The sequence below is a fragment of the Pseudophryne corroboree genome, chromosome 1 (assembly GCF_028390025.1).
Source record: "Pseudophryne corroboree isolate aPseCor3 chromosome 1, aPseCor3.hap2, whole genome shotgun sequence".
Classification (NCBI taxonomy): domain Eukaryota; kingdom Metazoa; phylum Chordata; class Amphibia; order Anura; family Myobatrachidae; genus Pseudophryne; species Pseudophryne corroboree.
In genome coordinates, this window is record NC_086444.1 from 1216854764 (window position 1) to 1216926852 (window position 72089).

A 72089-nucleotide genomic window follows, 5' to 3' on the forward strand; every position below is an offset into this window, starting at 1 on the left:
AATTTCAGCTTCCAACTCTAAGGCCTATGCTTCAATAGCCTCTGCAGCCCATGTTGCTGCAATAGTGGGCCTTTGTGCAGCACCCGTGAGGGTGTAAATTGCTTTCAGACAATACTCCACACGTTTATCCGTAGGCTCTTTTAGAGACGTGACGGTAGTGACAGGTAGAGCTGAGGAAACCACCATCCTAGCCACATGTGAGTCTACTGGAGGAGGCATTTCCCAATTTTTAGACAACTCTGGCACGAGGGAATAGCGAGCCAGCATCTACTTTTGAGGCACAAACTTCTTTCCCGGGTTTCCCCAGGGTTCCTGACGTATATCTACTAGGTGTTCAGAGTGAGGTAAAACTTGTTTAACCACCTTCTGATGCTTGAACCTATCTGGTTTCTTAGGACGGAAGGATCACTTAGGATCATCCGTAATCTGTAAAATCAACTTATTAGCCTCCAAAAGATCAGGAACATCCACATGTGAACTGCCCTCCCCATCAGCAGTATCTGTGTCAGAATCTGTGGGGTCAGTGTAAGCGCCATCTTCATCAGACGAGGTGTCAGTGACAGCAGTGGATTGTGAGGAGATAAGAGCTCGCTTAGAGGACCCCTTGGTCTTAGGCTAGCGAGGGTCAGACTTTTTAGTAGTCAAGGACTGGTTCAACTTCTTCAATTGAGCAGACAAATTATCCGCCCACGTCGGGTTAGCTGCGGGGACCACATACGGTTGCACCGGCATAGGAGGTCCCATAGGGGGTGTTAGTTTAGTAACAAGCATATGTAGAAGCGTGGAGAAAGTAGCCCACAGTGGGTCATTATGTACCCCCTTTGCCACAGTACCACTGGGGGGCAAGGAGCCCCCAGAACCAGAGCCCACAGCTGCTATAGTCTCCTCATAGGGATCCGTGGCTTCAGCAACAACGGCAGTGTGTTCAGCCCCAGAACCGTTACCTTCAGAAGCAGACATGACAAAACTTGCAGTATCAGGTAACACAGTACAATTGGCAGCAGCACAATACCTCTTGCCCAAACCCCTGCACAGTGTAGTCAGCACAAGCAGAGATACAGGAGAGATATGGTGACTAAAATCACAGAGAAAAATACGTATTAAAGTATATCTTGTGAAAATCCTATATAATTATAAAACCTGACGCACCAAGCGCCGTCAGGTTATAGAATATAGGGATAGCAAGTTGAGTGAGAGACACAAGATGGAAACCACTCAGCAAGCTAATGCACACACATATAGTCACAGTTATACAATGCAGAGGTTATTACTAACAATAATACTGCACTGGACCAGCTTATATATATATATATATATATATATATATATAGCTATGTAGTCAATAGATATAACACTGCACAGTGAGAACTGGATGTATATCACAGGGTACTTGTACCAGAGAACCCTGACTAAATGCACTCTTTCTAAACTAACACTGTCTAATTGACATGTAGAATACTTAAGTGTCATGTAAAGTCACAGCGCTGACAACCAGGCGGCTTTACAAAGGAAGATTTGCCCAAGCATTCCCAGGAACAGTGAGCTGAGAGAATGGCGCCGCAGACACTGCCAGAGAGTGAGGGAGAGACAGATATGCAGCTCCAGGGCGGGAACATTTACTGGAAATGGCACCCTCGGGCTGGGGGAGGGGCTCCAGGTCTAAGCCTTATTCCCTCTGCTGGCAAAACCACCTGGTACTGTTGGCTACATACAAAAAGGTTTCAAGAGAAAACCTGACCTGCACCCATGCCCTGGTGATCTAGTGGGATCGCCTGTACTGCCACAGTGTCCACCGCCAGCGCGCGCGGCCCACCTCCCACCAGCCACGCCGGATCGCGTTAAAGTACGGGTCCCGCGAGCGGGACACACTCACCACCTCCCGAAGCGCGGCCACGCGATCCCGTAGAACCCCCGTCGTGTGTGCCTGACCAGAAGTAAACCGGAGCCTCTTGCTGTAGGTAACTGGCAACCAGGGCACGGAAGTGTACAGCGCCGCTGGGGAGAGATGGAGCTACAGCAGTGAATGTCACTAGACATGTACACACAGTAGCAGCCCTTGAAGTTTTCACTTTTCTTCTCAAAAAAGCTCTTCTTAGGGCTGCCCAGAGCAGCTCCTCTGTTATGTGCCTGCTATCTGCGGCACCAACTACAAAACTGAGATCCTGTGCTGGGAGGCGGGGTTATAGAGGAGGCGGTGCTATGCATCTTGGGAACAGTCAAAGCTTTTGAGCCTGTTGGTGCCGCGGATCAAGATCCTACTCTACACCCCAATGTCTATCCTTGTGGAGCCCAGTGTACCCCGCAGCAGAAATATACAGTTTCTAATTGTTAATTATATGACGTTCTCTGCAATGCTCTCTGTATCACTGATTCTCTGTATTATATGGTGGTCACAAACATTTTCTTGTTATAGCTGCACTATTAAATGGTTGAAGGTAGGCACCAGCTATGTCCATCATGGAGCTAGCCACACACCCTTATGTAGACCACACCCACAGCACATTGGTCACACCCCCACATCAGTAGTAACACTGCCACAGCATTTGTCACACATCCTGCCAAGGCACAACATAGGCCCTTCATAAATTTCAGCTCCAGGCCGGTGTGGACCTTCATCTGGCACTGACTCTGGGGCATGTCCACCACTCACAGAGACGCTGGGCTGACCCCTGATTCTGAGCCACACACAATCCGTACATTATGTTGATATTAACAGTTGAGCGATTCTTTGCAACTGTGCCTGCACAATTTCTAAAAGCTTGTACGGCGCATGTGTTACACAAAGTGTACGTGCAGAGATGCTGTTGCCATAGCGATGGATGGTATCAGAAATGTTGTGATAAAGTGAAGGGTGTTCCTGGGTGGTGACTGCGGTGTGGCTAGTAATGCATACAACAATGGTCCGGTCAGCGGGCTTGTCATGGGACTGTTGGGGGCATGTCTGTAAAAGTGGCTGCATACACGGATGCACAGCTGCAGGCACAGGAGGACATGGTCATATGGATATCCTGCACTTCACATTGGGCTGTTGCAAGTTTTGATGGTGCATCCAATGGTGGAGCATATGGATACACCAAATGGCATCACTGCATATTTGGATGCTGAAAGTGGGAGTCTCTGTCCTTACACATTGTGCCTGACAGATGGTACACAGCAGAAAGCGTTCATACTGACATTTGCATAAAGTCCAGGTCAGCGACCAGCAATAACTGCTATGTGTGCGTCTGCATAAGACTCAGTGGGGGTCATTCCGAGTTGTTCGCTCGCTAGCTACTTTTCTCAGCACTGCGATCAGATAGTCGCCGCCTATAGGGGAGTGTATTTTCGCTTTGCAAGTGTGTGAACACTTGTCCAGCCGAGTGGTACAAAAAAGTTTTGTGCAGTTTCTGAATAGGTTTGAACTTACTCAGCTGCTGCAATCACATTAGCGCGTTCGTGTCTGAAATTTACGTCAGACACCCGCCCTGCAAATGCTTGGACACGCCTACGTTATTCCAAACACTCCCAGAAAACGTTCAGTTGCCACCCACAAACGCCCTCTTCCTGTCAATCTCCTTGCAATCGCCCATGCAAACAGATTCTTCGCACAAACCCATCGCTGAGCGGCGATCCACTTTGTACCCGTGCGACATGCCTGCGCATTGCGGTGCATATGCATGCACAGTTCTGACCTCATCACAGCTCTGCAAGACACGCAGCCTAGCAATCAGGTCCGAATTAGCCCCAAAATCTCTGACATGCAGAGGGACGCCCAGCACATGGCTTGTCCACCCCACATGCCTACCCCCCTGAAGACGTGTGAAAGCATCGCACAGCTGCGATGCTTTCGCACCTGCCATGTTGCTACCCACCATGTTTTTGTCCACAGCGGCTGCGTGTGATGTCAGTGGCGATGCTTTTGTAGTTCAGAAGAAGCTCCCGGCCAGCTACTTGTTGCTGCCCGGAACACATCGGCTGAGTGTGAGTTCATGCAGCCGCCGCGGCCCGCCCCCGACATGGTCCGGCCACGCCTGAATTGGCGTACAAAGCCCTTAAATGGCAGCTTAATGCCGCCGCCCCCTCTCACCCAGCGACCACCTCTGCCTGTCAATCAGGCAGAGGCGATCTCTACCCTACGACAGCTGTCGGCTGTCTGCCATGCGCTGGTGCACTGTGCTGCTGGCGCATATGCACTTCAGACCTGATTCGCACAGCACGGATCAGGTCTGACATATGCCCTTTGTGCAGTCTTGTATTACTGTACTTTAAAGTTTTCCTGCTGTTTATATTTTCTTTGGTCCTTGTGTTATTTGTGTGTGCCTGAGGTACTGTCTGCTTGTGAATAGTGTAGTAAGAAAATTTTGCGCGACTACGATCAGGCACACTGACATGCGGGGGGACACCCAGCACAGCGCTAGTATGCCCCGCATGTCAGACCCAGCCCCATCGCACCAGTACAAATGCATTGCGCTTTTGTACTGTAAGAGTAGCTCCCAGCCAGCATAGCTCCTGCGCAGGAGCTACTTGTCGCCTGCGGTGCCTGGACTGCACCCCCTAAACGGCAGCCAAATGCCGCCATCCCGCCCCCTCCCACACAGTGCCCACCTCTGCCTGTCAATCAGGCAGAGGCGATCACAAGCCTAAGACAGTCGTCAACTGTCTGCCATGCACCGGTGCACTGCGACGCCGGCGCATGCACACTTCACACCTGATCGGCAGCTGGGCGAAATTGCACAGCACTGATCAGGTCTGAATTAACCCCATAGAGTGGCAATATAACCTTTGGGCGAGCCTGCATGGTGGTGAGTGCCAGGGCCGGATTAAGCCTTCGGGGGGCCCAGGGTGCTAAAGACAGGGGGGCCCTCCCCCTCTCATCAGCACAGCCCCAATCCCCCCCCCACATGGTTATGCCTACTGTGTGTGTACTCCTCCTCCCACAACAGCAATATCCTGTATCCACATACAGAGCCGGATTTATACTTTATTGGGGCCATAAGCAAGAGATCTGTTTGGAGCACCCCTCCCTCAACTGCATGCAATTATGCAATTTCACTCACACACTGCCCCCCATTGCCACACACACACACACACACACACGCACACACCTCCATAGCTGACCACAAACACACACACACACACACACACAGCTCCATAGCTGACCACAAACACACACACACACACACACCTCCATAGCTGACCACAAACACACACACACACACACACACACACACACACACACACACACACACTGTCTTACTGACACGGACATCTCTTACTGACACAAGCACCTCTTACTGACACAATTACGACACCCCTTACTGACACCGACACACTGACATAGACACACTTACTGACACACACACACACGTCTCTCACTGACACAAACACACTGACACACACACATCTCTTACTGACACAAACACACTTACTGACACATGCCTACCCAGACACCACTTACTGTACTGACAGATAGCCCTTATGGACACAGACATCATATTGGCAAATACATACCTGCTGACAGACATCCCTTACTGACACAGATACCTGTTACTGACATACACAATACAAATACACTTACTGACACACGCCCCTTACTGATACAGACATTCCTTACTAACCCACTTACTGACATATCACTTACTGACACCACTTATTGGCACATTATCATACATATTTGCTGACTGACATCCCTTACTAACACAGATACAACTTACTTGATGCAAATACCCCTTATTGACACACACAACACAAATACACCTACTGACACAGGTGCCACTTACTGACACCACTTTTTTGACACACACACTGACACAAACACACTTCATGACATGAATTCATATCCCACCCCCAGTACGAAGACTGAAACACATCAGCTGGTGGCTTGGCAATCACATCTCTTTGTAGCTTAACCTTTTGCACTTGTTATCAGCAGAAGCCGGGTCTGACTCTCCTCTCCTCTTCTAGTCCGACTGACTCCGCACTGGGTGTTCGTCTCTTCTCAGTGACGCTGGGGGGAGGCGTGCCCCTGCAAGCCAGAGAGCTACTGCTGTAGCTCTGTAGCTCTTCGTGCAGCTGCTCAGTGCGACTGTGTGTAAGTGGCAGTTGTGTCTGAGGCAGAGCAGCTCAGCCAGGGGGCCCCTTGAGACAGGGGGGCCTGGGGTACATACCCCCGTGACCCCCCCTTAATCCGGCTCTGGTGAGTGCACGAACCCACACAGGGGGCTTTCTACCGCTCGTCCCGCTGTTGGCATACTGGTGGCCGGGATCCCAGAGTCATTATTCTGACTGTTGGGATCACGGCCACTGTTATTCCATACCCAATGCGGTGGGGCAGATGTAACATGTGCAGACAGAGAAACAATATAACCCACCCAAGTCTAAACCTCTCTACACATGTTACATCTGCTTTGTCTGCAGTGCACATGTGGGGTGATTCCGAGTTGTTCGCTCGCTAGCTGCTTTTAGCAGCATTGCACATGCTAGGCCGCCGCCCTCTGGGAGTGTATAATCGCTTAGCAGAATTGCAAACGAAAGAGTAGCAGAATTGCGAATAGAAAATTCTTAGCAGTTTCTGAGTAGCTCGAGACTTACTCCTACACTGCGATCAGCTCAGCCCGTTTCGTTCCTGGTTTGACGTCACAAACACGGCCTGCGTTCAGACAGCCACTCCCCCGTTTCTCCAGACACTCCCGTGTTTTATCCTGGCACGCCTGCGTTTTTACGCACACTCCCAGAAAACGGTGAGTTTCCGCCCAGAAACACCCACTTCCTGTCAATCACACTCCGATCACTTCAACAATGAAAATTATTCGTTCTGCCGTGAGTAAATCTACTAAGTTTTGTGCTAAAATACTTAGCGCATGCGCACTGCGTACCATGCGCATGCGCATTTTCGCATTAATCGCTCCGTTGCGAAAATCGGCAACGAGCGAACAACTCGGAATGACCCCCATGGTTTTGCCCAATTGCTAACTTTTTTGGTTTACTAACAACTCTGAATAACCCCCAATGTTTGTGTTTTGTACTCAGTGTTAATAGTTAATGTAACTTATTTTATTTAGTGATATTTTGTTTGCAGGGTATTGGGACATATTTGCTGTTACTGTTGGTGACAATTATAGGGTAAATAAAGGTAGGAATGGATGGATCTGACTAGTGGAGACCCCAAGCAGTATCCTAGAACCCTAGTATTGTTTAGGACCCCTAGGTTCTTATTCTGGGTCTGTCGGCAGGAGCATAATTCTGCAGTAAAATAATGTTTCCCTGTATCAGACTTACATATTACACGTTATCAGATCACATACAGGGTGTGTAAGATCAGTATTCTCTCTTACTGTATGTAACATAACCCTGTAATTCTAATGATTATATTTCTCACTAGAGATGAGCGGGTTCGGTTCCTCTGAATCCGAACCCGCCCGAACTTCATGTTTTTTTACACGGGTCCGAGCGACTCGGATCTTCCCGCCTTGCTCGGTTAACCCGAGCGCGCCCGAACGTCATCATCACGCTGTCGGATTCTCGCGAGGCTCGGATTCTATCGCGAGACTCGGATTCTATATAAGGAGCCGCGCGTCGCCGCCATTTTCACACGTGCATTGAGAGTCATAGGGAGAGGACGTGGCTGGCGTCCTCTCCGTTTAGAGAAGAGAGAGACACAGTATTTTTGGGGAGCATTATTAGGAGGAGTACTACTATACTCCTGTATACTACTATACTACTTGCTGAAGTGATATTATTTTATAGATTAGATAGTGTGACTGTAAGTGTATTATCTGACTTGTGGGGGAGACACTGACAGTGGGGAGCAGTTAGAGTCTGAGAGCAGGACTCAGGAGTACATACTACATAATATAACGTACAGTGCACACTTTTGCTGCCAGAGTCAGTGCCACACTGCCATTGTTGTGACCACACTGACCACCAGTATAATAATATATTTTGTGATTGTCTGCTTAGGCCTCGGAGTACTAGTTGCAAGTTGCAACGTGACCTGACCACCAGTTTAATAATCAATCACCACCAGTTTAATATATATATATATATATATATATATATATAATTGTATATAATATATATATATATAATATTGTATACCACCTACCCGTGGTTTTTTTTTTTTCATTCTTCTTTATACTATTACATACTACTATAGTAGCTTACTGTAGCAGACTGCGGTGCTGTGCTGACCTGACAGTGTCCAGCAGGTCCGTCATCAGTCATTACATAATAAATATATATAGTACCTGTCCGGCTGCAGTACTAGTGATATTATATTGATTTCATCTCATTATCAATAATTTATCATCCAGTCTAGACTCTATATTAGCAGCAGACACAGAACGTTAGTCCACGGCTGTAGCTACCTCTGTGTCGGCACTCGGCAGTCCATCCATAATTGTATACCACCTACCCGTGGTTTTTTTTTCTTTCTTCTTTATACATACTACATCTCATTATCATCCAGTCTATATTAGCAGCAGACACAGTACGTTAGTCCACGGCTGTAGCTACCTCTGTGTCGGCACTCGGCAGTCCATCCATAATTGTATACCACCTACCCGTGGTTTTTTTTTTCTTTCTTCTTTATACATACTACATCTCATTATCATCCAGTCTATATTAGCAGCAGACACAGTAAGGTAGTCCACGGCTGTAGCTACCTCTGTGTCGGCACTCGGCAGTCCATCCATAATTGTATACCACCTACCCGTGGTTTTTTTTTCTTTCTTCTTTATACATACTACATCTCATTATCATCCAGTCTATATTAGCAGCAGACACAGTACGGTAGTCCACGGCTGTAGCTACCTCTGTGTCGGCACTCGGCAGTCCATCCATAATTGTATACCACCTACCCGTGTTTTTTTTTTTCTTTCCTCTTTATACATACTACATCTCATTATCATCCAGTCTATACTAGCAGCAGACACAGTACGGTAGTCCACGGCTGTAGCTACCTCTGTGTCGGCACTCGGCAGTCCATCCATAATTGTATACCACCTACCCGTGGTTTTTTTTTTCTTTCTTCTTTATACATACTACATCTCATTATCATCCAGTCTATATTAGCAGCAGACACAGAACGTTAGTCCACGGCTGTAGCTACCTCTGTGTCGGCACTCGGCAGTCCATCCATAATTGTATACCACCTACCCGTGGTTTTTTTTTCTTTCTTCTTTATACATACTACATCTCATTATCATCCAGTCTATATTAGCAGCAGACACAGTACGTTAGTCCACGGCTGTAGCTACCTCTGTGTCGGCACTCGGCAGTCCATCCATAATTGTATACCACCTACCCGTGGTTTTTTTTTTCTTTCTTCTTTATACATACTACATCTCATTATCATCCAGTCTATATTAGCAGCAGACACAGTAAGGTAGTCCACGGCTGTAGCTACCTCTGTGTCGGCACTCGGCAGTCCATCCATAATTGTATACCACCTACCCGTGGTTTTTTTTTCTTTCTTCTTTATACATACTACATCTCATTATCATCCAGTCTATATTAGCAGCAGACACAGTACGGTAGTCCACGGCTGTAGCTACCTCTGTGTCGGCACTCAGCAGTCCATCCATAATTGTATACCACCTACCCGTGTTTTTTTTTTTCTTTCCTCTTTATACATACTACATCTCATTATCATCCAGTCTATATTAGCAGCAGACACAGTACGGTAGTCCACGGCTGTAGCTACCTCTGTGTCGGCACTCGGCAGTCCATCCATAATTGTATACCACCTACCCGTGGTTTTTTTTTTCTTTCTTCTTTATACATACTACATCTCATTATCATCCAGTCTATATTAGCAGCAGACACAGTACGGTAGTCCACGGCTGTAGCTACCTCTGTGTCGGCACTCGGCAGTCCATCCATAATTGTATACCACCTACCCGTGGTTTTTTTTTCTTTCTTCTTTATACATACTACATCTCATTATCATCCAGTCTATATTAGCAGCAGACACAGTACGGTAGTCCACGGCTGTAGCTACCTCTGTGTCGGCACTCGGCAGTCCATCCATAATTGTATACTAGTATCCATCCATCTCCATTGTTTACCTGAGGTGCCTTTTAGTTGTGCCTATTAAAATATGGAGAACAAAAATGTTGAGGTTCCAAAATTAGGGAAAGATCAAGATCCACTTCCACCTCGTGCTGAAGCTGCTGCCACTAGTCATGGCCGAGACGATGAAATGCCAGCAACGTTGTCTGCCAAGGCCGATGCCCAATGTCATAGTACAGAGCATGTCAAATCCAAAACACCAAATATCAGTAAAAAAAGGACTCCAAAACCTAAAATAAAATTGTCGGAGGAGAAGCGTAAACTTGCCAATATGCCATTTACCACACGGAGTGGCAAGGAACGGCTGAGGCCCTGGCCTATGTTCATGGCTAGTGGTTCAGCTTCACATGAGGATGGAAGCACTCAGCCTCTCGCTAGAAAAATGAATAGACTCAAGCTGGCAAAAGCAGTAGCACCGCAAAGAACTGTGCGTTCTTCGAAATCCCAAATCCACAAGGAGAGTCCGACTCCAATTGTGTCGGTTGCGATGCCTGACCTTCCCAACACTGGACGTGAAGAGCTTTCCACCATTTGCACGCCCCCTGCAAGTGCTGGAAGGAGCACCCGCAGTCCAGTTCCTGATAGTCAGATTGAAGATGTCAGTGTTGAAGTACACCAGGATGAGGAGGATATGGGTGTTGCTGGCGCTGGGGAGGAAATTGACCAGGAGGATTCTGATGGTGAGGTGGTTTGTTTAAGTCAGGCACCCGGGGAGACACCTGTTGTCCGTGGGAGGAATATGGCCACTGACATGCCTGGTGAAAATACCAAAAAAATCAGCTCTTCGGTGTGGAAGTATTTCAACAGAAATGCGGACAACAGGTGTCAAGCCGTGTGTTGCCTTTGTCAAGCTGTAATAAGTAGGGGTAAGGACGTTAACCACCTCGGAACATCCTCCCTTATACGTCACCTGCAGCGCATTCACAATAAGTCAGTGACAAGTTCAAAAACTTTGGGTGACAGCGGAAGCAGTCCACTGACCAGTAAATACCTTCCTCTTGTAACCAAGCTCACGCAAACCACCCCACCACCAACTCCCTCAGTGTCAATTTCCTCCTTCCCCAGGAATGCCAATAGTCCTGCAGGCCATGTCACTGGCAATTCTGACGATTCCTCTCCTGCCTGGGATTCCTCCGATGCATCCTTGCGTGTAACGCCTACTGCTGCTGGCGCTGCTGTTGTTGCTGCTGGGAGTCGATGGTCATCCCAGAGGGGAAGTCGTAAGCCCACTTGTACTACTTCCAGTAAGCAATTGACTGTCCAACAGTCCTTTGCGAGGAAAATGAAATATCACAGCAGTCATCCTGCTGCAAAGCGGATAACTGAGGCCTTGACAACTATGTTGGTGTTAGACGTGCGTCCGGTATCCGCCGTTAGTTCACAGGGAACTAGACAATTTCTTGAGGTAGTGTGCCCCCGTTACCAAATACCATCTAGGTTCCACTTCTCTAGGCAGGCGATACCGAGAATGTACACGGACGTCAGAAAAAGACTCACCAGTGTCCTAAAAAATGCAGTTGTACCCAATGTCCACTTAACCACGGACATGTGGACAAGTGGAGCAGGGCAGGGTCAGGACTATATGACTGTGACAGCCCACTGGGAATGGACTCCCGCGGCGGCACCAGTAGCAGCATCTCGCAAACGCCAACTCTTTCCTAGGCAGGCTACGCTTTGTATCACCGCTTTCCAGAATACGCACACAGCTGAAAACCTCTTACGGCAACTGAGGAAGATCATCGCGGAATGGCTTACCCCAATTGGACTCTCCTGTGGATTTGTGGCATCGGACAACGCCAGCAATATTGTGTGTGCATTAAATATGGGCAAATTCCAGCACGTCCCATGTTTTGCACATACCTTGAATTTGGTGGTGCAGAATTTTTTAAAAAACGACAGGGGCGTGCAAGAGATGCTGTCGGTGGCCAGAAGAATTGCGGGACACCTTCGGCGTACAGGCACCACGTACAGAAGACTGGAGCACCACCAAAAACTACTGAACCTGCCCTTCCATCATCTGAAGCAAGAAGTGGTAACGAGGTGGAATTCAACCCTCTATATGCTTCAGAGGTTGGAGGAGCAGCAAAAGGCCATTCAAGCCTATACAATTGAGCACGATATAGGAGGTGGAATGCACCTGTCTCAAGCGCAGTGGAGAATGATTTCAACGTTGTGCAAGGTTCTGATGCCCTTTGAACTTGCCACACGTGAAGTCAGTTCAGACACTGCCAGCCTGAGTCAGGTCATTCCCCTCATCAGGCTTTTGCAGAAGAAGCTGGAGACATTGAAGGAGGAGCTAACACGGAGCGATTCCGCTAGGCATGTGGGACTTGTGGATGGAGCCCTTAATTCGCTTAACAAGGATTCACGGGTGGTCAATCTGTTGAAATCAGAGCACTACATTTTGGCCACCGTGCTCGATCCTAGATTTAAAGCCTACCTTGGATCTCTCTTTCCGGCAGACACAAGTCTGCTGGGGTTGAAAGACCTGCTGGTGAGAAAATTGTCAAGTCAAGCGGAACGCGACCTGTCAACAACATCTCCTCCTTCACATTCTCCCGCAACTGGGGGTGCGAGGAAAAGGCTCAGAATTCCGAGCCCACCCGCTGGCGGTGATGCAGGGCAGTCTGGAGCGACTGCTGATGCTGACATCTGGTCCGGACTGAAGGACCTGACAACGATTACGGACATGTCGTCTACTGTCACTGCATATGATTCTCTCACCATTGAAAGATTGGTGGAGGATTATATGAGTGACCGCATCCAATTAGGCACGTCACACAGTCCGTACTTATACTGGCAGGAAAAAGAGGCAATTTGGAGGCCCTTGCACAAACTGGCTTTATTCTACCTAAGTTGCCCTCCCACAAGTGTGTACTCCGAAAGAGTGTTTAGTGCCGCCGCTCACCTTGTCAGCAATCGGCGTACGAGGTTACATCCAGAAAATGTGGAGAAGATGATGTTCATTAAAATGAATTATAATCAATTCCTCCGCGGAGACATTGACCAGCAGCAATTGCCTCCACAAAGTACACAGGGAGCTGAGATGGTGGATTCCAGTGGGGACGAATTGATAATCTGTGAGGAGGGGGATGTACACGGTGATATATCGGAGGATGATGATGAGGTGGACATCTTGCCTCTGTAGAGCCAGTTTGTGCAAGGAGAGATTAATTGCTTCATTTTTGGTGGGGGTCCAAACCAACCCGTCATATCAGTCACAGTCGTGTGGCAGACCCTGTCACTGAAATGATGGGTTGGTTAAAGTGTGCATGTCCTGTTTATACAACATAAGGGTGGGTGGGAGGGCCCAAGGACAATTCCATCTTGCACCTCTTTTTTCTTTAATTTTTCTTTGCGTCATGTGCTGTTTGGGGAGTGTTTTTTGGAAGGGCCATCCTGCGTGACACTGCAGTGCCACTCTTAGATGGGCCCGGTGTTTGTGTCGGCCACTAGGGTCGCTTATCTTACTCACACAGCTACCTCATTGCGCCTCTTTTTTTCTTTGCGTCATGTGCTGTTTGGGGAGGGTTTTTTGGAAGGGCCATCCTGCGTGACACTGCAGTGCCACTCCTAGATGGGCCCGGTGTTTGTGTCGGCCACTAGGGTCGCTTATCTTACTCACACAGCTACCTCATTGCGCCTCTTTTTTTCTTTGCGTCATGTGCTGTTTGGGGAGGGTTTTTTGGAAGGGCCATCCTGCGTGACACTGCAGTGCCACTCCTAGATGGGCCAGGTGTATGTGTCGGCCACTAGGGTCGCTTATCTTACTCACACAGCTACCTCATTGCGCCTCTTTTTTTCTTTGCGTCATGTGCTGTTTGGGGAGGGTTTTTTGGAAGGGCCATCCTGCGTGACACTGCAGTGCCACTCCTAGATGGGCCAGGTATTTGTGTCGGCCACTAGGGTCGCTTATCTTACTCACACAGCTACCTCATTGCGCCTCTTTTTTTCTTTGCGTCATGTGCTGTTTGGGGAGGGTTTTTTGGAAGGGCCATCCTGCGTGACACTGCAGTGACACTCCTAGATGGGCCCGGTGTTTGTGTCGGCCACTAGGGTCGCTTATCTTACTCACACAGCTACCTCATTGCGCCTCTTTTTTTCTTTGCGTCATGTGCTGTTTGGGGAGGGTTTTTTGGAAGGGCCATCCTGCGTGACACTGCAGTGCCACTCCTAGATGGGCCCGGTGTTTGTGTCGGCCACTAGGGTCGCTTTTCTTACTCACACAGCTACCTCATTGCGCCTCTTTTTTTCTTTGCGTCATGTGCTGTTTGGGGAGGGTTTTTTGGAAGGGCCATCCTGCGTGACACTGCAGTGCCACTCCTAGATGGGCCCGGTGTTTGTGTCGGCCACTAGGGTCGCTTATCTTACTCACACAGCTACCTCATTGCGCCTCTTTTTTTCTTTGCGTCATGTGCTGTTTGGGGAGGGTTTTTTGGAAGGGCCATCCTGCGTGACACTGCAGTGCCACTCCTAGATGGGCCCGGTGTTTGTGTCGGCCACTAGGGTCGCTTATCTTACTCACACAGCTACCTCATTGCGCCTCTTTTTTTCTTTGCGTCATGTGCTGTTTGGGGAGGGTTTTTTGGAAGGGCCATCCTGCGTGACACTGCAGTGCCACTCCTAGATGGGCCAGGTGTTTGTGTCGGCCACTAGGGTCGCTTATCTTACTCACACAGCTACCTCATTGCGCCTCTTTTTTTCTTTGCGTCATGTGCTGTTTGGGGAGGGTTTTTTGGAAGGGCCATCCTGCGTGACATTGCAGTGCCACTCCTAGATGGGCCAGGTGTTTGTGTCGGCCACTAGGGTCGCTTATCTTACTCCCACAGCTACCTCATTGCGCCTCTTTTTTTCTTTGCGTCATGTGCTGTTTGGGGAGGGTTTTTTGGAAGGGCCATCCTGCGTGACACTGCAGTGCCACTCCTAGATGGGCCCGGTGTTTGTGTCGGCTACTAGGGTCGCTTATCTTACTCACACAGCTACCTCATTGCGCCTCTTTTTTTCTTTGCGTCATGTGCTGTTTGGGGAGGGTTTTTTGGAAGGGCCATCCTGCGTGACACTGCAGTGCCACTCCTAGATGGGCCCGGTGTTTGTGTCGGCCACTAGGGTCGCTTATCTTACTCACACAGCTACCTCATTGCGCCTCTTTTTTTCTTTGCGTCATGTGCTGTTTGGGGAGGGTTTTTTGGAAGGGCCATCCTGCGTGACACTGCAGTGCCACTCCTAGATGGGCCCGGTGTTTGTGTCGGCCACTAGGGTCGCTTATCTTACTCACACAGCTACCTCATTGCGCCTCTTTTTTTCTTTGCGTCATGTGCTGTTTGGGGAGGGTTTTTTGGAAGGGCCATCCTGCGTGACACTGCAGTGCCACTCCTAGATGGGCCAGGTGTTTGTGTCGGCCACTAGGGTCGCTTATCTTACTCACACAGCTACCTCATTGCGCCTCTTTTTTTCTTTGCGTCATGTGCTGTTTGGGGAGGGTTTTTTGGAAGGGCCATCCTGCGTGACACTGCAGTGCCACTCCTAGATGGGCCCGGTGTTTGTGTCGGCCACTAGGGTCGCCCAGCTTAGTCATCCAGCGACCTAGGTGCAAATTTTAGGACTAAAAATAATATTGTGAGGTGTGAGGTATTCAGAATAGACTGAAAATGAGTGTAAATTATGGTTTTTGAGGTTAATAATACTTTGGGATCAAAATGACCCCCAAATTCTATGATTTAAGCTGTTTTTTAGTGTTTTTTAAAAAAAACACCCGAATCCAAAACACACCCGAATCCGACAAAAAAAATTCGGTTAGGTTTTGCCAAAACGCGGTCGAACCCAAAACACGGCCGCGGAACCGAACCCAAAACCAAAACACAAAACCCGAAAAATTTCCGGCGCTCATCTCTATTTCTCACAGACTGTGGCTCTTTCATGACAAGCAGATGGTTAACATGAAAGCTCAGTGTTTATTTCCCAAGGGAACATTCAGAAATGTCTTTCTGCTGTATTGGCTGTTATACTTATTATTCTGCAGATCTGACTTTCACACAACTACTGTATAATTAATATGACCTCATGGTCTCACCACTGTAATTATGTACCTGGCACAGAGCAGCCAGGTGAGACATTGATATGGATAAATGCTGAGGTATAACCACAGGAGAATAAGCGGAGGGTGAAGGAACGCCCCACACACATCAGATAACATTATCTTGTATTATTTTCAGATGTAACCTGTGTGATACTCAGTCCCACTAGTTAAATACACCGGAGGCCAGACGTAAAGAGCAAAAGTTTCTGGAAGACAAATGTCACTGATACATTGATCCTGGATCACAGATAAAAGTTATTGATTTTATTTATCAGTTGATAACATTGCAGCTTCCAGCCTTATCATATACAGTATTAATATGAGTTACATGACACACAAGTATGGTGTAACGTACTAAACAATGTGCACTAAACCCCCATCACCTGATGAATGCCCCCTCCTGACTGAACTTGGGTCAACCAATCCAACCACACCCACCAGTAAATAAAGACACAGAGACTTGTATAAGGGGAAAGTAAGGTCAGCTTTATTTAAAACTAAACTATTTAATGATTTAACCGACTAGCATATCTATATAAATATAATACTAACATGGAAGAGTAAGAAAGGAAACCAGGAAAAAGTATGGTGGCACAGAAAGAACGGCCCCCACAGTGCAATATCGCCAACTGCATAACCACCTCAAATTTCCACATAGGGGGCGACCAGCCAGCCCCATGACCCTGCTCGAGGTATCCACCTCCTACCCCAATGACACACTAACATGAGGCCCACCTGGACCGGTAGTGCCGCTGACCCCGGTAGTGTATAATCAGCCTAAGACATGTATTGGAGGGGAGAGCACCTCAAGCTCACAAACAGATGGCAACTGCAACTGTTCTTTCCCCCCAGCCGAGGGCTGCACCGCCACCACACTCTATACTACCTCAGAAATACCCCTAACCAAATCCTCAATTAGGAACCAATCCTCGTCATTCAAATGCACCCCGTCTATCCTAAAAAGGTGTGCATCCCGAAACTTGATCAATAGGTGCTGGATCACACGTCCACCAAACTCTCGCACCCGGCGGCCAACCCGCCTTCTTCCCACATCTAGTGCCGCTGGAGACATCCCACCGTGCCAGACCCGCAGCGGAATAATCTCCGAACAGAAGATCACACAAAAAGGACACATCTCCGAAATCCTCTCCAGATCAGCTGAAATGGTGCCTCAACTCTACTGACGTATGAGACGTCAAATCAATACCTCCCAAATGAATAACGAGGACCATAGGAAAACCAAAACGATCTCACTGAACCAAACAACAATTCAAAAAGGGCACTCCAACGTAACCCGCAAACTCCCAGCCATCTAGCTTGCCCCAACACAGAAAACCATCGCTGACATCTCGCAAAGTGGGAATGGCCAGCCCAAAACACAAACGAGTGGCCAACAATCCAGATAGGATACACATTCACTCGAACACCTGTAGGAGGAATAAAACCACAAAAGTGAGACCCCAAAGGAATAAAGGAAAGTTAAGAAAGAAGTGAAAGACTGCCTAGGACAGCAAGAAAAATTCCTAGCAAGGGGGAGGGGAGGGTCGGGGAATCCCAACTTGACCAGAGGCAAAAACACAAACTTCCACCAGCCAGCAGAAAACACAACTAAAACTTGTGGTAAAACAAAAATTCCTCTTTACTCCCACCTACGGTGACGAGTGGCTAATCCCCAAGTTGGGAGGTGAGCTACTCACCGGAGACGAATATACCTCTTATAAGCACTGGACATCCAACGGCCCAGTGCCTTGATCTGTTCTACTGAGGTACCTGCCGCTGCGGCCGACATGGCAGCACCTATTCGGAAAGAATGCATCCCAAAATCTTTTAAGGGCAACCTGACCTCCTCTATACACCGCTTGAACACCCAGCCAAATTGAAAAAGGGTCATGGGTGATACATCAGCATGTATCAATCATGCTCCCTTCACCGAGGGGTGATGATTCAAATATCGCCTTGCCCAAACCACCAGACACACCTCCGCCCTCGAGCAGGCCGGCATGGATACCCAACGACCCCTTCCCAACTGGTCCGTCTTTCACCGATGAATACGACAAAGGACTGCCAATTCTTCAACAAAAACGTGCGAACAAAGTAGCGACGGGAAGCCCGCTTAGAAGGTGCCCCTAACTCCGACACCAATAAGGCCCCGTGATAAGCTATTACGAATGCCACGCTAAACAGTCAGACCTCAAACTCAGAGGAACAGTCTTCTGGCAAAGAAGTCAGCAACCGCGCAAGCAACGACAAATCAATAGGCCTTCGAGCATCCAGAGGCACGGGGGCCAGTCTGGCCCAACCCTTCAACGCCTACTGCACAAGAAAGCTCTTTGAAAGGTCCTCCACACCATTCACCCTGAAAAAATGAGACATCCCCGCAAGCGTTTTCACAACCATCACCCTGGACCTCCCCACAGCATATAAACCCTACATGAACTCAAGACTAAGCATCCTGCCGGTCTTACCTTGGTTCTCGCTGCGAGCAGCGAATCAACACCATTCAGCGCAAGCAGCTCGATAACTGCACAAGGTCCACGGGGCTATGGACTGATGAGCTAACCCATCCAATCCGGCTCGATAACCTGCCAGACATAAGATGGGCAAGACTCACCGATCTGGCAAGCAGATGGGGCAAGCATGAAAAAATGTGGCCAATCAAAACACGACAACGCATCAGCAATGTCCTTATTTACCCCCGGCACATGTCACGCCAAAAATGGGCCGATCATCCTTCCAAGCCTAACTTTCTTCATGACTTTCTCCCGCAATATCCATGGATACTCCCTAGCAGAACGTAAATTCAGAGGCGAACCGGTGCCCACAACACCCTCAATGGAAGCAGAAAGCCATGAAGGAAACCGTCCCGCAAAAAACTCTGCATCAGCACGCCTGGGGTAGATGTCAAGCCAGCGCGACATAGCGGGCACATCCACTGGCGTGGGGGCCCTACTGTGCACTAAGTCTACCAGGTTGTCTACCCGCTGAGGGGCCGCCTGCACCAGGCCCACATCTACACTTCTTACTGGGGTGCTGCCCCCTGCAATGCTGACATTGGTGGCGAAAATGACACTTTGCCCCAAAGGAACATCGCCCATTATTGAAAGCGAAACATTTTCCCGTCTTACTGCCCGTCGCTGAAGGCGTGGCACTTTTTCCTGACATTATGCGGTGCTTAACACCCGACGGTTCAGGGACATCCGATTGAGCATTAGTCGCGTCTAGCCAAACCTCTACATTCTTGTCCCTGAACCGCATGACTGACCGCCCATGCTACATGCGACGAAACTGCTTGTCGTACGTGCGCCAAACCTGACCCTTTTTTGACTGATACAACCCGTGTATCAGGTGCAAGTAACAAGCCATGTTCATATGCTCGTCCGGGCGCGTCTGCAAGTAACATGCCATGAGCACGCAAAATCCGCTAAACCAATTTGTGTAAGATTTATACGAATCGACTGTTTTTTCCTTTGTTGCCGCCTCCAACGCCTTACTTGCGTCCGACGTTAGTGAAAACATATCAACGTGCCGACTGACACGAATCTGCTCCCTTACCCTAGGGCGGATCCCTAACATGACCGCCGTGTTCGCGCAGTGCACCGCCTCATCCGGGTTCTCCAACTCAGAAGAGCTAAAGCTGCTGGACCAATGCCGACGCCTTCGCCGTTTTGAAGACCGCCTCTCATCGCTGGACGACTCGGATGCCGATGACTCAGTAGATGAGGTGGCAGACTCCCCATGGTGCTTCTTTCTGTACCATCGACGACGCTTGCCCGACCCTTTAGCAGACCACCGCTGGGAATCCCCCGACTCCGTAACCCGCGAGCTGGCGCCAGAGCTAGCCGAACCCACGGAAGATGCCTTCTCTACACCCCAATCCGCATCGGAAGTTGAACCAGACTCACCGGACCCTTCTGCTGCCTCCGTCACTCCAGACAACGCACGCTCATTTCCATCCCCAGTGGGCACACCAGTTTCCGGATTCACAGCAGGAACATCTGAAACGGAAGCAGACACAACAGAGAGAAGTGCACCATTACCCCTTGACTCAGCAACCATCACAGGAGCTGGCTGCCCGGAAACAGCGCTCAAATTGACGCCCGCCCCTCCTTCATGCGCAACTGCTCCGGGACCCCTACCCGGGGAGAGTGCCCCCCTGAAAACTCAACACCGGCGCCAAAATCTGCACAAACTGTGCCACCAATGGAGCCAGCTGCGCCCCTATCTGCTGCGCATTCAATGCGGGCAACGTTATGGAGGGGTTCTGTGAACCCTGAGCCCCCGCCATTAATGGGGCCATATCATAAGCCCGCGCTGCCATAAAAGGTGCCAGCACTGAGGACCCATCCCCCCCTGAGGTCAGGGGGCCAGAGCCACAATTGTCTCTGGCACGCTGGAAACCTGGGAGGAAAGCGGTGCCCCCGCAACCTGAGGGGCAGCAGTCGAGGCCCCAGTCATCACTTGCACATAAGACTACACAGGAATACCCCCTCTACTATCAGGGATCTGACCCCTGCCACCTACAGCACACTGCCTCCCTGCTGTCAACACCTCACCCTCCCTGAGTCTCTAATGGACTCAGAGCTGGAACCCATCTCCAGCCTTGCCCCTTCAACAAGCAGAAATTGCGTTCGCTTTGCATTTTCTGCTTGTCAGCAGAAACTAAGGATGAAAGGAGAAAATGGAGGTGCATGCGCAGGATGGGCGCTGCGCATGAACCCACATCTTTTCAGCAAAATTTTCGATTTTATCGTACAAAGCGATCCAATCTGAATTACCCCCATGATCTAACATACAGGGGTAAATTTACTAAGATTCGTGTTTTCCCATTTGAGGTCAAAGTTCAATCACGAATGACATCAAAAGTGTAAATATGCAACTTTTTGAATTGATTACGACTAATTTACTAAGCTGCCGTATTCTGCATTTTCGGGTTTGTCGATGTCGATGTCATACGTTTTTTTTGGCAGTGTTTTACGTGAGTGACTTGTAAAACACTGCCGACTTTAATACAATGAATCTCGGCCGGATCTGAGAGATCCGTGCTGGGCTTCATTGTGCACTTTGTTAAAAAAAATAATAAAGTTTAAATGTAAAAAAAAAATTGCGTGGGGTCCCCCCTCCTAAGGCAAACCAGCCTCGGGCTCTTTGAGCCGATCCTGGTTGCAGAAATATGGGAAAAAAATGGACAGGGGTTCCCCCATATTTAAGCAACCAGCATCGGGCTCTGCGCCTGGTCCTGGTTCCAAAAATACGGGGGACAAAAAGAGTAGGGGTCCCCCGTATTTTTGAAACCAGCACCGGGCTCCACTAGCTGGACAGATAATGCCACAGCCGGGGGTCACTTTTATACAGTGCCTTGCGGCCGTGGCATCAAATATCCAACTAGTCACCCCTGGCCGGGGTACCCTGGGGGAGTGGGAACCCCTTCAATCAAGGGGTCCCCCCCAGCCACCCAAGGGCCAGGGGTGAAGCCCGAGGCTGTCCCCCCTATCCAATGGGCTGCGGATGGGGGGCTGATAGCCTTTGTGATAAGTGATTGATATTGTTTTTAGTAGCAGTACTACAAGGCCCAGCAAGCCTCCCCCGCAAGCTGGTACTTGGAGAACCACAAGTACCAGCATGCGGCGGAAAAATGGGCCCGCTGGTACCTGTAGTACTACTACTAAAAAAATACCCCAATAAAGACATTACACATACACCTTGAAAGTATAACTTTAATACATCCATCCACACCTCCATATACACATACTTACCTTATGTTCCCACGCAGGTCGGTCCTCTTCTCCAGTAGAATCCATGGTGTACCTGTTGAAAAAATTATACTCACATAATCCATGGTTGAAGGCTCCTCGGTAAATCCTTTTGTAATCCACGTACTTGAAAAAATAAAAAAACGGATACCCGACCACGAAATGAAAGGGGACCCATGTTTTCACATTGGCCCCCTTTCCCCGAATGCCAGAAACCCACTCTGACTGATGTCTAAGTGGGTTTCTTCAGCCAATCAGGGAGCGCCATGTTGTGGCACCCTCCTGATCGGCTGTGTGCTCCTGTACTGTATGACAGGCGGCATACGGCAGTGTTACAATGTAGCGCCTATGCGCTCCATTGTAACCAATGGTGGGAACTTTCAGGTCAGCGGTGAGGTCACTTTCGGGTTTTTCGGGTTTTGTGTTTTGGTTTTGGATTCGGTTCCGCGGTCGTGTTTTGGATTCGGACGCGTTTTGGCAAAACCTCCATGAAAATTTTTTGTCGGATTCGGGTGTGTTTTGGATTCGGTTTTATTTTTACAAAAAAACCTAAAAAACAGCTTAAATCATAGAATTTGGGGGTCATTTTGATCCCATAGTAATATTAACCTCAATAACCATAATTTACACTAATTTTCAGTCTATTCTGAACACCTCACACCTCACAATATTATTTTTAGTCCTAAAATTTGCACCGAGGTCGCTGGATGGCTAAGCTAAGCGACACAAGTGGCCGACACAAACACCTGGCCCATCTAGGAGTGGCACTGCAGTGTCAGGCAGGATGGCACTTCAAAAAAATTGTCCCCAAACAGCACATGATGCAAAGAAAAAAAGAGGCGCACCAAGGTCGCTGTGTGACTAAGCTAAGCGACACAAGTGGCCGACACAAACACCTGGCCCATCTAGGAGTGGCACTGCAGTGTCAGGCAGAATGGCACTTCAAAAAATAGTCCCCAAACAGCACATGATGCAATGAAAAAAGAGGCGCACCAAGGTCGCTGTGTGACTAAGCTAAGCGACACAAGTGGCCGACACAAACACCTGGCCCATCTAGGAGTGTCACTGCAGTGTCAGGTAGGATGGCACTTCAAAAAAATAGTCCCCAAACAGCACATGATGCAAAGAAAAAAAGAGGCTCATCAAGGTCGCTGTGTGACTAAGCTAAGCGACACAAGTGGCCGACACAAACACCTGGCCCATCTAGGAGTGGCACTGCAGTGTCAGGCAGGATGGCACTTCAAAAAAATAGTCCCCAAACAGCACATGATGCAAAGAAAAAAAGAGGCGCACCAAGGTCGCTGTGTGACTAAGCTAAGCGACACAAGTGGCGAAAACAAACACCTGGCCCATCTAGGAGTGGCACTGCAGTGTCAGGCAGGATGGCACTTCAAAATAATTGTCCCCAAACTGCACATGATGCAAAGAAAAAAAGAGGCGCACCAAGGTCGCTGTGTGACTAAGCTAACCGACCAAAGTGGCTGACACAAACACCTGGCCCATCTAGGAGTGGCACTGCAGTGTCAGGCAGGATGGCACTTCAAAAAAATAGTCCCCAAACAGCACATGATGCAAAGAAAAAAAGAGGCTCATCAAGGTCGCTGTGTGACTAAGCTAAGCGACACAAGTGGCCGACACAAACACCTGGCCCATCTAGGAGTGGCACTGCAGTGTCAGGCAGGATGGCACTTCAAAAAAATAGTCCCCAAACAGCACATGATGCAAAGAAAAAAAGAGGCTCATCAAGGTCGCTGTGTGACTAAGCTAAGCGACACAAGTGGCGAAAACAAACACCTGGCCCATCTAGGAGTGGCACTGCAGTGTCAGGCAGGATGGCACTTCAAAATAATTGTCCCCAAACTGCACATGATGCAAAGAAAAAAAGAGGCGCACCAAGGTCGCTGTGTGACTAAGCTAACCGACCAAAGTGGCTGACACAAACACCTGGCCCATCTAGGAGTGGCACTGCAGTGTCAGGCAGGATGGCACTTCAAAAAAATAGTCCCCAAACAGCACATGATGCAAAGAAAAAAAGAGGCGCACCAAGGTCGCTGTTTGACTAAGCTAAGCGACACAAGTGGCCGACACAAACACCTGGCCCATCTAGGAGTGGCACTGCAGTGTCAGGCAGGATGGCACTTCAAAAAAATTGTCCCAAAACAGCACATGATGCAAAGAAAAAAAGAGGCGCACCAAGGTCGCTGTGTGACTAAGCTAAGCGACACAAGTGGCCGACACAAACACCTGGCCCAACTAGGAGTGGCACTGCAGTGTCAGGCAGGATGGCCCTTCAAAAAAATTGTCCCCAAACAGCACATGATACAAAGAAAAAAAGAGGCGCACCAAGGTCACTGTATATACTGGTGGTCACTGTGTCAGCAAACTGCAAAACTAAAATGCACCACAGGTATAGAATGTAGATGGATAGTATACTTAATGACGACACAGAGGTAGGTACAGCAGTGGCCTTCCGTACCGTACTGCTATATATACTGGTGGTCACTGTGTCAGCAAACTGCAAAAGTAAAATGCACCACAGGTCTAGAATTAGAATGTAGATGGATAGTATACTTAATGACGACACAGAGGTAGGTACAGCAGTGGCCTTCCGTACCGTACTGCTATATATACTGGTGGTCACTGTGTCAGCAAACAGCAAAACTAAAATGCACCACAGGTATAGAATGTAGATGGATAGTATACTTAATGACGACACAGAGGTAGGTACAGCAGTGGCCTTCCATACCGTACTGCTATATATACTGGTGGTCACTGTGTCAGCAAACTGCAAAACTAAAATGCACCACAGGTATAGAATTAGAATGTAGATGGATAGTATTCTTAATGACGACACAGAGGTAGGTACAGCAGTGGCCTTCCGTACCGTACTGCTATATATACTGGTGGTCACTGTGTCAGCAAAACTCTGCACTGTACTCCTTCTATATATATATATATTATACTGGTGTTCCCCAGTCACCACAATAAAGCAGCACACTGAGCACAGATATGGAGTGTTTTTCAGGCAGACAACGTATACTGGTGGTCACTGGTCAGCAAAACTCTGCACTGTACTCCTGCTATATAATACAGCTGTTCCCCAGTCCACACAATTAAGCAGTGTGAGCACAGATATATGCAGCACACTGAGCACAGATATGGAGTATTTTTTTCAGGCAGAGAACGGATAAAACTGGTGGTCACTGATCAGCAAAACTCTGCACTGTACTCCTCCTATATTAATATAAAGCTGCTCCCCAGTCCCCACAATCATATAAGCAAGCACAAATATTTGCATCAACTCAACAATGAATAAACGGAGAGGACGCTAGCCACGTCCTCTCCCTAACATTTCCAATGCACGAGTGAAAATGGCGGCGATGCCCGGCTGCTTATATAGAATCCGAATCTCGCGAGAATCCGACAGCGGGATGATGACGTTCGGGCGCGCTCGGGTTAACCGAGCCATACGGGAGAATCCGAGTATGGCTCGAACCCGTGTAAAATGGGTGAAGTTCGGGGGGGTTCGGTTTCCGAGAAACCGAACCCGCTCATCACTAATATATATATATATATATATATATATATATATATATATATATATATACACACACACACACACATACATATACACATATACATAGCATATTAAACATGCATATATATATATATATATATATCACACAGGGGGGTGGGGGATATAGCGACCAGCGGTGTCTTAAAATAATTCGATAAAAGTGGATCTAAAAGTATATATAAAATGAGTAACCAGATCAAAATGAATCTAAAAAAGGGGGGATTTTATTTATACACTAAAACAAACAATAATTATACATTTATGCTAAAAAATTACTAAAATTTGAGCAGCAAATCTTCTTTAAAAAATGGGATACAAACAGAAAACACAATGCAATAAATACCAGTTAAAATGAATGTTAAAAATATGTAAAACAATTTTAACTTAACTTGGTATGAGGTCACTGCCAGGTAGTGCAACGCGTTTCGTCATTTAGACTTCATCAAGGGGTAAAGGCAGAGTGGGACTGAGCTTCTATTTATACTAGTACTAATCACATAGTAATTGTGACATCACTTCTTGTTAATTAATCATGATATTGTTAGATGGGTTACAAACTTGTATTTATACATATCTAGTGGTCTTATTTTCTGGTATATATATACATGATGTTTGTGCAGTGTTTATAGAGCAGGTTTGGTGTTGGAAAGCTTTAAAAAACTCTCTTGTTGAGGCGCCGGCGGATCTTTGCCGCCCCACTTCCGGTTTTCGTCCGTCGCGTCATTTCCGCCCCACTTCCGGTAAGCGATTGCGCATGCGCCCGCGGCTGTAGACGTTAGAGACCAGCAGTTCTTATGAGTCTTGTTCTCAGGAACATCATTGCGGCGGCCATCTTTAAAGGAATTTGTTCATATAAAGTTTCACACGGCAGCCATATTTGCGGGGTCCATGATCAGAGACATATGTCTTATTTCTCCAGTATAATGCATAAAAATAGATAGAAAAACGGGGATTAATCAGTATTGATACTACTATTGTAAACTATACATTGTAAAGTGATAAATAAATAAATATATAAAGTGCAGAGTGCAGGCTAAAGGTAATGGTATATATTTAAATATATAAAGTGCTGAGTGCAACATTAAATTATTATGATGCAGATAGTGTGATATATATTCAACTGACATGCTCATGTAGGCTATATTAACATCAGTTTGGTTACAGTACCAGATCTTCCCAGATGGTCTCCCTGGTCTGGTACTGATCAGGCCCAACACTGCTTCGCTTCCAAGATCGGACGAGATTGGGCCTTTCCAGTGTGGTCTGACTGTAATAATCACTTTTTACCTTACATGTGTCAATCTTCATACAACAAATCATTTATCAGAACATAAACTGTCGGAACCAGAAATATCCTTACTGAATAAAGGCCTGACGTTTGCACCCACGGGGGGTCTCAACAAATTTGAGACCTTCATCGATTAAAAAAAAAATTATCAGAAAACTGACACTTAAAAGACATTTTCTAAGGAAAGAGGATGCTGTGATTAGCAACTATGAAAATCAGTCAAAATCAGGTCTGAAACCGACCTCAAAATTTTATCCATTGGAGTCAAAGGGGAGTAATGTAAGCATTTTTTATGAACTGGTTAAGAAAGACCTATGTGAGACCAACCTGGAGAAGATTAAAGAGAAGAACATTACTAACCGGGAGAGTGAGGCATTAAAAAAGCTACAGAAAAATAAGGGAATTGTCATAAAACAAGCTGATAAAGGGGGGGGCCTGGTTATCATGGACTGTGAGAAATATACTAAGGAAGCACTGAGATTATTGGGAGATGATGTCTCATATACCAAACTGTCTGGTGACCCCAAAGATGTGTTTGTTGGAGTACTAAGAACACTACTAATACACGGTCTACGAAGTGAGATAATTACAAAGGAAGAATTCCAATTTCTAATGAAATCCGACCCCACTACCCCTATTTTTTATGTCTTGCCCAAAATCCATAAGAACTTGACCAATCCACCCGGAAGACCTATCGTGGCGGGTATCGACTCGCTTACATCAAATTTATCGGAGTACGTCGATGTCTTCCTAAAACCCTATGTGAAAGAGCTACCTTCGTATTTAAAAGACACCACAGCTGTGCTGAACTCCCTGAAAGACTTTGAATGGGAAGACACCTATAGTTGGGCAACAATAGATGTGCAATCATTGTACACTTGCATAGACCATAAGAAAGGTGTAACAGCATGCAAAGAATTTATGGAAATTGACACCTCATTAACAGCCATCCATAAAGATTTTTTATGTGACGTCATGTATTTTATTCTTCAGCATAATTATTTTAAGTTTTTAGATCATTTTTACTTACAACGCTGTGGGACTGCAATGGGCACTATTTTTGCACCGAGTTTTGCTAATCTTTTTATGGGTAGTTGGGAGAAGAATTTTATCTATGGTAACCATGATTTTAAGAATCACATTATCTTTTATCGTCGTTACATAGACGACATTTTAATTGTTTGGGATGGCACTGAAGAACTATTTTATAAATTCCTGGAATTCCTGAGTACCAACGAGATGAATCTCATTTTCACTTCTAAACTTAATATAGAGTCAATTGAATTCCTTGACGTGATCCTAACAGGGAAGGAAGGAAGAGTCGAAACTAAGAATTACATCAAGCAGGTTGATACAAACAGTTACCTGCACTATAAAAGTAACCACCTGAAGAAATGGAAAAATAATATCCCCTTTTCTCAATTTAATAGAATAAAGAGGAACTGCAGCAACCAGGAAGAATGTGACACCCAAATAGAGAAATACAAAGAGAGATTCAAGAACAAAGAATACCCAGCTACCATCGTGGAAGAAGCTGCTCTCAAAGCAAAAGCTTTGGAGAGATCAACCCTGCTAGAATATAAACAGAAAAAAACCAAGAAAGAATCCGTTCCATTCATCACCACCTTCAACCGTCATGAGAAAATTATTAGAGACTCATTTAACAACAACTGGGGAATCCTCTTAATGGACCCAGTCCTCAAAGAAATACTGCCTCCTCGCCCCGAAATCGTCTTCAGGAAATCAAAAAATCTAAAAGATATCCTGGCCCCCAGTATGCTACACAAGGAAGTTGAAGAAGAATCAAAAATGCCAAGATGCACTGGTTCTTTTAAATGCGGCCGATGCAACATCTGCAGGTACCTACACCCAGTAAGGAAAACATTCTCGGACGCAGAAAAGAAGGAGGAATACAAGATTAAGGACTTCATAAATTGTTATACACAATCTGTGATTTATTTATTAGAATGTGACTGTGGAAAACAATATGTAGGAAAAACGAAGAGACCGCTGAAAATAAGGATACAGGAACATGTCCGCAATATAAAAAATAAAATGGACAATCACGCAGTATCCAAACACTTCAACCTAGCACACAATTCCAATCCGGAGGCATTAACTTTTAAAGCAATCGAACTCGTGAAGTTGGGAGAAAGAGGTGGCGACCTGGCCAATAAACTCTCACGCAGAGAAATGTTTTGGATATTCCAATTACAAACACTCCACCCGAAGGGATTCAATTACTATTACGAAATCGCTCCGTTCCTGTGAAAATTAGAGCCGTTGGATTATCACGGTTGGATCCTCACCTTATAGACCCTTCCCCTCCCCCCCCCCCCCCACAACCTTACCCCCCCCTCCCCCACCCCATTCCCATCCACACTATTTCCATATTTTATTTCTGAATATATCACCTCACAGCTGTATTGATGTATGAAGATTGACACATGTAAGGTAAAAAGTGATTATTACAGTCAGACCACACTGGAAAGGCCCAATCTCGTCCGATCTTGGAAGCGAAGCAGTGTCGGGCCTGATCAGTACCAGACCAGGGAGACCATCTGGGAAGATCAGGTACTGTAACCAAACTGATGTTAATATAGCCTACATGAGCATGTCAGTTGAATATATATCACACTATCTGCATCATAATAATTTAATGTTGCACTCAGCACTTTATATATTTAAATATATACCATTACCTTTAGCCTGCACTCTGCACTTTATATATATATTTATTTATCACTTTACAATGTATAGTTTACAATAGTAGTATCAATACTGATTAATCCCCGTTTTTCTATCTATTTTTATGCATTATACTGGAGAAATAAGACATATGTCTCTGATCATGGACCCCGCAAATATGGCTGCCGTGTGAAACTTTATATGAACAAATTCCTTTAAAGATGGCCGCCGCAATGATGTTCCTGAGAACAAGACTCATAAGAACTGCTGGTCTCTAACGTCTACAGCCGCGGGTGCATGCGCAATCGCTTACCGGAAGTGGGGCGGAAATGACGCGACGGACGAAAACCGGAAGTGGGGCGGCAAAGATCCGCCGGCGCCTCTACAAGAGAGTTTTTTAAAGCTCTCCAACACCAAACCTGCTCTATAAACACTGCACAAACATCATGTATATATATACCAGAAAATAAGACCACTAGATATGTATAAATACAAGTTTGTAACCCATCTAACAATATCATGATTAATTAACAGGAAGTGATGTCACAATTACTATGTGATTAGTACTAGTATAAATAGAAGCTCAGTCCCACTCTGCCTTTACCCCTTGATGAAGTCTAAATGACGAAACGCGTTGGGCTACCTGGCAGTGACCTCATACCAAGTTAAGTTAAAATTGTTTTACATATTTTTAACATTCATTTTAACTGGTATTTATTGCATTGTGTTTTCTGTTTGTATCCCATTTTTTAAAGAAGATTTGCTGCTCAAATTTTAGTAATTTTTTAGCATAAATGTATAATTATTGTTTGTTTTAGTGTATAAATAAAATCCCCCCTTTTTTAGATTCATTTTGATCTGGTTACTCATTTTATATATACTTTTAGATCCACTTTTATCAAATTATTTTAAGACACCGTTGGTCGCTATATCCCCCACCCCCCCTGTGTGTTTTATCCGTTGCTTCAGGGAACCACCATCCCTGTGTTTCTGGGGGACAGCTGACGCCCTGTGTTAATCCCTAGGGAGTGTCATTTATATTAACTACACGTGGATCTTAGATCATCTGGTGTTGTACACAAGTGGTGCAATAATTTTCCCCCCTACTTTTTAAATCCTTTGGTATTAATTTTTATTGCTGCCTGGTGCACTACAACTCATTTTAGAATGTGGAGAAACTCAGATCGGGCAACCAAGAGACAAAACTGGTGCCAAAAGATATTTAATGAAAAACAGCAATCTAGTGAACCCTCCCCACCTGGTGATTTAGATGAATTGTTTTGGGGCATAGAAAGACTCCTCACCAAAGAAGTTAAAACATGGTGGGATATAAAGTGCCTAGAGCATTATATTTCAATTGACAGAATTCCAAGAGGGCTTAGACTCCTAAAACAACCAACATTCGGTAACCTGGATGCAGCCTTTTTAGAAAAATGGGATAAAACACTACACAATTGTTCCATTGACCTAATGAAATTGCTGATTGATGAGAAGAAGAACTCCCTCTTAGAATTAGAGAAGAACATCAAGTGCAAATAAAGTGAACTTGAACCCTTTAAAGATAAAGAGGATTACAAGATTAATGAAAAGGTTCTCTACAGAAAAATGGAACACATAGAAGAAGAGGTCACGAAGAATAAGGAGAAAAAATTTCTCAGGGACAAGTTGGATTACGAACAAGGAAAAATAAAAAACTGGAGCAGGTTTGGAACCATGAACCAACAAATGAATCAAACTAGTAGACAATACTGGAAAACCATACCAACCAAAGGTAAACCACTACGGAATCCAGAAATGAATACACCATCTCCAACACTAAGGATGCAGAATAGATTTACAGCACTACAAAGACTCAACTCTAAAAGTGATCAGACTTTTTTAGCCCAAAGAACAGGAACACGACCAAAAGAAGCCGCAAGAAATCCCCTGAAGGAAGATGTTTACCACGCTTCACCTCTCAAAAGAAGATATACAGAAGAAGAGGAAAACGGGGCAGTAGGAGGGAACGAGAACAAAAAAAGAACATTCTAGTGACGGAAACAAAAGACAATGGAATTTTTAATTTATCAGAACATAAACTGTCGGAACCAGAAATATCCTTACTGAATAAAGGCCTGACGTTTGCACCCACGGGGGGTCTCAACAAATTTGAGACCTTCATCGATTTAAACAAATTTATCAGAAAACTGAAACTTAAAAGACATTTTCTGAGGAAAGAGGATGCTGTGATTAGCAACTATGAAAATCAGTCAAAATCAGGTCTGAAACCGACCTCAAAATTTTATCCATTGGAGTCAAAGGGGAGTAATGTAAGCATTTTTTATGAACTGGTTAAGAAAGACCTATGTGAGACCAACCTGGAGAAGATTAAAGAGAAGAACATTACTAACCGGGAGAGTGAGGCATAAAAAAAGCTACAGAAAAATAAGGGAATTGTCATAAAACAAGCTGATAAAGGGGGGGGCCTGGTTATCATGGACCGTGAGAAATATACTAAGGAAGCACTGAGATTATTGGGAGATGATGTCTCATATACCAAACTGTCTGGTGACCCCAAAGATGTGTTTGTTGGAGAACTAAGAACACTACTAATACACGGTCTACGAAGTGAGATAAGTACAAAGGAATAATTCCAATTTCTAATGAAATCCGACCCCACTACCCCTATTTTTTATGTCTTGCCCAAAATCCATAAGAACTTGACCAATCCACCCGGAAGACCTATCGTGGCGGGTATCGACTCGCTTACATCAAATTTATCGGAGTACGTCGATGTCTTCCTAAAACCCTATGTGAAAGAGCTACCTTCGTATTTAAAAGACACCACAGCTGTGCTGAACTCCCTGAAAGACTTTGAATGGAAAGACACCTATAGTTGGGCAACAATAGATGTGCAATCATTGTACACTTGCATAGACCATAAGAAAGGTGTAACAGCATGCAAAGAATTTATGGAAATTGACACCTCATTAACAGCCATCCATAAAGATTTTTTATGTGACGTCATGTATTTTATTCTTCAGCATAATTATTTTAAGTTTTTAGATCATTTTTACTTACAACGCTGTGGGACTGCAATGGGCACAATTTTTGCACCGAGTTTTGCTAATCTTTTTATGGGTAGTTGGGAGAAGAATTTTATCTATGGTAACCATGATTTTAAGAATCACATTATCTTTTATCGTCGTTACATAGACGACATTTTAATTGTTTGGGATGGCACTAAAGAACTATTTTATAAATTCCTGGAATTCCTGAGTACCAACGAGATGAATCTCATTTTCACTTCTAAACTTAATAAAGAGTCAATTGAATTCCTCGACGTGATCCTAACAGGGAAGGAAGGAAGAGTCGAAACTAAGAATTACATCAAGCAGGTTGATACAAACAGTTACCTGCACTATAAAAGTAACCACCTGAAGAAATGGAAAAATAATATCCCCTTTTCTCAATTTAATAGAATAAAGAGGAATTGCAGCAACCAGGAAGAATGTGACACCCAAATAGAGAAATACAAAGAGAGATTCAAGAACAAAGAATACCCAGCTACCATCTTGGAAGAAGCTGCTCTCAAAGCTAAAGCTTTGGAGAGATCAACCCTGCTAGAATATAAACAGAAAAAAACCAAGAAAGAATCCGTTCCATTCATCACCACCTTCAACCGTCATGAGAAAATTATTAGAGACTCATTTAACAACAACTGGGGAATCCTCTTAATGGACCCAGTCCTCAAAGAAATACTGCCTCCTCGCCCCGAAATCGTCTTCAGGAAATCAAAAAATCTAAAAGATATCCTGGCCCCCAGTATGCTACACAAGGAAGTTGAAGAAGAATCAAAAATGCCAAGATGCACTGGTTCTTTTAAATGCGGCCGATGCAACATCTGCAGGTACCTACACCCAGTAAGGAAAACATTCTCGGACGCAGAAAAGAAGGAGGAATACAAGATTAAGGACTTCATAAATTGTTATACACAATCTGTGATTTATTTATTAGAATGTGACTGTGGAAAACAATATGTAGGAAAAACGAAGAGACCGCTGAAAATAAGGATACAGGAACATGTCCGCAATATAAAAAATAAAATGGACAATCACGCAGTATCCAAACACTTCAACCTAGCACACAATTCCAATCCGGAGGCATTAACTTTTAAAGCAATCGAACTCGTGAAGTTGGGAGAAAGAGGTGGCGACCTGGCCAATAAACTCTCACGCAGAGAAATGTTTTGGATATTCCAATTACAAACACTCCACCCGAAGGGATTCAATGACTATTACGAAATCGCTCCGTTCCTGTGAAAATTAGAGCCGTTGGATTATCACGGTTGGATCCTCACCTTATAGACCCTTCCCCTCCCCCCCCCCACAACCTTACCCCCCCCCCTCCCCCACCCCATTCACATCCACACTATTTCCATATTTTATTTCTGAATATATCACCTCACAGCTGTATTGATGTATGAAGATTGACACATGTAAGGTAAAAAGTGATTATTACAGTCAGACCACACTGGAAAGGCCCAATCTCGTCCGATCTTGGAAGCGAAGCAGTGTCGGGCCTGATCAGTACCAGACCAGGGAGACCATCTGGGACGATCAGGTACTGTAACCAAACTGATGTTAATATAGCCTACATGAGCATGTCAGTTGAATATATATCACACTATCTGCATCATAATAATTTAATGTTGCACTCAGCACTTTATATATTTAAATATATACCATTACCTTTAGCCTGCACTCTGCACTTTATATATATATTTATTTATCACTTTACAATGTATAGTTTACAATAGTAGTATCAATACTGATTAATCCCCGTTGTTCTATCTATTTTTATGCATTATACTGGAGAAATAAGACATATGTCTCTGATCATGGACCCCGCAAATATGGCTGCCGTGTGAAACTTTATATGAACAAATTCCTTTAAAGATGGCCGCCGCAATTATGTTCCTGAGAACAAGACTCATAAGAACTGCTGGTCTCTAACGTCTACAGCCGCGGGCGCATGCGCAATCGCTTACCGGAAGTGGGTCGGAAATGACGCGACGGACGAAAACCGGAAGTGGGGCGGCAAAGATCCGCCGGCGCCTCTACAAGAGAGTTTTTTAAAGCTCTCCAACACCAAACCTGCTCTATAAACACTGCACAAACATCATGTATATATATATACCAGAAAATAAGACCACTAGATATGTATAAATACAAGTTTGTAACCCATCTAACAATATCATGATTAATTAACAGGAAGTGATGTCACAATTACTATGTGATTAGTACTAGTATAAATAGAAGCTCAGTCCCACTCTGCCTTTACCCCTTGATGAAGTCTAAATGACGAAACGCGTTGGGCTACCTGGCAGTGACCTCATACCAAGTTAAGTTAAAATTGTTTTACATATTTTTAACATTCATTTTAACTGGTATTTATTGCATTGTGTTTTCTGTTTGTATCCCATTTTTTAAAGAAGATTTGCTGCTCAAATTTTAGTAATTTTTTAGCATAAATGTATAATTATTGTTTGTTTTAGTGTATAAATAAAATCCCCCCTTTTTTAGATTCATTTTGATCTGGTTACTCATTTTATATATACTTTTAGATCCACTTTTATCGAATTATTTTAAGACACCGTTGGTCGCTATATCCCCCACCCCCCCTGTGTGTTTTATCCGTTGCTTCAGGGAACCACCATCCCTGTGTTTCTGGGGGACAGCTGACGCCCTGTGTTAATCCCTAGGGAGTGTCATTTATATTAACTACACGTGGATCTTAGATCATCTGGTGTTGTACACAAGTGGCGCAATAATTTTCCCCCCTACTTTTTATATATATATATATATATATATATATATATACATACAGTACACGTGTATATATACACACATGTATATATATCAGATATGTGTGTGTTTATATGTATGTATATACCTGTGTGTATATATGTATGCACATGGATATATATGTACTATAGTTAAAATAAAGTAAACTTTTATTAAGCACTTACAAGTGCCAGCAGGAAGACAGCAGGCTGCAGAGGACGCTAGACAGCCATTAATAATACTCATGCAGCAAAAAAAAAAAATATATATATATACATATACCAGGAAATTGAAGCTGCACTCGCAGACTAATAAACAAAAATTAAAACCCCGGCGAAGACAAAGAGTCAGACAACCAGGGTGCTATTCCGACGTTTCATGTCTATTTACGACATTTTATCAAGGATGAACAAGACATACAGATAGAATTAACTTAAATAGACACTCACCCAGACATGTGTGCTCGTTGCCGACCCGCTCCGTGCCGCGGCGCCATGACGTCACTCTCACGCGACTTGCGATGACGCGCCGGTCCCCGCCCACGGAAGCGTGCGGCTGCAGTGTACCCGTCACCATGGAGATGTGTAAACAAGACACTCTAAAAACATAACAAGTCAAGTCCTTCAACTGCAGGCCAATCCAAGGGGCATAACATGATATGAATAAAGCTATATCATTAAAGAAAAAAGGTTAATAACTGCTAATGGGCTAATATGCACTTATTAGTAGTTAAATAAAACAATTGAATGAACAATGATCATTAAGCCCTAACGGGTGGAGAGTTTGCAGTTTGTCAATCCACATAGCCTCTTTTTGAAGCAACAGGCGTCCCCTATCTCCCCCACGACTGTTGAGGGGTACATGGTCAATCATCTTGTATTTTAAACTTGCCAGGTTGTGTCTGAAGTTCTTAAAATGCCGAGCCACCGGTTGTTCCTGGTCAGTCCCTTCCAGAGCTTGTCTGATTGACATGCGGTGCATAGCCATGCGTTCTTTGAATTGTCTGACCGTTTTGCCAATATATAAAAGCCCGCAAGGGCATTTGATGTAATAAATGACAAATTTAGACGAGCATGTTAAGGTGTATCTGATCTGGAAAATCTTCCCGGACCTCGGATGTGAGAAAGTGTCCCCAATGTCCAAATAATTGCATGTAGTGCAACCTAAACAACGAAAGTTGCCGGGTTTTCTGGCTAGAAAGTTTCCCGGTGATGTAGTTTTTAGTTTGGAGACATCGTTGTGCACCACATAATTTTTAATATTCTTTCCCCTGCGTTGTCCAATCATAAGGCGTTTCTGGAAAAGTGCAGGGAGCTCCTGCTCCGTGTTGACCAGAGGCCACAGCCTCTTGGTGGCTGTATTGATTGTTCCACTCGCCGTGGAAAAGTCAGTCACCCAAATGATGGATTCCTGTTGCTTAGATGATTTTTTGTTTTCCAGGGATTTGGCTCTCGGGGTAGACATCACTTTCAACATGGATTTTTTTAAAGAAATAGGATTATACCCTCTGGCAATAAATTTGTTCATCATCAAATTCAGTTGTGTCTCGAGGTCCTGGTTGTCACTACAGATTCTGAGAGCCCTCATGAATTGTGAAAAAGGCAGACCTTGTTTTAACGACCGTGGATGGTGGCTTTCTGCTCTCAGTAAGGTGTTACGGTCTGTATTTTTGTGATGAACAGTGGTGTGAAATTGACCACCTTTAATAGAGATGAGGACATCCAAAAAATTAATGGCACAATTGCTGATGTTATGTGTAAACTTGATGTTTACGTCAGCCTGATTGATACTTTGCATCATGGACAAAAATTGTTCTTTATTTCCAGTCCAGAGTACGAATATATCGTCTATATACCGATGGTAACTGTGAATGAATTGCCCAATATTGGGGTCGGCAAAAAATAAATCTTGTTCTAAAGAGAACATAAAAGCATTCGCGTAGCTTGGGGCCACGCAAGACCCCATCGCACAACCAAGTCTTTGTATGAAGTACTTGCCATCATATTGAAAATAATTTCTCGTCAATGTTAATTCTAGAAGACTCATGAAAAAATCCAGGTCCGGACCTTGGTAAAACAAGTTGTTGATGAGGAGTCTCCTCATGGCGGCCAGCCCCCTACTGTGTGGAATGCTCGTGTAGAGGCTCACTACATCGATGGTAGCCATCCACCAATGTGATTCCACCTTGGGAATATTGAGCAATTTGAGGATGAAGGCCGTCGTATCTTTAAGAAAAGTTTTTTCATTCTGGATGACCGGTTGTAAATAGAAGTCCAAAAATTTGGAAATCCCATAATACAGAGACTCTCGGGCGGAGATAATCGGCCGACCTGGGGGGTTATGGGCGTCCTTGTGGACCTTGGGTATGGTATAAATTAGTGGAATCTTAGGGTATTCGATTGTAAGTGAATCACAAACTTTTTGAGAAATGATATTATTGTGGACAGCTGCAGAAAGAAGAGTGTCCAATTCCTTTTTAAAAAGGGGGGTAGGATCCTGGTCCAGACGGCTATACACATTGGAGTCATTCAGTTGTCTTTCAATTTCAGCTTTATAATGTGTAAGGTCCTGTATAATGATGCCCCCACCCTTGTCGGCGGGGCGTATGATAATGTCCGTGTAGGTGCTCAGGTTCTGTAGAGCAGTCTGCTCCCCTTTAGTGAGATTGCTACATATAGGGGTTTTCACATCGGCACATTTATCTATCACCTTACTCATTTGAGAGGTAAAACATTTAATGGCTGGATTGTTGGACACGGGGTCAAAGGTAGATGTTTTCTTGATAATTGGTTTACCACTGGCTTGCATGTTACTATCCCCAAAGAATTCTTTGAGTCTGAGCTGTCTGTTCAGGCAATATAAATCCACTTTATTTTTAAAAGGGTTGGGTCTATTGGTAGGCACAAAAGACAGGCCTTTTTGAAGTACAGCTAATTCGTCAGTGGTAAGTTCTCTAGATGATAAATTGAAAACTACGTTTTCTTCTTGTATTTGCGCTTTCCTTTTTCTTGCCCACTCGCCTCCGCGTCTGGTCCGAGATCTTCTACCGAGCCTGCCTTTGCTCGGGTAGTCACCCCTAAAGGGAGTTTCTTTACCTGTGTTTTGGTACGAGTCCCGGAGGTCTCTCCCTCGCTTGTCGACGTGGCCCCTCCACTAGAGTTGTCGGTATCAAACCGATTAGATTTCCTGTATCTCTGTGGGTTCCTTCTGTTGGTTTGTGGGTGATGAGGTTTTTGGTTTACCCATGCGTACACGCGATGTTCTTCATAATCTTTCTCCACCGTAAGACGTTTCTTTTTCTTGAAGGCTACCAGATCCATTTTGTATTTGGAGATCTGTTCTGTGAGTTGCTCCATCCACTTATTTTCAGTGTCTTGCTTCAGCTTATCCAAATAGGTATTTTCAAACGCCTCAATTTTGGATTTAATGATCTTCAATTCTCTCCCGGCCTCTTCAATGACCAGGAGGATGAGGTCATAGGAGCATTTGTTCAGAATAGCCGCCCATCGGCGACAAAAATCAACGTTGAAACGGCCTATGGTGGGAATATTTTTTACTCTGAACCCCCTTGGGATTCTTTTATCTCTGTAATAGTCTGATAGACTCACTCCATGCAGATAATAGTCTATCTCCTTCTGATGCAATTTCAAAAGTTGCTGATATAATTGCTGTGCAGATTCCAAACCGCCTCCCGCTACCTTCATATTATCCTTAAAAAGGATGGCATCTGCCTCAGGTTCTGAGAAACTCAGGACCGCTTCAGGCGCTAGGGTGGTATTGGAAAAACCTTCCACATTGGTCGCTGCAGCTTGGAAAGTCATGCTGTATGTTGTTTAAAACCAGTTTGATTGCTGCGTCCCGCAGTAAGCACAGAAATCCTTGTGAATGTCCTCACGAGATAACGGGTGCCTTGACCAGAAACATAGGCCGTTTCAACGTTGATTTTTGTCGCCGATGGGCGGCTATTCTGAACAAATGCTCCTATGACCTCATCCTCCTGGTCATTGAAGAGGCCGGGAGAGAATTGAAGATCATTAAATCCAAAATTGAGGCGTTTGAAAATACCTATTTGGATAAGCTGAAGCAAGACACTGAAAATAAGTGGATGGAGCAACTCACAGAACAGATCTCCAAATACAAAATGGATCTGGTAGCCTTCAAGAAAAAGAAACGTCTTACGGTGGAGAAAGATTATGAAGAACATCGCGTGTACGCATGGGTAAACCAAAAACCTCATCACCCACAAACCAACAGAAGGAACCCACAGAGATACAGGAAATCTAATCGGTTTGATACCGACAACTCTAGTGGAGGGGCCACGTCGACAAGCGAGGGAGAGACCTCCGGGACTCGTACCAAAACACAGGTAAAGAAACTCCCTTTAGGGGTGACTACCCGAGCAAAGGCAGGCTCGGTAGAAGATCTCGGACCAGACGCGGAGGCGAGTGGGCAAGAAAAAGGAAAGCGCAAATACAAGAAGAAAACGTAGTTTTCAATTTATCATCTAGAGAACTTACCACTGACGAATTAGCTGTACTTCAAAAAGGCCTGTCTTTTGTGCCTACCAATAGACCCAACCCTTTTAAAAATAAAGTGGATTTATATTGCCTGAACAGACAGCTCAGACTCAAAGAATTCTTTGGGGATAGTAACATGCAAGCCAGTGGTAAACCAATTATCAAGAAAACATCTACCTTTGACCCCGTGTCCAACAATCCAGCCATTAAATGTTTTACCTCTCAAATGAGTAAGGTGATAGATAAATGTGCCGATGTGAAAACCCCTATATGTAGCAATCTCACTAAAGGGGAGCAGACTGCTCTACAGAACCTGAGCACCTACACGGACATTATCATACGCCCCGCCGACAAGGGTGGGGGCATCATTATACAGGACCTTACACATTATAAAGCTGAAATTGAAAGACAACTGAATGACTCCAATGTGTATAGCCGTCTGGACCAGGATCCTACCCCCCTTTTTAAAAAGGAATTGGACACTCTTCTTTCTGCAGCTGTCCACAATAATATCATTTCTCAAAAAGTTTGTGATTCACTTACAATCGAATACCCTAAGATTCCACTAATTTATACCATACCCAAGGTCCACAAGGACGCCCATAACCCCCCAGGTCGGCCGATTATCTCCGCCCGAGAGTCTCTGTATTATGGGATTTCCAAATTTTTGGACTTCTATTTACAACCGGTCATCCAGAATGAAAAAACTTTTCTTAAAGATACGACGGCCTTCATCCTCAAATTGCTCAATATTCCCAAGGTGGAATCACATTGGTGGATGGCTACCATCGATGTAGTGAGCCTCTACACGAGCATTCCACACAGTAGGGGGCTGGCCGCCATGAGGAGACTCCTCATCAACAACTTGTTTTACCAAGGTCCGGACCTGGATTTTTTCACGAGTCTTCTAGAATTAACATTGACGAGAAATTATTTTCAATATGATGGCAAGTACTTCATACAAAGACTTGGTTGTGCGATGGGGTCTTGCGTGGCCCCAAGCTACGCGAATGCTTTTATGTTCTCTTTAGAACAAGATTTATTTTTTGCCGACCCCAATATTGGGCAATTCATTCACAGTTACCATCGGTATATAGACGATATATTCGTACTCTGGACTGGAAATAAAGAACAATTTTTGTCCATGATGCAAAGTATCAATCAGGCTGACGTAAACATCAAGTTTACACATAACATCAGCAATTGTGCCATTAATTTTTTGGATGTCCTCATCTCTATTAAAGGTGGTCAATTTCACACCACTGTTCATCACAAAAATACAGACCGTAACACCTTACTGAGAGCAGAAAGCCACCATCCACGGTCGTTAAAACAAGGTCTGCCTTTTTCACAATTCATGAGGGCTCTCAGAATCTGTAGTGACAACCAGGACCTCGAGACACAACTGAATTTGATGATGAACAAATTTATTGCCAGAGGGTATAATCCTATTTCTTTAAAAAAATCCATGTTGAAAGTGATGTCTACCCCGAGAGCCAAATCCCTGGAAACCAAAAAATCATCTAAGCAACAGGAATCCATCATTTGGGTGACTGACTTTTCCACGGCGAGTGGAACAATCAATACAGCCACCAAGAGGCTGTGGCCTCTGGTCAACACGGAGCAGGAGCTCCCTGCACTTTTCCAGAAACGCCTTATGATTGGACAACGCAGGGGAAAGAATATTAAAAATTATGTGGTGCACAACGATGTCTCCAAACTAAAAACTACATCACCGGGAAACTTTCTAGCCAGAAAACCCGGCAACTTTCGTTGTTTAGGTTGCACTACATGCAATTATTTGGACATTGGGGACACTTTCTCACATCCGAGGTCCGGGAAGATTTTCCAGATCAGATACACCTTAACATGCTCGTCTAAATTTGTCATTTATTACATCAAATGCCCTTGCGGGCTTTTATATATTGGCAAAACGGTCAGACAATTCAAAGAACGCATGGCTATGCACCGCATGTCAATCAGACAAGCTCTGGAAGGGACTGACCAGGAACAACCGGTGGCTCGGCATTTTAAGAACTTCAGACACAACCTGGCAAGTTTAAAATACAAGATGATTGACCATGTACCCCTCAACAGTCGTGGGGGAGATAGGGGACGCCTGTTGCTTCAAAAAGAGGCTATGTGGATTGACAAACTGCAAACTCTCCACCCGTTAGAGCTTAATGATCATTGTTCATTCAATTGTTTTATTTAACTACTAATAAGTGCATATTAGCCCATTAGCAGTTATTAACCTTTTTTCTTTAATGATATAGCTTTATTCATATCATGTTATGCCCCTTGGATTGGCCTGCAGTTGAAGGACTTGACTTGTTATGTTTTTAGAGTGTCTTGTTTACACATCTCCATGGTGACGGGTACACTGCAGCCGCACGCTTCCGTGGGTGGGGACCGGCGCGTCATCGCAAGTCGCGTGAGAGTGACGTCATGGCGCCGCGGCACGGAGCGGGTCGGCAACGAGCACACATGTCTGGGTGAGTGTCTATTTAAGTTAATTCTATCTGTATGTCTTGTTCATCCTTGATAAAATGTCGTAAATAGACATGAAACGTCGGAATAGCACCCTGGTTGTCTGACTCTTTGTCTTCGCCGGGGTTTTAATTTTTGTTTATTAGTCTGTGAGTGCAGCTTCAATTTCCTGGTATATGCAAATTCCTTACAGAACTGCACCACAGCAGCTGGACAATACATTTGGAGTGCCGGACATTCTTTTAGTCTATATATATATACATATATATATTTATTTATTTTTTGGTGGAGGAGGGTTTCTGGGTGCTCGGAAACCCCCCTGGGTGCGCCACTGGGTGTGACTATCGTTTAGAGAGTGCTAAGCTGCCCTACATACCAGTGTCTGACTATCATATAATGCAGAGTGAACCATACAGACCACTGTACAATACAGAGAGAACCCAAATGACTACCATATAATACAGAGAGCACCCTACAGATCACCATACCATACAGAGAGCACCCTACAGATCACCCCACCATACAAAGAGCATGGGGGGTAATTCCAAGTTGATCGCAGCAGGATATTTTTTAGCAATTGGGCAAAACCATGTGCACTGCAGGGGGGGGGGGCAGATATAACATTTGCAGAGAGAGTTAGATTTGGCTAGGTTATTTTGTTTCTGTGCAGGGTAAATACTGGCTGCTTTTTTTTTACACTGCAATTTAGATTGCAGATTGAACTCACCACACCCAAATCTATCTCTCTCTGCACATGTTATATCTGCCCCCCCTGCAGTGCACATGGTTTTGCCCAACTGCAAAAAAATTTCCTGCTGCGATCAACTTGGAATTACCCCCATAATGAGAACTGACATACGATACCAAGAGGATCCTAGTTACTGACATACAATGCAGAGAGTATCATACTGACAGCCATACAATAGAGAGAGTATCCTACACACATCCATACAGTACAGTACAGAGGATTTCCGAGTGACTGTCCTACAATAATGAGACCATCATAGAAAATACTAAATGCTAGTCTTACACTACACAAAGCGTTAGACAGCTCCCCACACAATGCAGAGAACATCTGAGTGACCATATTAAAAATCAAAGAGCATTATACAGATTTCCAAACAAAGGAAGCAACTAAGTGACCACCACAATATAAAATCTGGATGTATTTACGGACAATGGGCCTTGTTCTAAGGTTTGTATGCAAATGCATATGCAGCTGAGATTTTCCAGGCTACGGAACGGTGAATCATTGCAAGTAGCTGCAGCCCAGAAAAGGACGTAGGGGTTATTCATACTTGATCGCTCGCTAGCATTTTTTGTAGCGCTGCAATCAGGTCAGGACTGCGCGTGCTCATTGCACAAGTACAAAGAGGATCGCCGCTCAGCAATGGGTTTGTGTGAATCCATTTGCATGGGCGATCGCATGGAGATTGACAGGAAGAAGCCGTTTGTGGGTGGTAACTGACCGTTTCCAGGGAGTCGTTGGAAAAATGCAGACGTGTCCAAGCGTTTGCAGGGAGGGTTCCTGACGTCAATTCCAGTACTGGACAGGCTGAAGTGATCGCAGCGGCTGAGTAAATCCTGGCCTGCACAGAGGCCCTCATGCCGAGTTGATCGCTAGCTGCCATTGTTCGCAGCGCAGCGACCAGGCAAAAAAATCGGCACTTCTGTGCATGCGTATGCGGCTCAATGTGCACGTGCGATGTACTTTCACAAAAGCCGATGCAGTTTCACACAAGGTCTAGCGACGCTTTTCAGTCGCACTGCTGGCCGCAGAGTGATTGACAGAAAGTGGGTGTTTCTGGGTGGTTTTCGGGGAGTGTGTGTAAAAACGCAGCTGTGTCAGATCCAAACACAGGCATGCCTGGGGAAACGCGGGTGTGGCTGGCCGAACGCAGGGAGTGTTTGTGACTTCAAAACAGGAACTAAATCGTCTGCACTGATCGCAAGGCAGGAGTAGGTCTGGAGCTACTCTGAAACTACAATTTTTTTTTTTTTTTGTAGCCACTGTGCAATCCTTTCATTCGCACTTCTGCTAAGCTAAGCTACACTCCCAGAGGGCGGTGGCTTAGCGTTTGCACGGCTGCTAAAAGCATCTAGCGAGCGAACAACTCGGAATGGGGGCCTGAGACTGCACAAATCTGTTTGTACAGCTCTGCTACACATGCGTTCACAAACTTACAAAGTGAAAATACACTCCCCTATGGGAGACGACTATCTGTTCGCAGCAGTGCAAAAAAACCCTAGTGAGCGATCAGGTCTGACTTAGGCCCATCGACGCCCACTGGAGCCATTGCAAAGTCCTCAGCAACTGCATACACATACACAGCACTAAAGCAATAATGAGGAACACTGAATTATAGGGTTGCAATCATAGGGAGCTGGTTTGGTTCTCAGAGATCCGAACCCACCCGGACATAGAGGATCCATGGCAATCCGAGCCCCAGCTCAGATCTCCCTGCCTTCCCCGTATCCCAAAGTGAGACAAAACCTCAGGATCCCGCTGTTGGCTTGGTCGCCGAAGACCGCTGATTGGCTGAGATCATGTCCCATAGGCTACAATAGGGCAAGATGGATGCTACATCATGCTAATAGTGCAGCCGCCTACACTGCTGACACCGCCGCCCACACTATCGACACTCCCACACTGCCTGCACCTCTGCACTGCCTGCACTGCTGACACTGCTGGCAGTCCTGCACTGAGGACATTGCCAGCACTCCTGCACTGAGGACACCTCCGGCACTCCCGCATTGCCAACACTGCTGGTACCCCTGCACTGAGGACACTGCCGGCACCCCTGCACTGAAGACACCTCTGGCACTTTCACATTGCCGGCACTACTGGCACCCCTACACTGAGGACACTACCGGCACTCCTGCACTGATGACACTACTGGCACTCCCACATTGCCGACACTGCTGTCACCCCTGCACTGAGGACACTGCCGGCACTCCTGCACTGAGGACACCTTTGGCACCCCTGCACTGAGGAGACTGTTGGCACTCCTGCACTGCCGACACAGCCAGTAACCCCTGCACTGCCAACATCTCCACACAGAGGATACAGCCCACATTGCCATCACCCCTGTACAGAGGACTCCAACAGCACCCCCACACTGCCAGCACCACTAGCACCCCCTACAGAGGACACCACTGGTACCCCCGCACTGCAGACACAGCAGCCAGAGCCCCCACACAAAGGACACCACTGGGACACCAGCACTGCTGACACTGCCGGGACCTCAGCAGTGAGGACAACATCAGCACCCCTGCACTGAGGGCAACACTGGGACATCCACACTTCTGGCACCCCTGCAGTGAGGACACCATCGGCACCCCTGCACTGAGGACACAGCCAGCACCCTTGCAATGCTGACAATGCCTGTACCCCTCCCCCTCACATTGAGGACACCGCTGGCACCTTCACACTGCTGGCACACTCACAATGAACACACTGCTGGCATCAATGCATTGCCGACACCACCAACACCCCCGCACTGAAGACCCTGACTTCAACCACCACTGCTGACACTGCTGGCATACCCACATTGAGGACACCATTGGCATCCTCACACTGCCGACACTGCTAGCATCTCTGAATTGAGGACAATTGTGCACAGCCTCACACTGATTACAAAGCCAACACTCCCAGCCACAGTAAGTGCACTATTAATGTGTTTGACCTGCACTGTATTCCGTAGTGTATGCAAAGCGCACTGTATCTGACCTTGCACTACAGCCAACCCACACTGTACGCTACCTGCACTGTATCCGACCCGCACTGTAAACTGCAATGTATCTAAACCACACTGTATTCCACGGGTGTAGTATGGTATGCCGACGGCCGGTCTCCCGGCGACCAGCATACCGGCGCCGGGTGCCCGACCGCCGGCATACCGACAGCGTGGCAAGTGAAAATGAGCCCCTTGTGGGCTCACTGCGCTCGCCACGCTGCGGGCATGGTGGTGCGCTACGCGCACCACGCTATTTTATTCTCCCTCCAGGGGGGTCATGGACCCCCACAAGGGAGAAAAAGTGTAGGTATGTCAGCAGTCAGGATTCCGGCGCTGGTATACTGTGCGCCGGGATCCCGACAGTTGTCATAATGTAGACCACCCGTATTCCACACTTTGTCCAACATGCACTGTATCCAACCTGTACTGTAACCCGCAATGAATCCGACCAGCACTGTATCTGACCAGCACTGTATCTGACCAGCACTGTATCTGACCAGCACTGTATCTGACCAGCACTGTATCTGACCAGCATTGTATCTGACCAGCACTGTATCTGACCAGCATTGTATCTGACCAGCACTGTATCTGACCAGCACTGTACCTGACCAGCACTGTACCTGACCAGCACTGTATCTGACCAGCACTGTATCTGACCAGCACTGTATCTGACCAGCATTGTATCTGACCAGCATTGTATCTGACCAGCACTGTATCTGACCAGCACTGTATCTGACCAGACCTGTATCTGACCAGCACTGTATCTGACCAGCACTGTATCTGACCAGCACTGTATCTGACCAGCACTGTATCTGACCAGCACTGTATCTGACCAGACCTGTATCTGACCAGCACTGTATCTGACCAGTACTGTATCTGACCAGTACTGTATCTGACCAGCACTGTATCTGACCAGCACTGTATCTGACCAGCATTGTATCTGACCAGCACTGTATCTGACCAGCACTGTAGCTGACCAGCACTGTATCTGACCAGCATTGTATCTGACCAGCTATCTGACCAGCACTGTATCTGACCAGCATTGTATCTGACCAGCACTGTATCTGACCAGCACTGTATCTGACCAGCATTGTATCTGACCAGCACTGTATCTGACCAGCATTGTATCTGACCAGCACTGTATCTGACCAGCACTGTATCTGACCAGCATTGTATCTGACCAGCACTGTATCTGACCAGCACTGTATCTGACCAGCACTGTATCTGACCAGACCAGTATCTGACCAGCACTGTATCTGACCAGCACTGTATCTGACCAGCACTGTATCTGACCAGCATTGTATCTGACCTTGCACTACAGCCAACCCACACTGTACGCTACCTGCACTGTATCCGACCCGCACTGTAAACTGCAATGTATCTAAACCACACTGTATTCCACGGGTGTAGTATGGTATGCCGACGGCCGGTCTCCCGGCGACCAGCATACCGGCGCCGGGTGCCCGACCGCCGGCATACCGACAGCGTGGCAAGTGAAAATGAGCCCCTTGTGGGCTCACTGCGCTCGCCACGCTGCGGGCATGGTGGTGCGCTACGCGCACCACGCTATTTTATTCTCCCTCCAGGGGGGTCATGGACCCCCACAAGGGAGAAAAAGTGTAGGTATGTCAGCAGTCAGGATTCCGGCGCTGGTATACTGTGCGCCGGGATCCCGACAGTCGTCATAATGTAGACCACCCGTATTCCACACTTTGTCCAACATGCACTGTATCCAACCTGTACTGTAACCCGCAATGAATCCGACCAGCACTGTATCTGACCAGCACTGTATCTGACCAGCACTGTATCTGACCAGCACTGTATCTGACCAGCACTGTATCTGACCAGCATTGTATCTGACCAGCACTGTATCTGACCAGCATTGTATCTGACCAGCACTGTATCTGACCAGCACTGTACCTGACCAGCACTGTACCTGACCAGCACTGTATCTGACCAGCACTGTATCTGACCAGCACTGTATCTGACCAGCATTGTATCTGACCAGCATTGTATCTGACCAGCACTGTATCTGACCAGCACTGTATCTGACCAGACCTGTATCTGACCAGCACTGTATCTGACCAGCACTGTATCTGACCAGCACTGTATCTGACCAGCACTGTATCTGACCAGACCTGTATCTGACCAGCACTGTATCTGACCAGTACTGTATCTGACCAGTACTGTATCTGACCAGCACTGTATCTGACCAGCACTGTATCTGACCAGCATTGTATCTGACCAGCACTGTATCTGACCAGCACTGTATCTGACCAGCACTGTATCTGACCAGCATTGTATCTGACCAGCTATCTGACCAGCACTGTATCTGACCAGCATTGTATCTGACCAGCACTGTATCTGACCAGCACTGTATCTGACCAGCATTGTATCTGACCAGCACTGTATCTGACCAGCATTGTATCTGACCAGCACTGTATCTGACCAGCACTGTATCTGACCAGCATTGTATCTGACCAGCACTGTATCTGACCAGCACTGTATCTGACCAGCACTGTATCTGACCAGACCAGTATCTGACCAGCACTGTATCTGACCAGCACTGTATCTGACCAGCACTGTATCTGACCAGCATTGTATCTGACCAGCACTGTATCTGACCAGCACTGTATCTGACCACACTGTATCTGACCAGCATTGTATCTGACCAGCACTGTATCTGACCAGCACTGTATCTGACCAGCATTGTATCTGACCAGCACTGTATCTGACCAGCACTGTATCTGACCAGCATTGTATCTGACCAGCACTTTATCTGACCAGCATTGTATCTGACCAGCACTGTATCTGACCAGCACTGTATCTGACCAGCATTGTATCTGACCAGCACTGTATCTGACCAGCACTGTATCTGACCAGCATTGTATCTGACAAGCACTGTATCTGACCAGCACTGTATCTGACCAGACCTGTATCTGACCAGCACTGTATCTGACCAGTACTGTATCTGACCAGACCTGTATCTGACCTGCACTGTATCTGACCAGCATTGTATCTGACCAGCACTGTATCTGACCAGCACTGTATCTGACCAGCACTGTATCTGACCAGCATTGTATCTGACCAGCACTGTATCTGACCAGCATTGTATCTGACCAGCACTGTATCTGACCAGCACTGTATCTGACCAGCACTGTATCTGACCAGCATTGTATCTGACCAGCACTGTATCTGACCAGCACTGTATCTGATCAGCATTGTATCTGACCAGCACTGTAAACTGGTCAATATTTACTGTGTATCCCAAAGTATTCCACTCTGTACTATGCAGGTGCGGAATGTTGTGTTTTGTGATTTGGGAGATTTGGGGGAGCTGCTCGACAAAAAGACTGATTGATCTGTGCATTATTATTATTTACTATTATTATCCTTTATTTATATGGCTCCACAAGGGTTCCACAGCGCCCAATTACAGAGTACATAAACAAATAATCAAAACAGGAAAACAGCAACTTACAGTTGACGACAATATAGGACAAGTACAGGGTAAATAAACAGTTACATCAGCAGATGACCCTGGAATAAGTATCAGGTGGCAGAAGACTGATGGATTTGGTGCAGTAGAAGATTATTAAAGTAAGAAAAGGATAAGCACATGAGGGAAGAGGACCCTGCTCGTGAGAGCTTTCATTCTAAAGGGGAGGGGTAGACAGACAGTGGTGACATAGAGAGCGTAGAACAGAGGGGTAGGAATAGATTTGGCTGGGTTTGGAGAAGAAGTGGGTTTTGAGATCCCGTTTGAAGTATTGTAGAGAGGTGGAGAGTCTGAGGGGGAGAGGTAGGGAATTCCACAGAAGTGGTGCAGCACATGAAAAATCTTGGAGGTAAGAGTGGGAGGGAGTAATCCGTAGGCAGGAGAGTCGGCGTGTATTAGCCGAGCGAAGAGGATGGGTGGGAATGTAAAGGGAGATAAGGTCAGAGATGTAGATGGAAGAGGAGTGGGTGAGTGCTTTGTAAGTGAGTGTGAGAAGCTTGAAATGGATTCTGAAAGGGAAGGGAAGCCAGTGAAGGTCTTGTAGGAGAGGAGAGGTGGACGTAGTGCGTTTGGTGAGGAAAATGAGCTGGGCAGCATATTGAGGATCAACTGGAGTGGAGAGAGGTGTTTGTCAGGAATGCCAGTCAGGAGGAGATTACAATAGTCCAGTCTGGAGATGACCAGTGAGTGAATAAGGGTCTTACTAGCATCCTGGGTCAGAAAGGGTCTGATCCTGGAAATATTTTTTAGATGAAAATGGCAGGATTGTGAGAGGTGCTGAATGTGTGGTTTGAAGGAGAGGGAGGAGTCAAGGATTACTCCAAGACAGCACACTTGGGGGCTAGAGGAGATAGTAGTGCCATCAATAGATAATGAGATTGTAGGAGGTGAGGTAATGCAGGAGGGAGAGAAGATGATCAGCCTGGTCTTAGGCATGTTAAGTTTCAGAAAGCGCTGGGACATCCAAACAGAGATAGCAGAGAGACAGTTGGAGATACTAGTGAGGAGAGCAGGGGAGAGGTCTGGAGAGGAAAGATAGATTTGGGTGTCATCAGCATAGAGATGATATTGGAAACCAAAAAGAACTAATGAGTTTACCTAGTGAGGACGTATAGAGAGAGAAAAGAAGAGGACCAAGGACAGAACCTTGGGGTACACCTACAGTTAGTGGAAGTGAGGGGGAGGAGGAGTCATGAGAGGAGACAGAGAATGAATGGTCAGAGAGGTAGGAATACAGTCAAGAGAGGGCAGTATCAAGCAGACCAATGGAGTGAAGGATTTGCATTAGGAGAGGATGGTCCATAGTGTCAAAAGCAGCAGAGAGATCAAGAAGAATAAGTAGAGAGTAGTGGCCCTTAGATTTGGCAGCATGGAGATCATTGCATACTTTTATAAGGGCAGTTTCAGTGGAGCGGAGAGGAATGAAGCCAGACTGGAATGGGTCAAGCAGTGAGTGTGAGGAAAGAAATGATGTAAGGCTGCTGTAGACAATACGCTCAAAGAGTTTGGAGGCAAAAGGGAGGAGAGAGATGGGTCGGTAGTTGGAGAGAGTGTTTGGATCAATGGTAGGTTTTTTAAGAATAGGAGAGATGAGTGCATGCTTGAAGGCAGAGGTGACAGTGCCTGATGAGAGGGAGAGATTGAGAAGGTGGGAAAGATGGGAACAGGCAGAAGGAGAGAGGTAGCAAAGGAGGCGGGAGGGCATAGGGTCAAATGGGGAGGAGGTGAGGGGACAGGAACAAATGAGGGACATGACATCTTCTTCAAATGCATGGGAGAAAGATGTCAGAGTTGGTGGGAGGGATGGGGAGGGGTGGTAAGGGATGGGAGAAGGCTGGTTACTGATGGTCTGGTGTGATGTGATATCCTGACGTATGGAGTCAATTTTGGATGTGAAGTAAGTGGCAAAGTCAAGAGCAGAGAATGAGGAGGGGAGGCGAGGTGGAGGTGGGCAGAGGAGTGAGTTGAGAGTGGCAAAGAGGCGCTGGGGGTTGGAAGACTGGGAGGAGATGAGGTTCTTGAAGTTTGACTGCTTAGCAAGAGAAAGGGCAGCACTGAAGGATGAGAGCATAAGTTTGATATGGAGGAAGTCTGCCTTAGAGCGTGATTTCCTCCAGTGTCACTCAGCAGTACGTGAGCATTTTTGCAGATATCTGGTGCATGCCATGCATTTGGTGTGCCAGGGTTGAGGTGTTAATTTGCGAGGATGAATAGTGGTTGGTGGAGCAACAGAATCAAGAGCAGAAGTAAGGGATGCATTGTATATGGAAGTGGCTTGTTCAGGGCATGAGAGAGAGAGAATAGGAGAGAGAAGGGAGTCAAACAGGGAGGAAAGGAATGTGGTGTCAATAGCCTCAATGTTACGCTTAGTGATGGTAGCCTTAGGAGGTAGAGATGGGGAAGCAGAGAGATAGGTTAAAGGAGAGCAGGTGGTGGTCAGAGAGGGGAAATGGGGAGTTGGAAAAATCAGAAATATCACAGCGGTGAGTGAAGACCAGATCCAGTGAGCTCCCATTCACATGGGAGGGTGAGGAGGTCCACTTGGAGAGACCAAGTGAAGAGGTGAGGTTAAGGAGTTTAGAGGCAGGGGATTGTGTGGGGATGTCGATAGGGATGTTGAAATCGCCTAGGATAATAGAGGGAATGTCAGAATAGAGGAAGTGAGGAAGCCAGGAAGCAAAGTTGTCGATGAATTTGGAAGCAATGCCAGGGGGTCGTTAAATGACAGCTACTCTAAGCTGGACTGGATGAAAGAGGAGTATAGCATGGACCTCAAATGAAGAGATTATAAGGGATGGTTCTGGTGGTATGAGTTGGTAGGAGTAACAAGAAGGTAAAAGGACCCCAACACCACCCGCATGGCGACCTCCAGGTTGGGGTGTGTTTGTGAATGTGAGGCCCCCAGCAGAGAGAGCAGCAGGAGAAGTTGTGTCAGAGGGAGTAATCCTGGTTTCTGTAATGGCTAGTAGGTGCAGGGAGTTGGAAATGAAAAGGTCATGAGTGGGGACCAGTTTGTTACAAACAGATCTGGCACTCCAGAGGGCACAGGATAGGGGGTATGAGTTTGTGGGAGAGATGTGAATGAGATTATCAGGGATGCTGTACCGATGAGGTGATATTTACTTTGAGGGCAGGGATGGTGAGACAGTAGTGATGGTGCTGGTGCCTGAGCTAAGAGGGGAAACATTACATGGGCACTGGGTTCCATTCATCAGTGACCCAGGGTCCCCAGAAGGGAGGTACAGACTGGGCACTGAGAATAGGCATGTGTTGTTATGTGTAGGGGGCATCAATGCCTGCTGTTAACACATGGTTTCAGTTTTTTATCCAGCAGGGTCCACAGGTTATCCACAGGATAACATTGGGATATGATGGAGCGACAGCGGATTGGCATCAAATGATCACAAGCTTTCAGGCCTCCCAGGATGCAATGGGCTCGTCCATATAATCCCGCCCACCAACTCAGTCAAATCAGTTTTTTGTTTGGTGCGGCAGGAGCCGGACCATGGTCACTGGGCTGCTGTTCTTTGGCAGCCCTAAGCTTTATTAATTTATTTTTATAGTCTTACTATGTTTTCTGAGTTATCTTTCCTAACAGCGTCTTACACGCATATTGGAAAGAGTCACTCCAACAACTCTCCGCCGGGTCGCAACAACACTTACCCACGGTACAAGTGCTGTCTCGACGGGCTTCTGTGTCGGATATACTAGCAGGTCCAGCAGATGTTGCCAGGCTGTGGCCAGAGCACGGGGAGATGGTAAGGCTTAGGTACCGCTTAGAAGGGGAATACGGACACAGCCGCACTATTTTGGGTGGAGACTACCACACAGTAGCTGGTGCGCTGCCACCACGGGTGCTCTAGCGCTTGGCTTTAGGGATCATAAGGCACCAGGATTAGTTTGAGGCTGCGATCCCTAGGATTGATGTCAGCAGTGGGGAGTCAGATGCTTTCCTGGTTGCCCAACCCCCCAGTTCATGACCAGTTTCTGCGCGTCTCCCGCCATGAACTGATTGCCTCACTTCCGTCTCAGACGCTACCATGAGGGGTCTCGGTCGCAGCATAGGCCGTTGCGTCTGTATAGACTAAGGTTTACTGCTAAGAGACTGGGTCACAGGCATGAGCGCCTGCATGCTCTAGTGTTCACTGAGTGTCTGTGTCCACTAAAAGTTACTGGAGCGGCAGTGTACACTAGTAGTATCTGGATCCACTCAGCGTTTGCTATCGTATTGATCGATCCTGGAAGTGGGGTGAGTCTCCCTGTATCCCACTCTACGGAGTAAGGGTTATACAGCACTAAATTTCTATCTACTTTTTGTCAGTACAAATAGTTAAGTTTAGTGCCTATTGCATATGAGTTTGTGTACATTACTGTGGTTTTCATCGCAATGTGTCTGAATACGTTAAATAACTGTATAGAACAGAATGCAGTATATGTACTCCTACATACTTGAAATGTGTTCATAGTTGATAATATGCTCATATGACTAATATATGATTAATAAATAACATGTGACTGACTGCTAGTATGATTCCTGACTTTATATATGTTTGTCAGTGTTTTCTTCTGAGCCTCAATGCTGGTGCTTGGGTTGGGGTCAGATTGGTATCACTTGTATACATGTAAAGTGATTACAGTCACAGATTGGTTTGTATACTGTGAAAATCTGATGGTTTATCATGTCTAAGAACGGCAAAGGTGATGAGGTTACATTAACAGAAACACCAATACTCATAACATGTTTATGCTGCAAGGTGGGGTTATCAACCCAACATCTGGCACACGGGTTATGTGCAAATTGTTTTGCGTTTGAGCAGATTGCAAGGCAGATCCCTGTTCAACGACAAATAGATTTACCTAGGGCTATGTTTGCACAAACCTTATCCAGTATAACTGACAGGTTGGTCCCTGCAGCTTCAAGCTCAGGAATAGGGTACACTTTTAACCCATACATGCAGCTCCCATCTTATGGTGTAGCCCCAACAGCTTCTACAAATCAACAAGCTGATAAAACAAGGGTAAATATATCATCACCACATGAAGAACAAATGGAAGGTTTCAGCTCAGAGGATATAGCTGAGTTAATTGGATTCAGCTGAGCCAATAATAAAAACTTAAGCTCCTGTGTTTAAACGTCCCAAAACAGTTAGGGTTGAGTTTCCAGGGTTAGAGGAACCGACGGAAATTATGGAGGAACCTTGGGCTATGCCCAATAGGAAATATAGAATTCCAAAAAAGTGCGATTCTTACTACCCTTTTCCAGCTGGGGACTGTTTAAAAAGAGAAGTACCGGGGGGCGTGGCCTGACCGGGATAGGGAATAGCTGTTCCTCCAGTGAGCTCTCCTCTAATCAGCCTTCTAAAAGCCCCATTTACCTGCTCCACCTACCTCAATCACCCTCTTTCCCACATCCCTGCTGCCTGCTGACACCGGCGATTCAGCGCAGGGTGAGCTGCGGTGCCGGAGACGCTGTTACGGGTCTCTCCGGGTTGCGGCCTCTCCTGCCAGAAAAACCGGTTACTCGAGTTTGCGCTCCGGTCCGCCGGCTAAGCTCCACGGCGGGGCTAGTGGGTGCTCGGAGCCGCGGACACTGTTCCTGATTGGGATATCGACTGCACGCTACCTGCCCTCTCTGCCTGGCCTGACGACCTCCAAGGACAGGGGCATAAACACCACCTTCCCTACACTACAACAGAGGTGAGAGGCACATCATATGAAGCTGCCCACAGGCTGTGTATTACAACGGTGGCCATTTTCTTTCCAGCACATTGCATTACCTCCCAGCTTGTGAGCAAAAGACTGAGCTACTAACTTTAGTTTATTCACAACTGCAGTTTCAACTCCCCAGCCTCTTATTTTATTACTCAAATTGCTGGTGCTTATCTATGCATATCGCTGGATGTCACAATAATCATCTCAGTACAACTAAACGGTACACCCTCTGCTATTCCCCTTTGCTCCCGGTCTGTAGCTGCATGTGAAGTTTGTCATCTTTCACATTAACCGCCAGTTTCCTGTGATTTCCATTACCACATATTGGAGCTACTTGCGATTTGCCCCAGAAGCTCTCTATATTTGACAAGGACCACTGCAGTGCTGCTGGCCAGGCTGTTACCTTATGCATCTGCATTGTTCATTTATTTACATATGCTTCTGAAGGCTTCCTCACAGGAATATTTATCCATGTACTCTGCAATGTGATTTCATCTATACAATGAGCTGATAGCCTCACTCACCGGCCTCATCTTAATTACTTCAGTAGAGACATTTTCGCTTTTCACTGTTATCACCTATAGTGTTTTTTTCCCGTTATTCTATTGCTCTTGTTGCTGCTTATATGGAAAAATATCTTACGCTTTCTGCATCCACACAACCTCTTCAACCACGCCAGGAAAAGAGAAGGGCGCATCCCAACATGTCTTCTGATTCTGCTATCGTGACACTATCTCCTGCTGACAAAAAATCGGTGGCTCCTCAGGACTCTTATGGTACTTATAACGATGTGGTGGATGCTATTAAGGCGACCATGGGTCCGCTACTCTCACAAGCCGCTTTGGATATAACTTCTCAATTACAGCACCTCACTCACCGTGTTGCTGAAACTGAACATAGGGTCGGCACCCTGTTTCAAGATGTCTCGCATCTTACACAAGTAGTTCCCAAATTGGAAAAGGACAACTACCATCTTTGGAACAAAGTAGACGACCTCGAAAATCAGTCCATGAGAAATAACATCTGCTAGTGGGGCTCCCGGAATCGGTCAAGGGCCCAGCTCTGGCCCACTTTGTTCGTAACACTCTCCCGACTCTCTTAGGAATAGAATCTGAATGCCATGATCTCATCATTGAGAGAGTTCACAGAGTGGGTCAACATTCCTCAACTACTTCTACCCGCCCTCGACTTGTTCTGTTTCGATTTCTTAATTACTTGCATAAACAGTAAATTTGGTCAGCATCCCGCAACAAGAAATTCATTCCGTGGGAGTCATCGAAATTATATCTTTTTCAAGATTTCTCAGTCTCGAGCCCGCAAGGCTTTTCTCCAGTGTGCTCCCGCTTAGTAGCGGACCAGCGTAAATTTGCCCTGATCTTCCCGGCCAGGCTCAGGCTGTTTGATGGTTCATCTTACAAAGATTTCAACACTCCTGCTGATGCGGAGGATTTCTTAGCGGAAGAGAGACGCTCTGCACCCCTTGGAGATATTGCGGATCCTCCACCATCTACTTGCTAACTTCCGCAACATTCATGAAGACACTAATTTGTTCTAATTTGTTGAGGTATTTTCCCAATGATGAAATCCTCTCTTCATCAAAATTTCATTACTAAATGTTATGCAACTATGTCATATTTCATGATGTTACTGATATACTACTGATAATATGTTTAATTTATTTATTTATTTATTTATTAGCAGTTTCTTATATAGCGCAGCATATTCCATTGCGCTTTACAATTAGAACAACAATTATAGAACAAAACTGGGCAAAGACAGACAGACAGACAGACAGAGGTAGGAAGGCCCTGCTTGCAAGCTTACAATCTATAGGGAAATAGGCATTGATACACAAGGATAGATGCTACCTGTTACAAAATGGTTCCCCAGGTTGCTAGGTACTTAATGGGTTGAATATGATATGATCACCCAGCAATGTTGGAAGACAAAATGTGAGTTTATGTGGACTGTACAGAGGGGATGTAAGTTGATATGGAAGCTGTTAAGGTTATGTGTGTGGGTCTGAAATTTGATAGGCTTGTCTGAAGAGATGAGTTTTCAGAGAACGTTTAAAGGTTTGGAGACTAAAGGAGAGACTTATTGTGCGTGGGAGTGCATTAAACAGAGTGGGTGAAGCCCGGGTAAAGTCCTGTAATTTTGAGTGCAAACAGGTAATACATGTGGATGAGAGATGCAGATCTTGTGCAGAGCGGAGAGGTCTGGTAGGGAGATATTTTGAGATGAGTGAGGAGATGTATGATGGTGCAGTTTGGTTAATAGCCTTGTATGTAAGTAAAAGTATTTTATATTTGACACGGTAGAAAACTGGTAACCAATGGAGGGACTGACAGAGCGGATCAGCAGATGAAGAACGTCTGGCGAGGAAGATTAGCCTCGCAGCTGTATTTAAAATGTATTGAAGTGGTGATAGCCTATGTTTGGGAAGACCAGAAAGGAGACTATTACAATAATCAATGCGGGAGATGATGAGTGCATGGATTAGAGTTTTTGCAGTGTCTTGTGTACGATAAGGGCGTATTTTGGATATGTTTTTAAGGTGCATGTAACATGATTTAGAGACAGATTGAATGTGTGGAACAAAGGACAGTTCAGAGTCAAGGGTGACACCTAGGCAACAAGCTTCTGGGGTGGGGTGGATAGTTGCATTGTCAACAGTTATAGAGATATCAGGTTGGTAACTACTCTTAGCTTGTGGGAAAATAATTAATTCGTTTTTGGAAATGTTGAGTTTGAGGTGACGAGATGACATCCAAGATGAAATGGCAGACAGGCATCCAGTGACACGAGCAAATACTGGTGGTGACAAATCTGGGGAGGATAGGTAGATTTGAGTATCATCAGCGCACAAATGATATTGAAATCCAAAGTAGCTGATTAGTTTACCAAGAGAGGAGGTATAGATTGGGAAAAGCAGAGGACCTAAGACTGAGCCTTGCGGTACTCCAACTGATAGAGGTAGAGAAGAGGAGGTAGAATCAGAGAAGTGAACACTGAAAGAGGTAGGATGAGAACCAAGAAAGGGCTGTGTTCTGAAGACCTAGGGATTGTAGTGTTTGTATGAGAAGAGAGTGGCAGGGGCGGATTGGTATGGCGGGAGACCGGGCAAGGTCCCGGGCAGCCGGCACATTTGGGCCAAAACAAGGGCGCTCACAGTGCTCCTGGGGCCGCCGCTACCGCGAACGCACCTTCAGCGGCAGCAGCGGCTTGTGCGCATGCGCAAACGGGTATTATACCCTTAGTCAAAATGGCCGCGGGAGTGCTGCTGCGCATGCGCGCCCGCAGCAGCTCCTCCCAAGGGCCTTTGCGGAGCTCGTCGTGAGTGACGTCTCACGGCTCCGCCTCTGCCTCTAATCTCTCCTGTGCTGTTAAACCGGGAAAACTGGATGGGCGGCGGTGTCAGGCGGGTGCTTTACAAAGTAAGCTATTTAGCTACAGGCAGCAGCACACAGCACTGGATTATAGTCAGCTCCTAGATAGTGACCCTCATAGACTGTATGTGTACGCTGACTGCATTTAGGGATTGTGTGTAAATGAATCCTCCTCATTATAATTATGTATGTGCCAGTGCCTTACAGCTGGGGTGGAGGGTGCTATGTGTGTATGTTGTATCGGATTTGCACATGTAGGGTACCCTGATGGGGTCATCCTGCTGCCAGGTGTAGCATGCCGCACTTGCTGGTACTGGAGAGAGAGATCTATGCCCCCTGTAGTTGTGCCCCCAGTCACTGTGCCCCTTGTAGCTATGCCCCCAGTCACTGTGCCCCTTGTAGTTATCCCCCAGTCGCTGTGCCCCTTGCAGTTGTGCCCCAAGTCGCTGTGCCCCCTGTAGTTGTGCCCCAAGTCACTGTGCCCCTTGTAGCAGTACCCCTTGTGGCTGTGCCCCAAAGCCCAAACACTTTAAAAAAACAAAAACACACACACATACTTACCGCTCCTGCAGCGCTGCCTCTGTCTCCGTCCGCCGGCTCCTCTCTACTATGGGTGAGACGTCATGACTCATGATGTCTCTCCCATAGTAGCGCCGCTCAGACACCAGGGGTCAATTATGACCTCTAGTGTCAGTCAGCGGCGCTGGCTGCAGTGGGCGCCCACACAGCCCACGGCGCCTGCTACAGCCAGGAAGGGGGATCGCTAGTGATTGGACAGCGGATCCAGCACTGGATCCGCTGCTCCAATAACATCTAGGGGACTGACAGGGGCGTGCATTCATCGGGGCTGAATGCACGCCCCTGTCATTGCGGCACCAGTAAAGGTGCCGCTTCCCCATGCATCTTCAATGGGCTTTCACAGCCCATTGCTGCGCCCTGCCTCCTGCCCGCCCCCCGCTGCCCGGACTGTAATGGTATCAGCGGGAGGCACCTCTCCCGCTGCCTCTACCCAAGGATGCAGCACAGTGACAGTGGACAATGGTTAAAATAATAGAAGATATTTATAACAGACGCTGTGTCATAAATATCTTCTTTTTATTATTTTAAACATTATGACAGGGGAGGCACTGCCTCCCCTGACTGCACGTCCCTGGTTTTGAGCTGCCCGCTAATTGCAGTAAACTCCAGCACTATAGGAAATTCATATTGCTTACATGACTACACAATTTTATATATATATATATATATATATATATATTTCTCTGACGTCCTAGTGGATGCTGGGGACTCCGTAAGGACCATGGGGAATAGACGGGCTCCACAGGAGACTGGGCACTCTTATAGAAAGATTAGGTACTATATCTGGTGTGCACTGGCTCCTCCCTCTATGCCCCTCCTCCAGACCTCAGTTAGAATCTGTGCCCGGCCAGAGCTGGAGGCACCTAGTGGGCTCTCCTGAGCCTGCTAGAAAAGAAAGTATTTGTTAGGTTTTTTATTTTCAGTGAGATCTGCTGGCAACAGACTCACTGCTACGAGGGACTGAGGGGAGAGAAGCCAACGTACCTGCTTGCAGCTAGGTTGCGCTTCTTAGGCTACTGGACACCGTTAGCTCCAGAGGGATCGAACACAGGCACCTGTCCTCGGTCGTCCGTTCCCGGAGCCGCGCCGCCGCCCCCCTCGCAGAGCCAGAAGCACTGAAGTCCAGGATAGAAGATCAAAATCGGTGGCAAGAAGACCCTGTCTTCATTTTAAGGTAGCGCACAGCACCGCAGCTGTGCGCCATTGCTCCCACCGCACACCACACACTCCGGTCACTGTAGGGTGCAGGGCGCTGGGGGGGGGAGCGCCCTGGGCAGCAATTACATTACCTTTGGGCAAAAATATAACATATATACAGTCCTAGACTGTATATATGTAAAACCCCCGCCATTTTCAATATCTGAGAGCGGGACAGAAGCCCGCCGCTGAGTGGGCGGAACTTCTTCCTCAGCACTAACCAGCGCCATTTTTTCTTCACAGCTCCGCTGGAAGAGGCTCCCCAGGCTCTCCCCTGCAGTATACAAGGTACAACAAGGGAAAAAAGAGAGGGGGGGCACTTAAATTTAGGCGCATATTTACAGTATCAGCAGCTAAGGGGAAAAACACAGTTATAGTGTAAATCCCTGGGTTAATTAGTGCTGTGGTGTGTGCTGGCATACTCTCTCTCTCTGTCTCCCCAAAAGCCCTTGTGGGGTCCTGTCCTCAATTAGAGCATTCCCTGTGTGTTTGCGGTGTGTCGGTACCTCAGTCGACATGTTTGATGAGGAGAGATACGTGGAGGCGGAGCAAGTGCAGATGGATGTGGTGTCACCGACAACGGTGTCGACACCGGACTGGATGGATATGTGGAAGGTGTTAAATGAGAATGTTAACTCTTTGCATAAGAGGTTAGACAAAGCTGAAGCCTTGGGACAGTCAGGGTCTCAACCGGTGCCTGATCCCACAGCTCAGGGACCTTCAGGCACTCACAAGCGGCCGCTATCCCAGTTAGTCGACACAGATGCCGACACAGAGTCTGACTCCAGTGTCGACGAGGAGGAGGCGAGATTACAGCCTAAAATGGTTAAGGCCATACGTTACATGATAATTGCAATGAAGGATGTTTTGCACATTTCAGAGGAAACCCCTGTCGATGACAAGAGGGTTCATATGTATGGGGAGAAAAAGCAAGAAGTCACTTTTCCCCCGTCACATGAACTGAATGAGTTATGTGAGAAAGCCTGGGAGTCTCCTGAGAGAAAATTGTTGATTTCCAAGAGATTGCTGATGGCGTACCCCTTCCCGCCAAAAGACAGGCTGCGTTGGGAGTCGTCCCCCAAGGTAGACAAGGCGTTGACGCGCTTGTCTAAAAAGGTGGCCCTCCCGTCTCCGGATATGGCCACCCTCAAGGACCCGGCGGATAGGAAACAGGAAGGAATCCTGAAATCGGTTTACATGCACTCGGGTACTTTGCTCAGGCCAGCTATCGCTTCAGCCTGGATGTGTAGCGCAGTGGCGGCATGGACAGATACTCTGTCCGAGGAATTAGATACCCTTGATAGGGAATCTGTTTTATTAACCCTGGGACATATTAAGGACACTGTCCTGTATATGCGGGATGCTCAGAGAGATATTTGCTTGCTGGGTTCTAGGGTAAGCGCCCTCTCCATTGCAGCCAGAAGGGTCTTATGGACTCGGCAATGGAAAGGGGACGCTGATTCTAAAAGACATATGGAAGTTTTGTCATATAAAGGTGAGGAACTGTTTGGTGAAGGTCTCTCGGACCTCGTAGCCACAGCTACTGACGGGAAATCAAAGTTTCTGCCATTTGTTTGCTCACAGCCTAAGAAAGCACCGTATTACCAAATGCAGTCCTTTCGTCCACCATGAAGCAAGAAGGTTAGAGGTGCCTCCTTTCTTGCCAGAGGTAGGGGTAGAGGTAAGAAGCTGCACCATGCAGCCAGTTCCCAGGAACAAAAATCCTCCCCTGCTTCCGCTAAGTCCACCGCATGACGCTGGGGCTCCACATGTGGAGCCGGGAGCGGTGGGGGCGCGCCTCAGATATTTCAGCCACCAGTGGGTTCGCTCACAAGTGGATCCTTGGGCAATACAAATAGTATCCCAGGGTTACAAGCTGGAATTCGAGGTGATACCACCTCACCGTTTCCTAAGATCGGCCTTGCCAGCTTCCCCCATGGAAAGGGAGGTAGTGCTGGCGGCAATTCACAAGCTATACCTTCAACAGGTAATTGTAAAGGTACACGTCCTTCAACAGGGAAAGGGTTACTATTCCATGTTGTTTGTGGTTCCGAAACCGGACGGTTCGGTAAGACCAATTCTAAATTTGAAGTCCCTGAACGTTTACCTGAGGATATTCAAATTCAAAATGGAATCGCTCAGAGCGGTCATTGCAAGCCTGGAAGAGGGGGATTTTATGGTGTCTCTGGACATCAAGGACGCGTACTTACATGTCCCAATCTACCCCCCTCATCAGGAGTACCTCAGGTTTGTGGTAAAAGACTGTCATTACCAGTTCCAGACGCTGCCGTTTGGTCTCTCCACGGCACCGAGAATTTTTACCAAGGTAATGGCGGAGATGATGGTACTCCTTCGAAGACAAGGTTTCAATTATCCCATACTTGGACGATCTCCTCATAAAGGCGAGATCCAGGGAGCAGTTGCTGATCAATGTTGCTCATTCCCAGATGGTGTTGCAACAACACGGCTGGATCCTGAATATTCCAAAGTCGCAGCTAATACCTACGATATGTCTGCCCTTTCTGGGCATGGCAAGAAAAAGGTGTTTCTCCCGGAGGAAAAGGCTCAGGAGCTGGTGACGTTGGTCAGAGATCTCCTGAAGCAAAAGCAGGTATCGGTGCATCACTGCACTCGAGTGCTGGGAAAGATGGTGGCGTCATACGAAGCCATTCCCTTCAGCAGGTTCCATGCGAGGATCTTTCAGTGGGATCTACTGGACAAGTGGTCCGGATCCCACCTTCATATGCACCGGCTGATTGCCCTGTCCCCCAGGGCCAGGGTGTCTCTGCTGTGGTGGCTGCAAAGTACTCACCTTCTCGAGGGTCGCAGGATCGGCATACAGGACTGGGTCCTGGTAACCACAGATGCAAGCCTCCGAGGGTGGGGGGCAGTCGCTCAAGGAAGAAACTTCCAAGGACGGTGGTCAAGTCAGGAGACTTGTCTACACATCAATATCCTGGAACTAAGGGCGATATACAACGCCCTAAGTCAGGCGGAGCCTCTGCTCCGAGACCAACCTGTACTGATACAGTCAGACAACATCACGACGGTCGCCCATGTAAACCGCCAGGGCGGCACAAGAAGCAGAGTGGCTATGGCGGAAGCCACCAGGATTCTTCGTTGGGCGGAGAATCATGTACAAGCACTGTCAGCAGTGTTCATTCCGGGAGTGGACAACTGGGAAGCAGACTTCCTCAGCAGACACGACCTACACCCGGGAGAGTAGGGACTTCATCAGGAAGTCTTCTTGTTGATTGTAAATCAGTGGGAACTACCACAGGTGGACATGATGGCGTCCCGGCTCAACAAAAAGTTAAAAAGGTATGCGCCAGGTAAAGGGACCCTCAGGCAATAGCAGTAGACGCCCTGGTAATGCCGTGGGTGTTCCAGTCAGTCTATGTGTTTCCTCCTCTGCCTCTCATACCCAAGGTGTTGAGAATTGTAAGGAAAAGAGGAGTAAAAACAATCCTCGTAGCTCCGGATTGGCCAAGAAGAACTTGGTACCCGGAACTGCGGGAGATGCTCACAGAGGACCCATGGCCTCTGCCTCTCAGACCAGACCTGTTACTACAGGGGCCTTGTCTGTTCCAAGACTTACCGCGGCTGCGTTTGACGGCATGGCGGTTGAACGCCGGATCCTAGCAGAAAAGGGCATTCCGGATGAAGTAATTCCTACGCTAATAAAGGCTAGGAAAGACGTCACGGCAAAACATTATCACCGAATTTGGCGAAAATATGTTGCCTGGTGTGAGGCCAAGAAGGCCCCTACCGAGGAATTCCAGTTGGGAAAATTCCTGCACTTTCTACAGGCAGGTGTGACTATGGGCCTAAAATTAGGGTCCATAAAGGTCCAAATCTTGGCCCTATCCATTTTCTTTCAAAAAGAACTGGCTTCGTTGCCTGAGGTTCAGACATTAGTTAAAGGAGTGCTGCACATTCAGCCCCCTTTTGTACCACCTGTGGCACCTTGGGATCTCAACGTAGTATTGGAATTTCTAAAATCCCACTGGTTCGAGCCACTTAAGACAGTGGAGCTCAAGTACCTCACTTGGAAAGTGGTCATGTTGTTGGCCTTGGCTTCGGCTAGGTGTGTGTCAGAATTGGCGGCTTTATCCTCTAAAAGCCCCTATCTGGTTTTCCATATGGACAGGGCAGAGTTGCGGACCTGTCCACATTTTCTGCCAAAGGTGGTGTCATCTTTTCATCTGAACCAACCTATTGTGGTGCCTGCGGCTACTCGTGATTTGGAGGACTCCAAGTTACTGGACGTAGTCCGGGCTTTGAAGATTTATGTTTCCAGAACGGCTGCAGTCAGGAAGACTGAATCGCTGTTTATACTGTATGCACCCAACAAGTTGGGAGCACCTGCTTCAAAGCAAACAATTGCTCGCTGGATATGTAACACAATTCAGCAGGCTCATTCTGCGGCGGGATTGCTGCATCCTAAATCAGTAAAGGCCCATTCCACAAGGAAGGTGGGCTCTCTTGGGCGGCTGCCCGAGGGGTCTCGGCACGGCAACTTTGCCGAGCAGCTACTTGGTCGGGGTCAAACACGTTTGCAAAATTCTACAAGTTTGATACCCTGGCTGAGGAGGACCTTGAGTTTGCCCATTCGGTGCTGCAGAGTCATCCCCACTCTCCCGCCCGTTTGGGAGCTTTGGTATAATCCCCATGGTCCTTACGGAGTCCCCAGCATCCACTAGGACGTCAGAGAAAATAAGATTTTACTCACCGGTAAATCTATTTCTCGTAGTCCGTAGTGGATGCTGGGCGCCCGTCCCAAGTGCGGACTGTTTCTGCAATGCTTGTATATAGTTATTGCTAATTACAGGGTTTTTTGTTATGAGCCATCCGTTGTGTGAGGCTCCGTTATATTCATACTGTTAACTGGGTAAGGTTATCACAAGTTGTACGGTGTGGCTGGTTTGAGTCTTACCCTGGGGTTCAAATCCTTTCCTTGTAATGTCAGCTCTTCCGGGCACAGTTTCCTTAACTGAGGTCTGGAGGAGGGGCATAGAGGGAGGAGCCAGTGCACTCCAGATATAGTACCTAATCTTTCTTTAAGAGTGCCCAGTCTCCTGCGGAGCCCGTCTATTCCCCATGGTCCTTACGGAGTGCCCAGCATCCACTACGGACTACGAGAAATAGATTTACCGGTGAGTAAAATCTTATTTATATATTTTTACATTTAATCTGTGACCTATACATTTAGATGTCTGTCTGTGATTGCTTAAAGTTTTTATGAATTTACAGATATGTTTTCATACTGCTTTTATACTTACTGGTTATTCAGCTACAGAATTGCCATGAAGGAAAGCTGGTATGAGACGGCATAGAGTAAATAACTGTTATCAAACCCTCTTCTTGGCTACAAAGTACTATCATAAATTGTTGTGCAGTCTGTGTCAGATATACATTGTAGTGATGACTGTATTAGGCTACATTGTGCTAGTGGGTCTCTGACTTCACCTGTTGTGCAGGAACTCTGTTTTTTCAGCATGCTGATCCTGACTGTGTGAGGTTGCTTCTATTTAGTCAGTCCATTGGCATACAAATATTTTCAGTCCAAAGGACACATTGCATTTTAATTTTGTCCATTGTTTGGGTGCATTGTTTAGGCCTCTGTTAAACTCTAAAGAATGTTAATAGCACACTTTTTTTTATAATATACATGCATTGACATATTCTAGTTAATATGGACCATTAATCATCCAATATCTTCAAAAACAAATAGTAGAAGCTAAGTTTATCTAAATCTGTCTCTGTTAAGGGCCCATGAAGCTCCGATGTAGAGAAACTTTATTTCAGACTGTAGTTTGAAAGCCTTTTTAAGCAACCCCACTGATGTCTGTGTGCTGACATGTTACAGTAATATAGTACATCTTAATGGAAGTCTGACTCTGGGGGTTTATGATTTGTTTAGGGGTTGGGTTTCAGTACTGTTTCAGCTGTTGAGTTTTACGGCTTGTTAGCCGGGGTTTGCCTTGTATGTGTGATCTGGTATGAATCTCGCCACTATCTGTGTATTTCCTTCTATCGAAGTATGTTGACTCCTCGGGCACAGTTTCTAGACTGAGTCTGGTAGGAGGGGCATAGAGGGAGGAGCCAGCCCACACTATTAAACTCTTAAAGTGCCAATGGCTCCTGGTGGACCCGTCTATACCCCATGGTACTAATATGGACCCCATCATCCTCTACGGACTACGAGAAAAGGATTTACCGGTTGGTAACCAAAATCCTATTTTCTGCAAAGCAATATCAGATTTGCTGGAAGAATAAATGTTTTATGAAATGCTCTTTTTAAGTTGGTTTAAAGTCTAAATTCCCACGTACTGTAACACATGTACAAAAGTAAAATGTAGTCAACCTCAAATGAACATACTAAACTGTTTTTTGGAGTGCAGGAGGAAGCTACTCTAAATCGTGTAGACTCCAAGTGAGGAGCTAAGCGATAACCGGCAGGCACAGAGCAAAGTCAGCAGGCCAGGAGTAGAACAAACAAATCTCTTGCTGAAGAACAAGGCCTATTATAATATTTCCTTCCTTCTCAACCAGTAAAGGTATTTTCATATAAATAATTAATTGGCTATTAATTACTTGGGCTTGTTTTAGAATTCAGTGTTGCCTTTTTTCCTTTATACAGTTGCCAACTAAACTGACCGTGAAGTGTCAGCGATTCAGTGGCAATGGTGAGTCTGCTGAATATTTACTTTTTTCGGAACAAATTGCTGTGCACATGGTTCTGCACACAGTTTTGTACTGTACACGTAACACGAACATAGATGTCTCAAAACTACATCTCTTTAACATCTATGTTCATCCTGTCCGTAAGCTATGTGAAGGCAGCCATATGCACCAACATAGCCAGATTAAGGAGGGATGCAGGGCATACTGTACCCTGGGACCCCCTTTGTTATATTTATATAATAGTTGTCTTTCAATTAGGTGGAGCTATAAAAAGTACCCAGCCATTATTAAACTATTAGTTTAAAACAATGTATCACAGGGAAGTGTGACTGGGCATTCTCAGGACACTCCCAGCCCCCGTAGACCTCTATCCAGCCCATCAGATATATCTCATGGTACAATTGTATGCCGTACGATATATTGCATGCAGTGTATAGCGGCTTCATCAATCGCATGCGATATATCTTATGCAAAAATAGCACAAAAGTACCAAATCGTATGGAATCACTCCGGGGAAGGTCCCGGGGGAGTTCAAAGGAAATGACATCCGACTTCAGCCTCAGACATATCGTTGTAGTGTATGGGGCCCTTTACAATGACAGCATTTTAGATGGCCTATTGTAGCTGCCTTGGCCTTTTGCCAAAATTAATCTGCTGCTTTATTTACACACACTTATAGGACAGTATACACCTTATAGTAAATTATTGTATATTGAATGTTCATTGTATAAAAAAAATATTGAAAACATTTCTTCAAAGGAATCAAAGAAAGTTAAAGGGGGTGCAGAAAAAGAACGAGAAAAAAAAAGAAGGAAGTTGCTAGAAGCTGCTAGTCAGTGTGTTAAGTTGGATCGTTTTACTGTAAAACAAACTAGCGCTACTCAGTCTATTCCGTCAGTAGAAGTGGAATGTGTACAGCCAGGCGAGCTACAGCCGTCAACTGGCCCTGTTGCTGATTCATTGCTTGAACATTCTGAATCTGAAACACCAAGTAGCTCCGCATCTCTGTTAGATATCTATGTGCATCCTGATAAACGTGGCTACTCAACAGTTCATAGTGATATTATGTTATCTGTAGGCTCTGCTGAGCCTGTAATGGGGAGCGGGGAGAAAGTTAAAAGTTCTGCCATGGCAGTAGAATGTGCAGGTAGTGTGGAAGATGTTGAGGCTGTCTGTAATCTTTTTGCAAGACCACGGTTAGGTGAGAGGCCATTCTTTTTTCAAAAACATCCTATTCAACCATTTGACAGCTCTGATTTGCCATTTGCAGCTAAGAAAGTGTTTAAGAGAAAAGATGGCTCACAACGTTTTTGGGTTACTTATGACAAGACTTCAAATGCTCTGTATTGTTCTGTATGTTTAGCATATAGCAAAGATACAGAAAGCAATGCGTTCATTCTAGGTATGAAGTCTTGGACACATGTTTATCAAAGAATTGATGAACATGAAAACTCTAAGCATCACAATAAATGTGCTGAGGCCCATATGTATACTGTAATGCACAAAGATGTTGGAGAGCTGGTATTCTCTGTACAGAAAAAGAAACATAGAGAAGAGGTCATAGGTAACAGACAAGTTGTGGAACGAGTGATTGACGTCATTAAGCTTACAGGTAAACAAGGTTTGAGCTACCGTGGTAAGACTGCAGAAGCTGCGTATGTGAGGAGACCAGGGAAAGGGATGTCTAGGACTTGCTTTCATGTTAAAAAGGAAAGAGTTAATCCTATGGCCCAAGTTATGAGTTCTTAAATTGAAGCCCTCAGTCTGCAGAAGTCACACACAGGAAGTATCCCAGAAGCATACAGCAGGGGAGTGTTCCTTTTAGAAAAGTCCTCCTCCTTCCCCTCTGGAAAGACTGACAGCATGATCCACCAATCAGAAAGGAGGAGAGAGAAGTAACCAGCAAGGGGGAATTGTGGGTAGAGGAAGTGGCTGGGAGAAGGAGACTGTGTGTGTGTGGAGGTGATGGGGCACAGCTAGAATCACTGGAGGTTGGGGTGTCGTCCCCTCTCAGTGTCACCAGTGACCAGCCACTCTGTGTGCCCTGCTACAGCTGTCATTACTGCCCAGGCCTGGAGGAGATATACAGCAGCTGGTAAGGACTTTGCTGAACTCTGAGTGGACATTATTAGCATAACCCTGCTTGCTGTTCACTGGATTTCTGGGTCTCTCTGAATAAAGATCACCTTGTTTTCATGATAACCGGCTCCACAGTGTGATCCCTGAACCCCAGGATACATAGGTCACCCCGTATCCTCACATTTGGCGGCAGCGGTGGGATATCACACAGTTCCTGTAGTGTTTCCAGGCAGAGAGTTTCCAGGGAGCTAATACCACAGAATATCAGCATGGAGAGTCAGCCAGCAGTTGTGGCCAGCAGTCAAGGGGAGAATGCAGTGAGAGAGCAGGAGAAGTTTTACCGTACAGCTCGGAAACCTCACCTACAAGGATTTTGCAGGATGAAGGGAATTACTTATGATGGGACTGAGACCAGGGAAACTCTGGTACTTTGGTTGCTGGAGTGGGATCGGGGGCACCCAGAGGATCCTGACCACCTGAGTGATGATGAAGAGGGACCAACAGGCAGTAGTAGTAATTCATCCAATAAATTACCAGAGTTGACCAATGCCACTCCTGCCATACTGCAGAGCTTGCTGGGGGCGCTAGGCGAAGGTGCCACCCCACAGGAGAGAGCTGGAGTGATCCAAGCTATACTAGGAGTACAAATTCCTGCTGGCAGTGGAATTCCGGAGTCCCCCCGAAGTTTTGAACAAGAGAAGCGACGCTTGGGATTTAAGGATGTTCCCACATTTCGGGAAAATGAAACAGACATTGACACTCACCTCCAGATCTTTGAAAATCTCATGGGGGTGCATGGAATAGAGCCAGCTGACTGGCCAAAGTACTTGGGCCAAGTCTCACTGGCAGGGCTCTGGAAGCCTATCGGGCCCTAACCCCCCAGGAATGTGGAGTCTACGCCTTTATAAAGAAAGCATTGCTTGCTAAGTTCCAGATAACTGCAGAATCTTATCGTCTTAAATTCAGGACACTGAATAAAGGTGGAACTGATTCCTACCAAGAGTTTGCTAGTCAGCTACGGCAAGCCTGTGGGAAATGGCTTGAAGGAAGACAAGCCTCCACTGTGGAGCAGATTGTCAACTTAATTGTGGTAGAACAGCTAATGATTAAGATGGCACCAGAGGTACGGGAGTGGGTCGCAGACAGGAAGCCCAGTACACCTGAACAAGCTGCGGAATGGGCTGATGAATATATAGCCAATCGTCCGCAATGGAGAATCTTCAGTGCAGCAGGCGGTACAAGAACCCCACGAGTGGAGAAGCTCTCTGACAAAGAACCGCAAGTCAAAGATAGTAATAAAGGAGGCCCTATCAAAAACATCACTTATCAGCCACCCAGATTCAGAGTGGCTAACCCAGAACCTCGGAAGTGTTATCGCTGCAATCAACCAGGACATTTGCTTAGGGACTGTCCACGCACAAGAGGGCCATTCCCTGGGGCTAGACAAGCTCCAGTCTCTGTGGTATGTTACCCCACGGAGGATAATGGTGAGGAGGTCGTCCAGTCAGATATGGATGGGATGATGGGTGGGGTATATATTGTGGACTTGGTTCTGGGGGAGGAGAAGGCTACTCCCTGGAACATGCGAGGGCACCTACAGACTGTGATAGTGGAGAACCAGCAGGTACAGGGCCTACGAGACTCTGGGGCCTCACTCACGTTGATTGAGCCAGACCTGATTCCTGCATCCCAGGTGATACCTGGACAGTATGTGCGAATTGCCACTGCCGGGGGACAACAGGCCGATATCCCAGTTGCCAAGATACATCTGGACTGGGGAGCTGACCAAGGAATCGTAGAAGTCGGAGTACTCAAGGGGCTACCAGCCAAGGTAATCCTCGGGAATGATCTGGGACAAGGACTAGTGACACACTTCATCCAGGTGGTAACCAGAAGCCAAACACGAAGAGAGGTGACCCAGGCTACAGATATGGACCAGAACCAGCCCACCCAGACAATGGTGAATGACTCTAGTTCATTATCCAGTACTTTAGAGGTAGACTTGGGGGAGGTGGACCGGAGTGAGTTCCGACAGGCCCAACGGACTGACCCCTCCCTGAGCAAATTGAGGAGCGCAGCCGAACTGGGGTTGGAAACAGCTGATGGAAGTAAGATAGTGTGGGAAGAGGAATTACTGTACCGAGTGGTCATCCCTCGGCCCGGACAGGAAGCAGTCATGCCTACTAAACAGTTGGTGGTACCTACACAATACAGAGCACAATTACTAGCTCATGCCCACGACATCCCTCCGGCTGGCCATTTTGGCACCCGGAAAACATTGGCCCGACTGTTGCGGAATTTCTTCTGGCCACGGATTTCTAGAGACGTTAAGCAGTATCGGGACACCTGTGATACCTGTCAGAGACTGGGAAAGCCCCAACAGAAAGCTTCTCTGCACCCATTACCTATTATAGGGGAGCCCTTTGCCCGTGTTGCCATAGACCTAGTTGGACCATTAGCTATTCCCAGTCACACGGGCAAGAAGTACATCTTAACACTGGTGGACTTTGCGACACGTTACCCTGAAGCCGTGGCCCTGTCATCCATTGACACGGAACATGTTGCACAAGCACTGACTGACATATTCAGTCGGGTCGGATATCCACAGGAAGTCGTCACAGACCAAGGGCCTCAATTCCAAGGTGAACTAATGCAAACCCTGTGGGAAAAGTGGGGGGTTCGGCCTCTTCGGACCACCCCTTATCATCCTGAGACCAATGGACTATGTGAACGATTCAATGGAACGCTGAAAAGACTCCTACAAGCTTACGTACAGTCCGAGGGGAGGGACTGGGAGAGAGCCCTGCAACAGCTTCTATTTGCTTATCGGGAAGTTCCACAAGCATCTACCGGATATTCCCCGTTTGAACTTCTGTACGGCCGGAAAGTGCGTGGGCCCCTAGACCTGGTCAAAGAGAGTTGGGAGGGAACTTTCCAAGAACACCAGCA

The 72089-nt window shown here is 46.5% G+C and overlaps 3 pseudogenes; 2 read left to right on the top strand and 1 right to left on the bottom strand.

The window, feature by feature from the left end:
• Nucleotides 1–26608: 26608 nt before the first annotated feature.
• Nucleotides 26609–26728, bottom strand: LOC134943294 (5S ribosomal RNA; annotated as a pseudogene).
• A 2479-nt stretch (nt 26729–29207) lies between these two features.
• On the top strand, nt 29208–29327 carry LOC134944351 (5S ribosomal RNA; annotated as a pseudogene).
• A 4596-nt stretch (nt 29328–33923) lies between these two features.
• LOC134950189 (5S ribosomal RNA) lies at nt 33924–34043 on the top strand (annotated as a pseudogene).
• Nucleotides 34044–72089: the final 38046 nt, after the last annotated feature.